Source organism: Jaculus jaculus, chromosome 3 (assembly GCF_020740685.1).
Source record: "Jaculus jaculus isolate mJacJac1 chromosome 3, mJacJac1.mat.Y.cur, whole genome shotgun sequence".
In the NCBI taxonomy this organism is placed as follows: domain Eukaryota; kingdom Metazoa; phylum Chordata; class Mammalia; order Rodentia; family Dipodidae; genus Jaculus; species Jaculus jaculus.
Genome location: NC_059104.1, coordinates 154576593 through 154638171, shown reverse-complemented (window position 1 = coordinate 154638171; position 61579 = coordinate 154576593). Strand labels below are relative to the sequence as shown.

The 61579-nt window shown below is 36.6% G+C and overlaps 4 protein-coding genes and 1 pseudogene across 4 annotated transcripts; 4 read left to right on the top strand and 1 right to left on the bottom strand.

The window, feature by feature from the left end:
- Nucleotides 1–2002: 2002 nt before the first annotated feature.
- LOC101601023 lies at nucleotides 2003–5236 on the bottom strand (annotated as a pseudogene).
- A 9193-nt stretch (nucleotides 5237–14429) lies between these two features.
- LOC101600731 (olfactory receptor 14C36-like) lies at nucleotides 14430–19084 on the top strand. The gene is made up of 2 exons (XM_004658115.2): nucleotides 14430–14489; nucleotides 18125–19084. Exons 1-2 carry the CDS (start codon nucleotides 14430–14432, stop codon nucleotides 19082–19084), a joined length of 1020 nt encoding a protein of 339 aa, XP_004658172.2.
- Nucleotides 19085–32241: 13157 nt separating this feature from the next.
- LOC101600434 (olfactory receptor 6F1-like) lies at nucleotides 32242–33201 on the top strand. The gene has a single exon (XM_004658114.2). It carries the CDS (start codon nucleotides 32242–32244, stop codon nucleotides 33199–33201), a length of 960 nt encoding a protein of 319 aa, XP_004658171.1.
- Nucleotides 33202–50527: 17326 nt separating this feature from the next.
- Nucleotides 50528–51493, top strand: LOC101600140 (olfactory receptor 14A2-like). Its single transcript, XM_012948702.2, has one exon. The coding sequence runs from the start codon at nucleotides 50528–50530 to the stop codon at nucleotides 51491–51493; it is 966 nt and encodes a 321-aa protein (XP_012804156.2).
- Nucleotides 51494–58443: 6950 nt separating this feature from the next.
- Nucleotides 58444–58707, top strand: LOC123459230 (small ubiquitin-related modifier 1-like). Its single transcript, XM_045144857.1, has one exon. The coding sequence runs from the start codon at nucleotides 58444–58446 to the stop codon at nucleotides 58705–58707; it is 264 nt and encodes an 87-aa protein (XP_045000792.1).
- Nucleotides 58708–61579: the final 2872 nt, after the last annotated feature.

The window sequence follows — 61579 nt, the reverse complement described above, 5'->3', positions numbered from 1 at the left end:
TCATTCTAGAATTTAGGCAATGGTAGGGTGGGGGTCAGGTGATCTAGAGTCTCAAGGAAGTCTCTTCCTGGCAGGTTAGTTGTTACATCTGCCACTAGGGGTCGGATGAGACCTGTAGTGGTCTCATTACATTACAATTTTGTATTTATTACTTTATGTTAGCATATTATGTTTAATCTATTATATGATATTTTATAATACAGGTGATTGCATGCACATATATATTATAAACGGACCTTCAAATCAAATGAAAATAAATGCTTTCTTTCTTTTTATATTAGCAGCGTTATGTACAACTCATGTTTTAGTCCTATTCTCCTTGTGTTACCCTCTTCTATCCTCTCTTACCCACGACCACTCTACCGAGGCACTTCCTCTGTGGAGTAACTGATATTCACCATGTAGTTTTGAATACAGTAGTCTTGGGGAAGGGCATGGCATCACAATACTCCTTCCTACCCTATGCTCTTACAATCTTTTCGCCTTCACTTCTTCAATGTTCCCTGAGCATTTGTGGGTGTGTTATAGATTTTAGTGTTGAGCTCTCTGCAACCGCTAGATTTCTGTTTTCATGAGTTTTGAGTATTCTTGGTGTCTATCATCATTTTCCTAGACCAGGCTGTCAGGATAGCAGTGAGAATAGAATGCATGTTTAAATCGCCACTTCCTCTGTTATGTCTCCTGGGTCCTAGAAGATGTGCTAGAAGTGTCTTGTTTCATGCTAGACAGCCAGCTGTCTTTTCTTAGCATATTGATGGATCTTGGTTCTCTCAGGTTTTCACTTCTCTCTGTAAAACAAAGCATATTCTCCAACCAAGAGTGACAGCAGTATCGATTAAAAGAGATAAGCATAATTACTAAGAGTCATTTTGATGGATATAGACCCTATTTGGCCAAAAACTAGAGGGAGTTACTCTCTGGGTTCTATGACTGCCATATTCATAGAATTCTGGCTTGGTTTTCAGTGCCAGGTATGATTTATATACCAAATATTGGGCCTCTTATCCTATCAGAGTGCAGTTGATTACCCACACAGGCTGTGTGCCACTATTGCAGAGGTATGAGCAACTTGTCCCGCTGGTTTATTTAATAGCTTGCAGGTTCCCTTGTTTATTCAAGATATTGCTAGCCATTATCTCCAGGAGCTTCCATAGTACCTCCCACAACTATGAAGGCTAGTCAGCAGAGAGCTGCATTCCTTCTAAATTCCAGCATGTTCTTTCAAAGTTCGATGTCCTTTACCTGTGATGTCTTCAGCAATAGGGTTTTATATTTAACTCTGGTGCATAACCAAGGGCTTTGGCAAAAAGCCTAAACAGTTTTAAGGATCTCCTAAACATCCCTGACCAACAGCTCACCATGGGGTATAATGTGGTTGTGACACTGGTAATTACAGGCCAGAGCCCATAGTTTAGGATTAGGCTTTCTCCATACTTGCTGGGGCCCATGTGCATGTGCAATGCTCCCTACCTCTTATGAAGGGTTATATCTTTTAGTTTTCTGTCCAGAAGGAAGGTTTCTATGCTAGCTACTGATGCATGTTGTTATATAGTTTTGTATATATCTCCCCACCTCCTTCCCTCTACCCTTAAGACCCTTGCACCCCCACCACCATGTTCTGTCCTTGTGTTGTCTTTCAAGTATCCCCTCTTCTCCTCCCTCCCTATTTCTATTTTCTCCTAACTTCACTCTAATTCCTTGTCAATACTATTAATGCCCACTGTGACTTACACTCAACTCCAGCTGTTCCAAGTTAGGAGCTGCATAAAAGGGATAATACGCAGCATTTGTTCTTCTGTGCTGGTGTGACTTCACATAATACAGTTTTTTCCAAGTCCATCCATGTTCCTGGAAATTTCATTGTTTCATTTTTCCTTCCCACAGGGTAGAACGCCACTGTGTATATGTCCTTCGTCTTCATTAACAATTTATCACTTCATGGGCACTGGGGTTGATTCTAGTGACATCCTAGGATAGATCCACACTGAACATTAAGACTTTCTTAAGTAAAACCTTTTAGTATTATTTCACTCACAGCTTCCTTTATCTGTTTTTTTTTTTTTCCTAAAGCTATATATAATGGAATTTAAGAATGGAGGAACAATGCTATAAACTGTAGAAAGAATCATATCCTAGCCATTTCAGAGACTACTGGAGGTTTTAGAAACACATGGGCTACAGAACTAAGAAACGCAGATACCACAATAATGTGAGAGGAAAAGGCATTTTCTCATTCTTATTTCACAGGCAACTTCAACACAGTAGAAAATATGTGAACATATTGATATGGCAATGAAGGGAAAGCAGCTACCACTAAGTCCTATGGCTGTGAGAAGAGTAAGGGTTTGTTGCTAAGGGTGCCTGAGAAGGAGAGCCTCAGAAGAGAGGAGATATCACAGAAGAACTGAGGGACCACATTAGACTGACAGAAGGACAGCTGGAATGTGTTGCCCATATGTGCACTTGCAACACGACTGCTAAGTACAGAGGCCAGTGTCATCTGAACACTGAATTGGTGGCTCATGATCACAGGGTAGAGGAGGGGTGGGAATATCCCCTGTGGTGGGTTTTTTTTTTTTTTTTAGTCAGGTCTCCCCCATAAACTTAGGTGTTCTGAATGATAGGTTCACATCTGATAGAGATTTGGAAATTAACATCTATGGGGGTAGTGTATTCTTCGGGGCGGGCTTATGGGTATTGTAGTCAGTTTGCCCTTGCCAGTGTTTGGCACACTCTCCTGTTGCTGTTGTCCACCTGACGTTGGCCAGGAGGTGATGTCCACCATCTACTTATGCCACCATTTTCTTCTGCCATCATGGAGCTTCTTCTTTAGTCTGTAAGACAAAATAATCCCTTTTTTCCTGCAAGCTGCTCTTGTTGGCCATTTTCTGCCAGCAATGTGAACCTGAATGCAATAGTAAAGTTTGTACCAGAGGAGTGGGATTGCTGCTGCTGGAAACCTGACTTTGCAGCTTTGGTCTTTTGGTACTGCTTTGCAGGAGGATGTGGAGGAATTTGAAATTGTGACCCAAGAGATGTCCTGCAGTGTTATAAGTACAGCTTGATGGACCACTCTGGTCATAGTTAAATGACCTGAATGCAGTAAGCATTGTGGACTGTGAAGTTTGGCTTATGAGGAAGAGAAAGAGCTTCACCTAGACTTGGTTAGAAGCAGTCTGTGTGAGAGGCTTGTTGTTAAACCCATGTCCTGAGAACTTGTGCAGGGCTGTGTTGTGTACAATGGACTGGTGTGAGCAGAGGGACATGGCACAGACATAAAATCTTTGGGCCAAAACCCCTGCCTGTTCAGCTGCAATTGTATGAGACATTACAACCATTGAGATTGGGCCAGTTGACCTGCATTGGAAAAACAGGAATAATGCAGACTTTTGAAGGGGCCTGAATGCTGAAGGAATGTCTTGTTCTTCAAAATCTGCTTTTTTCTCTCCTGGATTAACAAATTGGCAGCCCACCTGGAAATATGGAGTATAAAAAATGCAGGAAAAAAAGGGTCATTGAATTTGAAACACAGTTTTGTTTTTTGGAAATGGTCCAGAGCAGTGTAAAGGAGGCTTGTTGGAGTACCTGCGTGAAGTTGAATGAATACATTGCATTTTACAAAATGTACAGTTACCAGTTTGTGGGGTCCAGGAGTGAAATGTGGTGGTTTGATTCAAGTATCCCCATAAATGTAGGTGTTCAGAATATCAGGTTACCAGCATATGTGGGAATTAAGCTGCCTGGAGGCAATGTATTCTTGGGGGTGGGCTTATGGGTGCTATTGCCAGCTTCCTCTTGCCAGTATTTGGCATATTCTCCTGCTGCTATTGTCCCCCTGATGTTGGTCAGGATGTGATGTCCACTCCGTTCATGTGATCATTTTCCCCTGCCATGATGGCACTTCCCCTTAGGTCTATAAACCAAAATAAATCCTTTTTCCCACAAGCTGTTCTTGTCATGTGTTTTCTGCCAGCAGTATGAATCTGACTACTATGTGGCCACTTAGTGTTCCTGAGCGATTACAGTGAGAAATAGAATCTCTGCACATGCACAGAAAGACCATTACTCTCTGGGTTGCCCATCCAGCCACAGAAATAATCCTATTTTCAGTGAGAGAGTTGACCCAGACACTGGGAACAGTGACAGAAATGTCCAAGATGGACAGATTCCCGAGGAAGAAGTACATGTGCATGTATAGGTTCTGATCAAGGAGGATGGCCAGAACTACAAGAAGGTTCCTTTGCAGTGTGGCCAGGTATGTTAAAAGGAAAAGTGTGCTGAGCAGGAACTTGAGTTGCCTTATCTCAGCAAAAATTCCAGAAGAAGCAGAGTCATCAGTGTATAATTGCTGCTTTGAAACTGCTGGTTGTTCTAGAAAAGAAAAGCAGCAAGAGGAAAGAAAAAACATAAAATAATGTTTTCTTTAATGGTATTAATTCTATTTTATACAACTATCTTTTGTGTGTCAAAAGTCAAGTATTTTTTGTGTGGTGTATATACAACTTACCATTCTCAGTGGTTATTATAGACAGGTGTTAAGGAAGGTGAAGCAGTCCATCTAATTTAGTAACATGATGGTAGCACCGTTACTCAGTTTCCATACTAATATCTATTTCATGAACTTTGTTATCTTAATAAAGAGTAAGTTGGTTACGTTTAAAATAAGTTTATTTTATAAACAAAGTAACTGTGTCAATCAGGAATTATAGAGTATTTGTATGTAATTAACATTATACTAATGTCTATATCTCTATATAATATGCATTTATAGTCTATGATTATGCTCATCTTATATATATATATATATGCATAGATATAGCAGAAAGGACGGAAGGAAGAAAAACAGAATAAAAGTGACAGATACAGACATAATGAGACAGAGGGCACATCAGATAGAGAGGCAGATATGTGGAGAGAAAAGACATTTTAAGAAATTTTCACTCCGTGTTTCTGAGAACTACAACGTAGGCTCATAGCCTGAAAAATTAGACAAGATTAAATTTGAATGCTTGTTGCACAATTTCTTCTCATAGACATTTCTTTAAGCTCTTTGAACACATTAGGTGAATCCAACATATATTATGGATAATAAACCCCATAACTTATTTTCAAGTATTTAGATGTGTTTGTTTAATGTTTATTAGAGACTATTGCAATGTGTTCTAACTGTGGTCCGCATAGCCACAAGTTTTTCTGTATTGCTTCTGTTTGTTTTTAGCAAGAAGGGCACAGACATTGTGTTTCAGAGTTTCCACAGATTTCTGCCAAGTTGGCACTGGCATAACCTCCAACTGTGATAAGAATAGGCTTAGGTATTGTGTGTTATCTTTAAGCATAATTTTGCCAAGGATGTATATTCACATTAACAACTGAAGTGAGGAACCCATCAGTGGTTTGGGGAAATGGCCTGACGATGGTTAATTTTGGAGACCCTGGTCAAGGCAGAGCAAGCCCATGGGAAAGAAAGCTATCATCAGGCCACATGAGTCTGTAGGACTTTACTGAAATTTTTGGTGTTTAGACCTACAAAACATAGAGTTCATAAATTTGACTGATATATCACTATAAATGAGTAATATATTTAAGATCTTGCTGTTTTTAATCCAGCTTATGAATTCCAATTTATAGGATCATATTATTTCTCTCTTAGGTTCTAAATCAATGTCAATTACAATTTTGCTATGGAAACCTTCTCAATATATGCACCTTAATTCCATTACATTTTGATTAAAATTCTAATGCTATTCAGAATTAAACAAATTACAGGATTTTTTACATGCTCAAAATTGCAGATTTTTAGCTGGGCATGGTGGTGCATGCCTTTAATCCTAGTGCTTGGGAGGCAGAGGTAGGAGGATTACCATGAGTTCAATGCTAACTTGAGACTACATAGTAAATTCTAGGCCAGCCTAGGCTAGATTGAGACCCTACCTTGAAAGCCCCCCCAAAAAAACATTGCAAATTTTCCTTGAAGTTAAAGTCATATTTTTGTGATTGGAATATGGAGGTATTTATTGTTATAAAATAGGTTTCCAGAAGCATGACCTAAATATGCTAATCATGTAAACATAAAAAATTATGCACCAGTAACAAAAATGAGTTACTAATTTAACACTCCCAATAACAAATATTCCAGGATCAAATGGTTTCATGTGTAAGCATGTAGGAAATTTTTATTCCAAGAAAGGAAAATACACAAAGACTTCAAACTAATCTAAATAAAATTAGCACCATCCATATACCAAACCAAGGTGAAGGCACCATAACAAAATAAAATACATGTCAATATTCTTGAGAAATGTACACAAAAACCCTGAACAAAATAATAGAAGACCATACACTTTAATGAGTTAAAAGTATTAAACTACTGGAGCAAGTAGAAATTGTCCTTAACTTGGAGGACTTGGTGGTCCATTCAATCACTAATATTTACTACACTAATAGGTGGAAGAATAAGTCATAGCCAGTCTCAATAAATGCAGAAAAATATACATAAAAATTGGTACCAGTTAAATAAGAAAATTATTAGTTGTTAGGTCAAATAGAAATCTACTGTCACTGGATGTGGTGGTCCATTCTTTTAATCTCAGCACTCAGAAGCCTCCAGAGAAATCAATAGAAATTTATTCCCAAAATGAAAACATGACAACCAATGAGACCCTGATAAAAAAAAAAAACAAACTTAAAGCAAACTATCAAAGAACCAACAATAGTAACAATGAGACTGAACAGAATCATCTGCTAGAGTGTTCAGCCTTTTACAGGAGGCTTAAGTTGATAGAAGAAAATATTAGAACCCTCCAAAGAGATATGAATAAATTGAAGGTAAGTCAAAAAAAATGGAAGGCCTCAACAACTGGTTGATTAAAGCTTAATGAAGACTTGATCAAATGCAAGAATGAACTACAAGAAGCATCAAGAAATTCAGAATTTGAATTGAAATCATACCTCAAAAAAGAGATGGACATTACACAAAACAACACAACAACAACAAAAAAATCAAATAGAATTTATGAAAACATCTCTAGAACGACTCACCAATAGAGTTACTCATGTGGGAGGCAGAACCTCTGACCTGCAAGATAAGACAGAAGAAATAGATTGGGAGGCAAAAAACTTTGCTAAGTTCAAAAAATCAAGTGAACAGAATATGAGGGAACTGTAGGACACTCTAAAATGACCAAACATCTGCATCATGGGCATACAGGAGGGAGAGGAAATCCAGACCAGAGGCATAGAAAACATACTCAACAAAATTATTGAGGAAAAATTTTCAAATCTTGCAAAACAGATGGCCATCCAGATATAAGAAGCCCACAGAACACCAAACAGGCAGGAACAAAGATGAAGCTCTCTAAGACACATCATACTTAAAACCTTTGACAATGAAAACAAAGAAAGAGTTAAAAGAAGCAATTTGCAACATAAAAAGGTAATCCCATTAGAATCACATCAGATTTCTCAATGGAAACCCTGAAAGCCAGAAGTACCTGGGATGGAACACTTCAAAGTCTGAAAAACAATGGCTTCCAACCCAAGCTACTTTACCCAGCGAAAGTATTCTTCATAGTAGATGGTGAAAGAAAAACTTTTCATGAAAAAAGTCAACTCTAAAATTATATGAACACAAAGCCAAACCTACAGAGAATACTTGAAGGAATATTCCACATAGAATAGTCAAACAACCAATATCAAGAGCTAACCACAATAACCAAAATAGACCAGGCTCAAAAGAGTACATAACACAATAAAGCATCAAAACCCATGAAACACCTCATCATGGAAGGGATTAATTCAAACCTCATAATTATAACCTCAAAAAAAAAAAAAAAAGACACAGGTTATCAGGAGGATCAAAAAACTTGACCCTTCTATCTCCCGTCTTCAAGAAACTCATCTCACCACTAAAGATAAACACTTCCTTAGGGTGAAAGGTTAGAAAATGAAATAACAAGCAAATGGAAGAAATCAAATTAGAAATTGTAAAATTCCTAGATTTGAATTATAATGAAAACACAACCTACCAAAACTTATGGGACTCAATGAAGGCAGTCATAAAGGGAAAATTCATAGCCCTAAATGCCTTCCTTACAAAGACAGAGAAATCACAAATCAATAACCTGACTGTCCACCTAATGGCACTAGAAAAACAAGAAGTATCCAACCCAAAGAGCTCCAGACAGAAAAAAAGAATCAAGATTAGAGCAGAAATTAATGAATTGGAAGCTATGGAAACAATTGAAAGAAATCAGTGAAATGAAGAGCTGGTTCTTTAAAAATAAATAAATAAATAAATAAATGAGATTGACAAACCCCTGGCCAACATGATCAAGCACAAAAAAGAGAAGCCTCAAGTTAACAAAATCATAAATGAAAAAGGAGACGTCACTACAGACATCAATGAAATTGGAAGAATCATCAAAATCTACAAAATTAAATAATCTGGAAGAAATGGATGAATTCCCAGACACACACCACCTATCCAAACTAAACTCAGAGCAGATTAATCTCCTAAACAAAACTATCACATCCATGGAGATTGAAAAGGTATTCAAAAAACCTTCCCAAAAAGAAAAGTCCAGACCCAATGGCTTCTCAGCTGAATGATATCAAACCTTCATAGAAGAAATAAAACCCATCTTTCTCAATCTATTCCACAAAATTGGAGACCAGGGAATTCTCCCTGACTCCTTTTATGAAACTAGCATCACACTAATACCAAAAATAGACAAAGATGAAAAAAGGAAGGAAAATTATAGGCCTATATCCCTAATAAACTTAGATGAAAAGATCCTGAACAATATCCTTGCAAACTGAATTCAACAACACATCAAAAGTGTTATCCACCTTGAGCAAGTAGGCTTCATCCTGGGGATGCAAGGATGGTTTAACATATGGAAATCAGTCAATGTAATACACCACATAAATAAACTGAACCATAAGAACCACATGATCACCTCAACTGATGCAGAGAAGGCCTTTGATAAAATATAATACCATTTCATGAGCAAAAACCTGGAAAGAATAGTCATGGAAGGTTTATATTGCAACACAATTAAGGCTATATTTAAAGCTCCTAGAGCCCAAATAATTCTTAATGGGGAAAAACTCAAGGAGTTCCCAATGAGATCAGAAATAAGACAGGGGTGCTCACTCTTACCACTACTCTTCAATATAGTACTAGAAATACTTGACCAAGCAATAAGACAAGAGAAAGAAATCAAAATGATTCATACATATTGGAAAGGAAGAAGTCAAGTTAGCCCTATTTGCAGATGACTTGATCCTATATATAAATGATGCAAAAGCCTCCATCTCAAACTCTAAAGGTGATAAATGCCTTCAGCAAAGTGGCAGGATACAAAATAAATGCACAAAAATCAGTAGCTTTTCTATGTGCAAAGGACAAATATACAGAGGGGAAAAAAGTCAATGAGACTGTCTCATTTTCAATAACAACAAAAAATAAATACCTTGGAATAACACTAACAAAGGAAATATAATAATGAAGGACCTATATGATGAAAACATAAAAACACTCAAGAAAGAAATAAAGGAAGATTTAAGAAGATGGAAGGACCCCCCATGTTCCTTTATAGATAAAATTAATATTGTGAAAATGACAATTATACCAAAAGCAATATGCAGATTTAACACAATACCAATAAAAATGCCAAAATAATTCTTCACTGAGACTGGAAAAATTATCTCAAAATTCATATAGAATGGTAGAAGGTCTCAGATATCCAAACATAACTGCAGCAAAAGAAACACCTCTGGTGGTATCACCATGCCTGATCTCAAACTATATTTCAAAGCCATGGTGATAAAAGCAGCATGGTAATGGAATAAAATCAGAAATATAGACCAATGGAAAAGAATTGAAGACCCAGACTTCAGGGCAAGCAACTACAGCTGCTTGATCTTTGACAAAGGTGCCAATAATGTAGACTGGAGGGAAAAAAAAGCATTTTCAACAAATGGTACAAGACCTGAAACACTTTAACTACTGGAAGAAAAAATAGAAAGCATGATCCATGATACAGGACTGGGAAAAGACTTACTGAACAAAACCCAGGTAGCCAAGGAAATTAGACAAGCATTCAACCAATGGGATCTCAAGAAGTTAAAAAGCTTTGCACAGATAAGCATACCATAAGCAGAGCCAATAGATTACCCACTGAATGGGAGAAAATCTTTGCCAGCTATAACACTGACATAAGCCTAATATCTAGAATCTATGAAGAACTCAAATAATTAAACAATAAAAAAATCAAACAACCCACTCCATAGGTGGGGCAGAGAACTAAATAGGGAGTTCTCAGAGAAAGAATTACAAATGGCTAACACACACTTAAGAAAACGTTCAACATCCCTAACCATTAAGGAAATGAAAATTAAAACAACTATGAGATTCCACCTTACCCGAGTAAGGATAGCAAACATTAAAAAATCAAATACAAACAAATGTTGGTGAGGCTGTGGAGAAATAGGAACCCTCATTCACTGTTGGTGGGAATGTAAACTGGTACAACCACTGAGGAAATCAATTTGGAGACTCCTGAAAAGGATGAATATAGAGTTACCAGCAGACCCTTTTATTTCCTTACTGGGCACTTACCCATATCTTAGTTCAGAAATATTTGTTCAACTATGTTTATAGCTTCTCAATTCATAATAGCTAAGAACTAGAATCAACCCAGGTGCCCATCATTGAATGAATGGATAATCAAGATATGGCAAATCTACAAGATGGAATTCTACTCAGCAGTGAGAAAAAAAACAATGGCACATTGAAATTTGGAGAAAAATTTGGCTTTTTCTTTTCTTCTTTTCCCTTGATGCTGGCCTGTAATTCCCTGTAACAGGATGTGGTCTGCATTCACAATAAGCTGTTGATCAGAGAGATCTACTATATCTTCCAAAACAAACAAAACAGACATCTGTCAGAGCACTTGATTACCCACCAGAGGTTATTGGTAAGACTCTACTTCTGAAGACACCAATCACCGTCAGCATGAACCATAGAAAGACCTGATTGGAATCCAGAGGAGAGCCAGTCCTCAGATAATTAACCCATCTAGTGCTGGAAGGTTCTGCATGAGCTACCAGGGTAAAGTGGCCAACATCTGTCCAAGCAACTCAAAGTCTAATCATCTCAGAAGCAAACAACCTGACATGACACTCACATAAGTGCAATAGTGGCACACAGCCATGGTGGGTTACCAAGTGCTCTTGGATTGGCTAACAGATCTGCTCAGTGGAAAGGAAACCATATCTGGAACTTGGAATTAAGTCAGAATCATATCCAGATAATGATTCTGCTTTCCATTGTCAAGCTTTCACTAACCATATACTATAAAAGTGTCTAAACCCTTATAATTCTCTCTAATATAATAATTGTTATCCCATTTAACTGGTGCTGACTTCACTCTCCCTTAAAGAATCTGCTTCTCTTTTTCAGATGGGAGATAAATGACCCAGTGAACCCCACCCCAGCCTCAGCTGAAACCACAGAGGAACTGGGGAAATGAATGCTACTCTCTCAGTTAAGCTGGTATCAGTGCAAGTGTGATGGAGAAAGATACTGAGGATACTCATCACCAACCAAACTAGATATTTAGATGCTCCTAAGTGCCCTTCGCTGAAGTAGACTTAAAATGCTCCAGCATAGCTCAGGGAATTTTGCCAAAAAGGAGGCAGTAAGATTGTTAGAGTCACATGTTGGGACATTTTGCACAGAGAAATTGCCTCTCCTCCATAACTGACTACTGCCCCCATATGCATGACCCACAATCTCCATGGGGTTGACCTGCATCCTCAATGAGGAAGGCCTCTTCAGAAAAGGGGCAGGGAGGAGGAAAAGGATATTACCAACATGTGATGTTTACATACAAAATATGTCCATTTATAATAATAAAAAATGAAAAAACATAACAGGCAAGCAAGCTACTATTGAGCTATATCCACAAACTCTAAAAGGATGGTTTTTTAATACAATTAAATTTGTAGAAAAATAGACAGACTTGGAACATATCATGCTCAGTGAACTCACACAATCACAGAAAGACAAATGCAGCATGGTGTTACTTATCTGTGGTGCCTAACCTGAACCTGCTCAAGTTGCTGACATAACTGGTAGGCAACTCAAGGCCCAGACAACAAGGATAGAAGTATTTGTGGGGGAGGGGAAGGAAAGGGAAGGGAAAATCAAACACAAAATTAAATCCAAAATGAACTAGTACTATAGAACCTTTATCCTTGATGGTAGCTTAAAAGAAATAACCCTCAAAAAGAGTAAGGGGGGAGCACCTGAAAAGTAGGGCCCTGGAGAGGGTGGGATGAAGCCTAAGATTACAGGAAAAAAATGTTTTCTGTAACTAGTCTGTAACTCCCAGTACCAGAGATTGGTTGCTACCCACATTGAGCTGTTGATCAGAGAGACCTATGAGGTTTCCAAATCAAGACAGCTTTCTGTCAAAGCACTTGATTACCTGCCTGAGGTAAAAGGTAAGAACTTATTGCTGAAGACACCATATACTGCTGACATAGTGCATGGAGAGACCTGGATGGAATCCAGAAGAAAGCCAGCCACCAGTTAGCATGCCTAGTGATAGAAAGCACTGCATGAACTACAGAGGACAGTGGTCAACAGTAGTCTGAGCAACTGTAGGTTTAAACTATTCAGAAGCAAGCACCCTGACAATATGTATAGACCAGTACAATAGTGGCACACAGCCTCAGTGGGTAACCAGTAGCTTTCTGAGTGGCTAGAGATCTGCTCAGTGTAAAGGAATGCCTATCTGGAGTTGAGAACCAGATCAGAATCCTCTACAGACAAAGATTATGTTCTCCAGTGACAAGCTGTCATTAATCTTTGACTAAAGGAGGGGTTACAGACATCAAATTCTCCCTAAATTAATAATGCTGATCCCATTTAAACTGTGCTGACTTCGCTCTTCGTTGTATCTGTTCTTCTTTTTCATAAGGTAGAAAGACCCAAGGAGAAAAACTAATCCTCATTTCTAAAACAATCTTGCAGAATGAAAAAGAAAATCACTGGGAAAGCCTAGTGTGCATGAGAAAATGACAAAGTGACATCAGTTATCCAAGTATACTCTCCCTTAAGGATTATTCAAACTCAAGAAATGAGCATAAACATTTTTCTTGTTGACTTTTACAATAAATGCCTTGATGATGGTATAACCTATTTCTTCTCTACACAAGAAATTGCAAGAAGTCTTCAGATGAACTAAACACCATTCTTGCAATTTAAAAGTTGAACCAGAAATGTTCTCTTTTCTAGAAAATGAGAGGCTCTGCAAGTGTCACTAGCAAATGTTCTAGGAGTGGAATTCTCATTGTGTAGTAATTGCATGTGACCTAGTGGTAATTTCATTAGGTGATGATTTCCAGATAACAGGTGAAAAGGACCCAATTAAAATCCAGAAATTCTCACAAGGACTGAAAGGCCAATGAAAGGCAGTGTCACCTGTGAGTGTGTAAATTATAATGAAGATAATAAGCCAGTGAGTGTTAAAATCTAAAAGTCTGTTTCGCAAAATATGTGATGAAGCGTCTGTGTGAATCTCAAAAATGGAGACAGTATTCTATATATTAAGTATCTCTGATCACCTAGGTAACCTCAATCTCTCTGCATCAACATCTACTCTTTTCCCCTCACCACTCTTTTCCCTAATATATCTATGAAGAGAAGATACTGAAAGAAGTCAATAACAGTCATCCCTTTTAAGACCTAAAATGTGTAAAAATGTACTCATTATTTGTCTCCATGAACATTGCCTCTAAATGTTGATTCTTAATATACCAACTGTTAGCACTACTGTGACCACCAATGTCCAATGTATAACCGGACAATCTACTATGACAGTGGGTGCTTTTCCTCTTGAAAAGAAAAACAGTCAAGTTGGGGAGACAGTTAAGTCAATAGAAAAATTTCTGTTCAAGCATGAGGGCCTGAATTTGATTCCCATCATCCATGTAAATGTCAAGCATAGCTATCCATGCCTTTAATCCCAGCATTGGGGAGGAAGTGAAGAGTGCATCTTCAAGACTACTTTCTGTCTCACTGTGGTGGGTTTTGCTGTGTGCTGTGCAAAGTCATCCAGAACATTATTAGGATTGCACCAGATAAACTGTGTAATGGATGAATAATTTCTAATTTTGCTTCTGTTGTTAGAAATATCACATTCTAGAAGGGATGTCACAGTATATCCAATTTTATTTTCTTTAATAGAGTCAAGAAAGGAAGTGGTAACTGTACAGAAAATATTTTACCAACCTAGTAAAAACTTAAATGTTGTCAGTGGACCCTGTAAAGGATGCTCAGTGATGTGCCTTGGTGGCCTCATTCATGACAAGAGCATAACACACAAGCCCATAATGGTAGCAACCTAAACACAATCATCATGGTCCACATTCTGACACTGCAGTATCCTTTTCAGAAGGTGGCATCACGGTTTCTGCAGGTTCAATATTCAGAGTTCCTCTATAGGTGCTGTTGTTTTCCATGATGAATAGTGGACTTGAGTTTCACCCAGGGCTGGGTTGCCAAGAAGAATTAGTGGAGACTGAAGCAACTGAAGAGAAACTGTGTGGAACCTGCTCCAACTTTATCACTTATCCTCTCAGATCTCACTTCCTCCTCTGTGAAATACTAATATCAACTTCACTGAGTTTATTTTTAATAACTACAAAATTAAAATATGATCCATATTAGGCTGTTGTCATAATTGCTTTTATAGCTATGATTCACTATCAGTCATAAATTTAAAGTAAATAGTATATATAATTATTGTGTCTAGACATCATTGATCATAGAGGTTCAATTATTTTATGCTATTCAAATCATGAAATTTTGAATCTGCAATTTAAGATTATAGTTTACCCTGGTTTCTGTCTTGTTTATTTTTTGTGCAACTAAAGCCAGAAATTGATTTTATCAATAGACATGTTATGTATGCTCCAAGCAGCCACAGAAAATATGCAGGGAAGTTATTTCCAGGTATTTATGATGATCTGTTTGATATTAATAGCAAAGTAGAATCATGCAGGGACTAAGGAGAAATGAAGAAACAGATTGAAATGTTGGCTTTCACCATTCAGGTGGCAGCAGGGAAATACCCAAGGGTTCTTCATCTGATGAAATTACTCCTGGGCCACTTGCAATCACTGTACAGTGAGAACTGTGTTCCCAGAACATTTGCTAGTGACTCATGAAGAGGCTCTTATTTTATGTAAAAGAGAACACTTCTAGTTATTTTTTACATATCAACTGTGGTGCTTGATTCATGTGAAGACTTCAAGAAACCTCATGTACATAGGGACATTTGACTAAATCATCACTAAGACCTTGATCTGGGGACAATGTCATTATCTCTACCTTATGAACAATCCCTAATGGTGAGTGTACTGTGATAACTGCTGTTAAAATGACCTTATCCTGTCATTCACACTAGGATTTCCCAGTAATTTCTTGCCTTGGTTTCAATAACTGTTCTAGAAATGAAAAAACATGCAACTAAAAGTATAGAATATCAGTGAAAAGCCCACTTCACTTTTTGTTTCTGTGAAGCAATTAGTAATTTCATTAAGAGACTGTGTAAAGTCAATACATTGACAATTAGTTTAAGAAAAAAAATCTTAAATAAAGCATGTTAATTATTTTATAATAGTTTCCCTTTGTATGTCATACAGCAATCTCATTACCATGATGGACTAGTGTCTAACACATAAAACTAAGGTACAGCTGACCATTCTATCTCCATGCTTTCTGAATAAAACGTGTGTGTGTGTGTGTGTGTGTGTGTGTGTGTGTGTGTGTGTGAGAGAGAGAGAGAGAGAGAGAGAGAGAGAGAGAGAGAGAGAGAGAGAGGTATGTGTGAATTTGTGTGAATGTTTATGTATGTGAGTACGAACATCTGCATGTCACACACATGGAAGTCAGAGGACAACTTTGGGTGCTGGTCCATATACTTTGTTTGAAAAAGAATTTTATTGTTCACTGTGGTATTTACCAGGCTAGCTGACCCACAAGCGGAGGAGGGATTCTCCTCTCAACACCTACTTTCTTATCATAAGCCCATTGGGATTATAAATGCTTGCACTACAACTTCTGGCTTTATGTGGGTTCTAAGGATCCAAACTCAGGTCCACATGATTTCATGGCAAGCACCTTATCCCTTGAGCCATCTCTCCAGCTCAGAACCATTTTCAATATTTTCAAGTAACTTTATTTTATAAACATGTGCAAAATAAGAATATTTACATGTACACAGAAATCTAAGGACAGTGTTGTTATTATTCAAAAGAATTATAAAATCAGTTTATCATGCAGATATATTTGAATATATATAATAAACATATGTACACTATTTAAATAGAATCTTATAAAGATGCTACTTTGAAATTAGTTTTGGAGCATGGTCTTCCCATTTTATTAGTCTTTGTAAGAAATTTTTCCTAATTGAATCTCTAAAATGTTGCTTTTTGTCTTTTGACATTTCTATTTTAGTAGAAACATACTCAAAATACATCATAGGAGATAAATAATATTTTATATGAAGTATAATCACTTGGTAAAGAAAATACAAAGTTTACATGTTTATTTATTTGTTTTTATAAATTCTGTTTTAACTGTATTTGACTGCATCAGAAAACTGACATTAAAATATTTTTATATTTTTTTAATATTTTTAATATTAAATTTGATGTTTTATATTAATATTTTATAACAACTTTAATATTTTTATAAAATAAAAGTAATAGAATATAAAATAAATTCAGTAAGTCATTTATGAATAATAAATATGAAAGACATTATGTATTTACATTTGTGGTAAATGCATCAACACAATTGACTAAATATTTTGTAGAATTATAGGCAATTTTTTACAAAAAAATCCCAGGAAAGTTTCAACCATGCACATGGTATCGTGGAAGCTTTTTTTCCTATGACTTACTCTGCCTTAAACAGGATCTTTTAAACCAGCCATGGTCAGGCTATTTCCCCAAACCATTGCTGAGTTCATCATTTCATTGTTAAGTGAATATATATCCATGACAAAATGATTCTTTAAGATGGCACAAAAAAACTCTAAGCCTACTCTTTTCACATTTGGATGTTATATCAATGCGACTGTGGCAGAAATGTGTGAAAACTCCAACACAGAATGTATATGTTTATATTGAGAATAGCATGACATTTAGTTTTAGGAGTAAACATAGCTTGGCCCCAGGACATATGTATTTTAACTACACACTAAGCTTGAGGTTGCTGTATGTGCATATTGGAGTCCACATCTCCAAACACTGTATTTTAAGTAATGGAGATGATTGGCCATAGAAGGATTAGGGCTCATCCAACATGTTCAGAGAGGCTAACATAAACCTTACATGTCCATGAAGAGAAATTTTGCTACAAACATCCATGTTTCCTTATGCCTAGATTCCCAGGCTACAGATCTATTCTGCAGTTCTCAGTATTGAGTTTTCAGAGCTCCGAATACTGAGTGAGCATTTTTTTTAAGTTTCCCTTTGTCCCTACTCTTTCTTTACCATCTCATTTAGTCTGTGTCTCTTGCTTTCATTATTCTGTCTCTTCATCATGTCCCATACACACCACACACCCACACATATGCATATATAGAAGATAACTATGATCATAGATTTTAAATGCATATTACATGAAGATAGAAATGCAATAATTATTATATATAAGTATATTTTTATGTATTTCATGTGTTAAATTTCCATGGATATTTATGATTAATAGAAATACTTTATTCAAAAGAGGAGTTTGCCATACATTAGTCAATTATTATTTATTAAGGTAATAAAGTTCATGAGATGGCTATTAATATATATTAGTATGAAAAGTAAGTGAGAGTGTTTAACAGCAAATCAGAAAATTCGATGCCCTGCCCCACTTTCCTTAGGACCCACATACATTAACCACTGAGCATGGTAAAATATATGCAAACAAAGACACAAGTACTTGATTTTTTGAGACAAAAGACCAATTGTATAAAAGAGTTAAATACCATTAAAACATTAGTGATTTTATTATTTTATGGTTTTCTCCTTTGTTGTTTTTCTTTCCCAGATCGATCAGCATTTTCAAAACATAGCCAATTCTACTCAGGTGACTGCGTTTCTCCTGCAGTTTTTTGCTGAGTCATGGGAGCTCAGGCTCCTGCTCAGCATGTTGCTCCTGCTGATATACCTGGCCACTATGCTGGGAAACCTCCTCATCATCCTGGCCACCACCCTGGATCAGAACCTGCACACGCCCATGTACTTCTTCCTCAGGAATCTGTCCATCTTAGACATGTGCTACATTTCTGTCACTGTCCCCAATGCCTGTGTCAACTCTCTCACTGACAACAGGGTCATCTCTATGTCAGGTTGTGCAACCCAGATCTTTATGTTCTTTTTTTGTGTATGTGTGGAGATTCTGTTTCTCACTGTAATGGCTCACGACCGCTATGTGGCCATCTGCCAGCCCCTCCTCTACCCTGTGATCATGAGTCACCAATTCAGTGTTCAGATGACACTGGCTTCTGTACTTGGCAGTCTTGTCGTTGCAAGTGCACACACGAGCAGGACATTCCAACTGTCCTTCTGTCAGTCTAACGTGGTCCCTCAGTTCTTCTGTGACATCCCCTCTCTTTTGAAGCTCTCCTGCTCAGACACTTTTAGCAACAGACTCTTACTTCTTCTTACAGCCATAGTAATTAGTGGCAGCTGTTTTTTGTTCATTGTCATATCATATATTTACATATTTTCTACTGTGTTGAAATTTCCAGTCAAAGAAGAGCGAGGAAAGGCCTTTTCCACCTGTGTCCCTCACATTGCTGTGGTGTCTATGTTTCTTAGTTCTGGTGCCTATGTGTATCTGAAACCTCCAGGAGTCTCTGAAGTGGTTCAGGACATGGTTCTTTCTGTATTTTATGCCATTGTTCCTCCATTCTTAAATCCTATCATCTATAGTTTTAGGAACAAACAGATAAAGGAAGTTGTGAGGAAAATAATGCTAAAAAGGTTACCTTTAAGAAAGTTATAAGTATCAATGTGGGTTTATCTTGGGATGTGACTGAGATTTAAATTTTAAAAGTACACTTTTTTCAGAGGTTTTTGTGTTATTTTCCTAACTCCATAATCATACTGTTGAAACCCAATTAATAAACATTGTAACTAATTTTGTCTTCCTATCACCTGCCATCTTGGAACTGAGTAATGATTATTTTTTGAGGTAAGTCTAACAGACTCCTTTTTATGCAAGAGTAAAACAGAGAGAGAGAAAAAAAATGAGAGAGAATTGGCATATGAGCGTGTCAAGCCACTGCAATTGAAGTACACACGTGTGCACTCCTTTGTGAGTGTGCGTGACCTCGCTTAACCACTAAGCAATCTCTCTAGCCCTTGAGTAGTTATTTTAAAAGTAACTATACTTTTTAAACTTGAAGTACTTTTTAAGTACTTTGTGTCAATTTGATACGTGTATACAATGCATAATCATGAAATTTGAGTAGTTATTTATATTTTCTCAAACATATCTTTTAATTTTTGAATACCTTAGTACCATTTTCACACTTTAGTGAATAACTATGACTAAACATATATGTAGGAAATTATATTAGAATAACTATAATTCTTTAGATATTTACCAATGTTGAGGATTTCACAAAGAATACGTTGGTTAATCAAATATGTATTGATTCATGAGGACACATTTCTAATTTAATCAATGCAATACAAAATTTGATATAAGTAATATGATGCTTTGGAACTAAATAGGTCTAAAAGTAAGATTATTTTAAACATACGATGAATCATCTTTCATGTGTTCGTCAGTTTTTAATAAGAAAATGTGCATCTTCAGAGGGAGTGCCAAAAACATTGTGGCCTCAGCCTCATTGTCTGATGACAGAGGTAAAACCTGCCTTGAGGGCATCTGTCTTTCCCCTTGGCTGATTTTTATCTGCAGGTAGTTACTCTATACGGAATGACCCCCCTTTTTTAAGGAAAAAAAAAACACATTAAACAATTTGGCTATCTTATGCCTTGTTTTTCCAGTATATTGCTCATATTTTTTCTAAATAAAATGCTAAGTTCAATGATTAGTTAAATATGACATCGTTGGTTAAGTACTGTCTACGTTAAGTATGAATATATGTGAACTTTTCAGTTATTACATTTATTTGACTTCATGATATAATTATTCTCTGAATGCTAAACTTTTTTAAAAATTATTTATTTATTTATTTGAGAGTGACAGACACAGAGAGAAAGACAGATAGAGGAAGAGAGAGGGAGAATGGGTGCGCCAGGGCTTCCAGCCTCTGCAAACGAACTCCAGATGTGTGCGCCCCCTTGTGCATCTGGCTAACGTGGGACCTGGGGAACTGAGCCTCGAACCGGGGTCCTTAGGCTTCACAGGCAGCGCTTAACCACTAAGCCATCTCTCCAGCTCTGCTAAACTTTTTATAGATGGTAAGTTAGTTGTCACTACATGATCTTCCCCACTAACTTAAGAGTTTGTGTCATAGTAACTGTAGTAAATATTCAAGATACTATTTTTGAAGAAATTTTGATAAAACAAAGTAAGAAAAGATCCAGTTCACATTAACTCTTGATTTATGCCACACAAACAATTTCAAGATACAGATTTTGACCTACATGACATTAAATGTTTGAAAATAAGAAACTTCTGGAGAAATTTAATATTTAATAAATGCTAAATTACATATAAACTAAAAATATATTATTGTCCAAGTGGATTGCTCAGTGATTAAACTCATTTGCTTACAAAGCCTACTGCCCTGGGTTCAATTCCTTAATACCCACCTAAAGCCAGTAAAACCAAATGCTCAAGTGGTATGTATCTGGAGTTCATTTGTAGCAGCAAGAGACACTGGTGCAACCATTCTTTCCCACCTTCTATTCTCTGCCTCTCCTCACTAATAAATAAATTTTTAAAGTATATATGTGTATATGTGTGTGTGTGTAATATATATATATATATATATATATGCATTTGAGAGAGAGAGAGAGAATGTGCTCATCAGTCTTCAACCACTGCAAAGGAACTCCAGACACGTGTGCCCCCTTTTACTTATGTGTGACATTGTGCACTTATGTCACTGTGCATCTGGTTTATGTGGGACCTGGAGATTAGAACATATATTCTTAGGCTCCATAGGCAAGCACCATAACCACTAAGACATCTATCCAACCTGTTCTTTTAGTTTTAAAAATAAGTTATCCATAATGAACCATGTGAATTAACTATCATTCTAGGTGCACTTAGTTGAATATAGAATATCATTCATAGTTGATTAAAAGAAGTCTTATTATGTTCAGAAAATTGCCTAAGTGAGATTATAAGAAAGAATGGTCTAGGGTTCTGAATCTCCATGGAATGGTTACTTCATTCTAAAAATCATTAACATAATGCTTTTGTTTGTTTGTTTTTTTTGAGGTAGGGTCTCGCTGTAGCCCAGGCTGACCTGCAGTTCACTATGTATTCTCAGGGTGGCCTTGAACTTATGGTGATCCTCCTACCTCTGCCTCCTGAGTGCTGGGATTAAAGGCATGTGCCATCATGCCTGGCTCATTAACATAATCTTATATAGTTATGCAAGGATTTATGGAAAAGAAATTCTTGCCAATACACATATAGCACCTTTTCTAGTTAGAAAACAACAGTATCTCTTTTGTCCAGATGTTTTATAGGAAAACCAGTCAAAATATTGCATTGAAGCCATGCATACAATCAGAGTATTTGAAGTTTTGGTAAATACCACTGAAAGTGAAGTTTAAATCATCACATCCTACTTCACTCAAAACCCAACCATTTGCCCCCACAATATAAGAAAATGCCATAATGGAGAACATTATTTTGACAGAGTTTCAAGATGGGGATTTGTAGGTGTATAATTGTATCATTGTCAGCACCAATACCAATACTTTTAATACAGGATTTTCAATTTCTAGTTGATTTTCTCTTCAGAACAATTTGACACTCTACAAATATTAGAATGTAGAACATAAAAACTTGTTCAAAATTTCATTTCTGGGAAAAAGATAGATTAAATTGATGGTTTTCCTCCTCTTTCTTCTCCTCCTCCTTTCTTCTTGTAACATATGCCATATCATCTAAAATGAAACAAGAAATGAATGGACCCAAAATGAATCTGTTTTGTTTGTGGGAAGAATCTAAGAAGATGCATAAATTTTCTGAAACCAAATCCCTGTCCAGGTTAGGGCTGCTATAAGCAACACCACACTTCGGGGAATATAACTACTTAAGACTAGGGATCTAATGTAATGGGTCCCTTAAAGTATTGTGTGCTGGGGGCCCTGGATACTTCTTATGTCAGTGGTGAAATGCAGAGCACTGAAGGAGAATGTATTAAGAGCTATCTAAGGCATCAGGACCTGTGTTCTAGCAACTGATTAACATGGAATGTAGTATGAGCTAGCTAAGGCACCCAGGCCTCTGCTCTCACAATTGGTTACTGGTAATATAAGAGATGAAGTGACTACTAGTTGAGCAAGTGGTTACAAAAGAACAGAACTTGTCCTGCACCTGTCTCTGCCTTTCAGCATCACCCTATAGCCTTCTCTGCACATGATCCCCCTCATGCCTTCCATCAGAAAGACTTAAGAGAGGTTCACCTCATGGGTCTTGCTAATCATGGACTTTGACCTTCCAAAACCTTGAGTTGAATAGCCTTCATTTATTTATAAGTATTTAGCCTCTGGCATTTTTAATACAAAAAAACATGAAAATACCTATTGTCAAGGTACAGCTGGTTAGTCTAGTGGTAGAGCTTTGGTACAACATTTGTAGCATATTTCCAAAAGAGGCTAAAATTTCTAGTGGTAAGCTCATAAAGTAGGTTTAACAAAGTGTTAGGAAATTGATTACATGGATTACAGTGAGCCTTTCTCAAGAGGTCTGTCGACATAATGGGGAAATCAAGCATGTACTCTAACCATTTGAATTTTGTTTAAATACTTTCTGTGAACACCACAAAGACCAACACCTGCAAGAGATTCGTTACTGTTACATTCATCACAAAAGGTACCCCTCACAGCCGCCACCAAAAAATAGGATTTGACACTTTTGGTTGTCTTGACTACTGAGGTGATTGTTGTCTAAAAAAAGCATATTTGTCAAACTTAAATTTTTTTTAATTGATTAATTAATTAATTTATTTATTTGAGAGCAACAGACACAGAGAGAAAGACAGATAGAGGGAGAGAGAGAGAATGGGCACGCCAGGGCTTCCAGCCTCTGCAAACGAACTCCAGATGCATGCGCCCCCTTGTGCATCTGGCTAACGTGGGACCTGGGGAAGTAAGCCTCGAACCAGGGTCCTTAGGCTTCACAGGCAAGCGCTTAACAGCTAAGCCATCTCTCCAGCCCAAACTTAAATTTTAACACTTAAATCATGGAGCATGTTTTGCGTTATTATATACTTGCATGTGCAGGAGTCAATATTTGAATATGAATTATAAATTACAATTTCTACTAAAATAAATTCATGTTATTTAGTCACTTAGAATATTTTGCTTGGAAAAGGAATGGTTTGAGATCTTTGTATTAAGAGGAATAAATTTGAGGCAAATGTACATATTATGTTTTGCTAAATTGGCTTAGTTAAATATTTAGTGACTTGTAGCCAAATGTTGGAAAGACATCAAAAAGAAAATAAATATGAAATGATTGATGTAAATATTTGTGTTATTGTGGATGACACAGCTGAGGAATGAGTAGTTTGTGAGTCATTCAAGATCACAAATCAGAAGGGAGGAAGGAAAATAGCAGGAGCACACAGAAAAGAGCATGTACCTTAAGTATGGTTGTTTTCCTTAAATATTATTCCTCTCATTTGTACTTATTTATTGACTATAGATAAGAATTAACAACACCACCTGGAAGTTTTAATTGGGACTGACTTATTTCTTGGAAGATATCTGTTTCTGTATTTTTTTCTTTAAAATGCCTAATTTTAGGAACATGGCCTCATAAAAAAATACCAAGCAGAATATCTTAGCCAACAGTCATACAGGTCAAGTAGCAGTTATTCACTTGTAAAACAAGTGAGAGACACTTACAAAATGTAGGAACTAGACTTAGTTGCATAAATTATTTCATAGAGTGGATTAAAAGACTTCAATTGATTGGCTGAGCAAAATACAAGTGATTGGGCAATTTGGAGTGCTCTTTTCAGGTGACAAAGTACTACACAGGGGAAAATTCCCATGGGTCCTGATGTCCATGGAGAGAAAGGAAAATAGGCAATGTAGATACAGGCTTCCTTGGCATTCTATGAAGCCAAGCCTTCAAGAATCCATATTTGGTTCACAACTCATGGAAATCATTAGTCCATTTTCCATCAACAGAACTGAGGAAAACAACTTAAGGGATCAAAGTTTTTGTAGGCTTAGGTATTCAGGCCACCGTGGTGGGGAAGGCATGGTGGAATAGAAAGAACTTCATGCTCATGGCATCCCGGAAGCAGAGGGAATGTCTGCACTACCAGGCTTTTCCTGTAACCTTTCTTTTTCCCTGCCAGGTCTTTATTCCACTGGGTGGTACTTCCTGTGATCGTTCACTTCCCAGTTTATCATCTTTAGAAATCTCCCCTGTAGACACTCCTAGAGAGTACTCGGACATTACAAAATAGTACTAATATGCACATGGATACGTTGCACCGTGTAGTACAAGATCAAGTCTGAGATTCTTGTACACTGAGGAGGTTAAACTCCAATACTTATCATCCTACATCCATCTCTAGACCTTGTTCTGTGGTGGACTAAGACCAAATGTATAGATATAAACAACAAACATATGTCACTTCTTCCACATCTGGGAGCTGAAATGTTCCCTATAGTCCTACCAACCACCTTCAATCTTGAATAGCAATTGGATAAGCTCAAAGCTGACATTGTTTATGATGCTGACCTCATTTTGGCATGATAATATCATTGGTGAAAAGAGATATAAAACATTTCTCTGTAGTAATTTTATAACTGTTTGATGTTATTTTTGTCAAGGAAAAGTGATGGATAAATCTTAAGCATGACAACTAGTATTTTTTAATGAAATATTGGGAAACTACATAGAAATCTAAAATATTAAGTATACTCAAACTAGAAGTTTGAAACTAAGAGACTACACAAATATGACCTTTTGAAATGCTAAAGTAAAAATATCTATACGTATATAATAGGACATAATAACACGTAAACAAAAGGTACCTCCTAGCAAAAAATAACCCTGTACTAAATCTGTTTATTTTATCACATTGCTACAGAACTGCTTATGAGATATAATAAAAATAGAATCTGAAAAGGATACTTATGCTATCACTTCCAGTATAATTTCTTCATTGACCAATGGCTAGATTCTTTTTATTTTTTTTGAACAGGGCCTTGCTGTGCAGATACCATCTTGTGCAACTGGCTTCTTGTGGGTACTAGGGAATCCATCCTGGGACATCAGGTTTTGCAAACGTCTTTACCTATTGAGCCATCTATTTACTCCAAAATTTTGTGGGAGAGATTTGACGTAAAGTCTCACTATAGCCCAAGCTAACTTGCAACTCAGGCTGGCCTAGAATTTACAGCAATAGTTTTACCTCTGCTTCCAGAGTGCTGGGATTAAAGTTGTGCACCACCATGCCTAAACTGTACTATTTAATTTCTATCTGTATGCTTTCCATTTTTCATTTTATTGATTTTTAGTTTCACTCTATTGCAGTCAGTGAAGGTACCTGACAAGGTTTGTAGTATTTTTTTTATATTACTGAGACTGGATTTTTGATACACTGTATGGCCTGCATTATGACTATCTCCTGTGATTATGTTTACCAGATATTGGAGGCATATTCTATACATCTCTATCAAGTCCATTCTATCAACTCTCCTGTGATACTGCTGCTTTTCTCTCAGTATTGTTTAGCTATTTTTGATAATCATGAGTTGGATTATATTTCAGTCCTTTTATTATATTGAAGTCTATTCCATTTTATATTCAAAAAAAATCTTTTTGGAAGGCCAGTCATGAGTGAATCTTCTTGCTGGATTGATCCTGCTATGAATAAAGACCTTCAGTATTTCTTTTTAAATTTTTGACATATTTTGTTATATCTGACTTATGAATAGTTGCTAATTTTTGTTTTTGACTTCTGTTTGCATGGAAAATCTTTTCTCAGTTCTTCAGTTTCAATCTATGAGTGTTTTTTTTTTTTTAATGAGAGAGAGAGAGAATTGTTGCTCGAGGGCCTCTGCCACTGAAAACAAACTCCAGACATGTGTGCCACCTTGTGGACTTGCATCACCTTGTGTGTCTGGTTTATATGGGATATGGAGAGTTTAACATGAGTCCTTGGGCTTTGAAGGCAAGCACCTTAACCACTAATCCATCTCTCCAGGCCTTATGAGTGCTTTTACTTGTGATTCTCTTGGTGCCAGCATGTAGTTAGGTCTTGGCTTTTGTCCATTTGGTCAATCCTCATCTTTTAAATTCAGGATTTAATCCACTCACATCCAAAGCTATTATTGATAGGCATAAACTTTCTTTGTCTACATGTTTTAAGATGAATGTTCTCAAATACTTTCCATCTCTTTAATCTTTGTAATTTTAGGGGGCCCACAAGTAATAAGGTTTGATTATTTTATCTTTTTTGACAAATGTATCTGATTTGAGTGGACTTTATTTCTCATGTGTCTTATGATGCCTTATATTATCAGTATTCTAGATATGAAACTCTCAAAAGCACTTCTCAATTTTCTCTCAGTTTATGTTTACCTTTGAAATACTTAATTTTTCTTTCATTTCTGACATATAACTGCTGGATAAAGGGCTTTTTATTGTCAATGTATTTTTTCCCAAAACTTTAAGCAATTAAACCATTCTCTTTTGGATGAGAAATCCACATTTAGTTTAGTGGTTATTATTTTATATATAGTCTGGTGATTTTTAATCATTCTTAGAAAAACATATATTTGTGACTATGGATGGCTTGGAGAATATTTTCCTTGTTTGATTCTACAGGAGGACCTTTACTGTTTGAATCAAGATTTTCATATTTTTTAAGGTTTAATATATTCAGCTTTCATGTTATTAGATATTTTCAGTGATAGTATGTTCCTTTTTCTTTCTCAAGTTCCCATAATTTGAACACCTATCCACTTTATTGTATTCCATCCACATTTATATTTTTACTTTATTTTTAAATAATCAGTTTTATTATTTCTTCATTAACTTTGTTATTTCTAACTTTTTTTTTTTTTTTGGTTTTTTGAGGTAGTGTCTCACTCTAGCTCAGGCTGAACTGGAATTCACTATGTAGTCTCAGGGTGACCTTGAACTCATGGTGATTCTCCTAACTCTGCTTCCCCAGTGCTGGGATTAAAGGCGTGCACTATTTTTAACTTTTTATCAAGTGTGCCAACTGTCTTTTTCTATTTTCCAATTCTCTACTTGAAGTTCATAGCTGAATTTACTTACTGATTAATCTTTAAGCAGTTGATTTTTATTAATTATATCTTTTTATTATTGCAAGTTATGTGATGAATTTATTTTTCATTAAATGCAATTATTTAACTATGGCTTCTTGAATATCACTAGATGAACTAAGGAAAATTATTACAATTTTTTTTTCTGGCATGTCAGAGATTTAATTTATATGTTTATCTATTTTTGGAGAATTAGTATATGACTTTGGAGATATGTTAATTTTATTTCATGCATTTTGTGTTTGATTTAAGAGTCATATACCCCAATTGTATAGTAAAGCTATCATGGGAAAATATATGCAGATTTGAATGGTAAATAAGGTGTCACTTGGATGGATGTTGGAGCTTTGGTATTAAGTAAGGATGTATTGTAGTGTTTGTTGCATTTCCTTATCAGAATTTCACATCCTTGGTATTGGAATGATGAAATAGTCCAGCCTGCAAACATCAGTGGTGGCTCTTGTCCTGATTTGACAGTGAATATGGACGTCCAAATGTACATAGCCACATGCAGTGTTGAAGTTACTGCCAATAACACCTGAATTTCTACAGACTGCTGAGAAATTTTTATACTCCTTAGACTATCCTCTGATATTGACATGGTTTTAGCTAACGCTTGATGTACAATTGATGGAGGATTCATTTTAAAAACTCTTTGGAGTTTATAAACAGTTCACTGTGCTTCATTAACAAGCTACATTCTTTCTTGTTTGCATTATTTTCTTTAATATTATTACATTTCAAGTGGGAATATAATTGTAAAGAAAAAGCAATTTCCAACAGTGTGTGGGGGCTGGGGAACCTCTTCATTGTATGTATCAGCTGAGTGCCATGGATAACAACAACTCCTTAAATCTCCTGTTAATATACAAAGTCCACTTTATCATTCATAAGGCAATACATTGTTCTTCCAATATGTCGATTTATAGCCAGTCATTCTTTATATTAACTTTCCCCATTCAGTAGTGAGTTCTCTCTTTTACTGTAACTTGACTAATACATGTCACATTTATGTAAACTAATGATGTCTATCAAGGAAATGAGAGGAAGTATAGGAACAATTTAAATATTAGAAATATATAAGTGGTATAACTATAATAATACACACACATATAGACAAAACATATAATGGATGTAGCTATGTATGAACCAATGTAAATAACAATAGGGTAAAACATGCAATTCAAGACAGTGATTTTATTTTGCAGTAAAAAGCACAACTGGCCAGCAGTAGAATGGATTTAAAACAATTTAAAAGTGTTCTTAATATGTTTATTGGGTTAACAAATATTAAGTTAATTTTTAATTTCTACTGCACATGTGTATTTCACATAATTTTTATATAAATTAGATGTTTCTTAATTATTCATTGTAACACAGCATGATGATATTTGCTAGTTTCATTCCTGCTTCTATCAAGCATCAGTCAGGTACTTCCAGAGTTCTTATACCACTCAATGATCACTTCTAGGACCCACTAGGATGCTTGTGAAGTAGGCACCAGCTTAGTCATTGTCACTCAAGTATGAGGACCCATCAATGGCTGAATGACAAAAGAAACTGTGTCATATATAATAATTAGAGTATCATTAATCCATTATGAAAAATAAAGCCATGTTTTATAGGAAATTTGGTTGAATAAGCAAAATAAACTAGAATCAGAAATAAAAGTTTCATGTGTGATGGGCTGTAGAGATGGCTTAGTGGCTAAGCACTTGCCTGTGAAGCCTAAGGACACTGGTTCAAGGCTTGATTCCCCAGAACCCACATTAACCAGATGCACAAGGGGGCGCACGCATCTGGAGTTCGGTTTGCAGTGGCTAGATGCCCTGGCCTGCCCATTTTCTCTCTCTCTCTCTCTCTCTCTCTCTCTCTCTCTCTCTCTCTCTCTCCATATATATATCTGCCTTTCTTGACATTGCTCTCTCAAATAAATAAATATGTTTTATTTTATTTAAAAAAATGTTTAAAAGTTGGCCTGGAGAGATTGCTTAGTGGTTATGACACTTGCCTGAAAAGCCTAATGACCCAGGTTTGATTCTCCAGGTCCCACATAAGCCAGGTCTGCAAGGTGGTGCATGCATCTGGCATTTGTTTCCAGTAGCTGGAGGCCCTGGCCTGTTCTCTCTCTCTGTCTCAATCCCAGCACTTGGGAGGCAGAGGTAGTTGGATCACCGAGAGTTTGAGCCCACCCTGAGACTACATAGTGAATTCCAGGTCAGCCTGAGCCAGAGTGAGACCCTACTTCGAAAAAAAAAAAAATTGAGTCAATTTTCAAAAGCCAAACATAGTGACGCACACCTGGAATCCCAGCACTCAGAAGGCAGAGGTAGGATGATTGCTGTGAGTTTGAGGCCACCCTGAGACTACTTAGGTCAGCCTGGGCAAGAGTGAGACCTGCTTAGAAAAACATAATAATAATAATAATAATAATAATAATAATAAAAGTCAATTTTTAAAGATTTGAACAAGGTAAGCTTCTTTTCTAAGTTCCTTTATAATAAATGCATGTATTTATTTTTTCAGTTTGTTTTGTTCAATGAGATTTGGAATTTTCTGTGATACTCGGGATTCCTAGGCTTTCCTGCCATCTGAACAGTTTCTGTATACACTGGTATACATCCCTTTCATGAAATGTGTACGTCTTGATCTCTCCTTTAGGGAACATGGTTGTTTTGCTTATGTACTCAGTACATACTCCACTATTTTTCAGAAAATGACATAATCCCAGTGTTGTCTTCATTTTTGTTCTGTAGTTCTCTGATTGCCAGTGAAGGCTTCTCTACACTTATCTAGCTTACACTAAAGTATGTGATCATTTTATCATCCTTGTGGTGGTTGAGATACTAAATGATACATTTGGGCAGTCACATTTTAAAGAATCAGTATCTTAAGCAGTGGAAACTAATGAAATATTGAAGACACCATCCATTCAGTTACTGTGGTGACAATTTTAATACTTCTGCAATTCTGTTGTTATTCTCCAGAGCCCAAGAGATATCACTCTGACCTTTAACAAAAGAAATTCCTCAAGGAATCTGTGTAGTTGCACCAAGGTAGCAAACACCTCAAAGTCTCCAGGTTGATGAAATCATGTATTTCTCATGAGGGAATCTCTGGCCCTACCTTTCCAGAAACTGCACACAGGGGGAAAACTCAAATGAAAGAATTTGGGGTTATCTGTAGCATGGGTGTTGTGTTACAATCAGTAACAAAACAGGGAGGAGATGTCTTATTTCCTTTGTGAGCCCCTTGAATGTTGTGTGCTCTAACGCGTAGCTTTGCTTAAAAGAAGAGTTAAAAGTATGCTCAAGAATATTACATTTATGAAGATAACAAAGAACTTAGGATATGAGTATACTTGAGAAGAAATGCATATGTTCCTCACTTGTCTACTAGGAAGGGAGGTGTGATCAAAAAAAAAAAAAAAACATGCACAGGATTTTCACAGTTCTGGAAATGCTGTTAACCTGAGGCAACATTCTTCCTCAGATGTTCACTGGGTATGTAGGATGAATCATTTTATCTTAAAAATTAAGCCCAAACTATTAGTGAAAGTGTTTGTGAGTTGCCTTTTTATATTTAAGTACTATCTCAGTAAGTGTTCCTTCAGTGAGAATTAACTTTCTCTGCCTTGCAGTTCCTGGCTGAGGTTCGCTGGCGTGGATACGCTGGCAAGCAGCTAGTCCATACTTCGTTTCATTGGAGATTTATGACTCAAGGACCTGTAGGCTGAGCCAAACTGACTCTGTATCAATCTGCTGCTACTGTCCTTTTGAAATGGGAGATACATAGTCTGCCAATGCATTGAAGAGACGTGATGGCTTGTAAACTTTATGCTACATCTATGAGAGCATTTTTACTAGACATCAAGGTGTTTTTAATTTTGTACTTATCTCCTGGATATTTTGTCAATAATTCACTTGACTACTTGCATTTCTCACTTCTGTAAAATGTATTCACTTAACTGTTTTTGCTGAATGTTAGTCAATAGGAAGGTGCAACGATTTTAAAGACAAGTAAGCCAAAGTTTAGAAGAATTAAATGAATATTCAGAAGCAAAAGGTCTTCCACGTGTATGTTTATTGATTCCCACTTTCTTGTGTTCTGGGGCATGGTTTAGTGATATGTACCAATCTCCTTCCAGCTTAGACACATGAATCAACGAGGATCATGAATTTGAAACTGTGAGGATCCTTTTCTCTCAACAGCGTGAACTACAAGGCTGTAGATGCCTCTGGTCTACTGAGAGCTCCGCTGAATCTTCTGCTGACTTTTCTGTAACATTCTGTACTATAGAGCATGAATTCCCTGGTGACAGACAGTGGCACTCCTTTCATCTTACTACATGGTGTGAATGACCTTTACATAAATTGTTCAGGGCTTCCACCCTGCCCTCCCATGAAAGAGTGATGTAATTGTAGATCAAGTACTTATTCTACTTCTTTATTTGTAATGTATGTTATCACACCATTTACATTAAAGATTTAGTTTCAGTATCAAACGAGATAATCCATATAGCGTGTGTATAAAAATGTCACAATTACAGCAACCATCATTCTGTCTTGTGGTTGTGGATCATTTACCATCATTGCAAAAATGAATGTGCTTATTGCATTCTTGGCCCTCACCCATCTCCCATCACCTGGGTGCTGCTGATTCATCCCAGTGCAGAGAAGATGAAATATGAGTGTAACAAACCAAACAACAGTGACAGAGTTCATTTTGCTTGGGTTTCCCGGTCCTTCCTCCCTGAAGCTCACACTGTTTGTGACATTTCTCGCTGTGTACCTGCTCTCTTTCATGGGAAACACCCTCATCATGTTCCTTATTCTGATGGATTCCACACTCCAGACACCTATGTACATTTTCTTAGGTAATTTGTCCTTCCTGGAGATATGGTACACTACAGCCACTGTGCCTAAATTGCTGGCCACCTGCCTCTTAGAGACTGTCACCATCCCTGTTTCTGGCTGTATTGCTCAGTACTACTTTTTTTTCTCACTGGGGGCCACCGAGTGCATCTTGCTGGCAGTAATGGCCTATGACCGTCATGTTGCTGTAAATCGTCCCCTGCACTATTCAGTTCTCATGAGTATTGAGATTTGCCTGCGGTTTTCTGCTGGCTCTTGGACTGGGGGCTTTATCGCTCCTCTGCTACCCACCATTCTCATCTCTCATCTAAACTTTTGTGGACCCCAGAAGATTGACCATTTCTTTTGTGACTCAGACCCCATTTTTAAGCTTTCCTGCTCAGATACATTCCTGGCAGAGGCCTTGGGCTACACATGCAGCTCTGTAGTGATTCTAACTTCTTTTCTTGTCACTATGTCCTCCTATGGCAAGATTGTGGTCACAATAATCAAGCTGTCTTCCAGGGAGGCCCGGAAGAAAACGTTTTCAACCTGCGCTTCCCACCTCACAGTGGTTACTATCTACTACGGCACCATCATCTTTGCCTACGTCCGCCCTCCGGCCAAGTACAACTTCACCATTGGTAAAGTGATCTCTGTGTTCTACTGTGTGGTGACACCATTAGTAAACCCTCTTATCTATACGCTAAGAAACAAAGATGTGATGAAAGCTTTCCAGAAATTTCTAGCACAAAAGAGATTTCTCTTGACCAGAAATATGCACAAGTTTTGAGAAATAAACAATAATGATCAATTTAGAGTAAATTTTCAGGCTTCATTTGCAAATGGTAAGTCTTGGAATTTGTTTTCTGGAATGGGACTATCTGATAAGGGTATGTTTATGTATTTTATATTTTGCTTTGAATTCTACTGAATAGCTCCTCTATACTTATTCTTTTTGTAGATATCTGAATACAGTGCTACAAAGATAAAACACTTAAAAGAAAATAACAAAAGCTTTCTGCCCATAAGGTACTCACAGTTTAGAAAACTGTATTTGAGGTGAACAATTTTATATCATACACTGTCATAGTAAACTTGGCATACAAAATCTTTTGCACATGAAATAGTGTTCCTCCACCTAATGGTCTGATGTACAATTAATCGTTTTCTACCTCAAAAATACATTCACTCAATAAACCTTCTCTAAATAAATATGATGATCTAGACACACTTTAAAAATTTTTGACAATCTAAACTTAGCTATTATTAGTTATTAGAAAAAAAAGTAGTACACAGGAATTTTCTGGATAACATGAAATTTTTAAAATATTAACAAGGGTACCAAAATTGCATATTTTAAGGTTCAAAAATATTTAAAGCTTACAATGGATCTTTGAATGGAATAGTACAATAAGTGAATGGGATATTCAACAAGTTAAAATAAGTGTTAAGACTCTTAAAGTTTTATAAAATATCCAGACATAAAATGAACCCTGTAAAAACTAATTGAAGGGCATAGACCCACAATCTTAGCTACTCATGAAGCTGTGTCTTGGGAAAGGATTAGTTTGGACACCATGGATAACAGAAAGACTCTGAAGAACAAAGGAAAAAGAACTTATCTGACCCTGAGCAAGAGACTAAGAAAGAACTGATCTTTATGGTTGTCTATGACTTTCCCATGTGAAGCCATACAATTTTCACTTATTTCCATGTAGCTTAAGAACAAGAGATGACCAAATGCTGTAGGAAGTAAATCCCACATGCATGCTCTAGAGTGAGCAATCACATGAGTGTCCTCTCTACTAATCCTTTAAAGTATGGACAGTGGACAGCTTCAGAATAATATGAGTGGGAGTGAAATACTCTCCTAGATACAGAGTGGGACTGCAACAAGATTACTGGATGATTGCTACTCAGATTAAATACTGAGAACTGCAAATTCAGATCATCAGGAGACTATAATAAAGTCAAGAACTCATTGCAATGCCTATGTTTGTTTTTTTTTTCCTTAAACCCCAACATGTAATTTTTCTGAAATAGGTGAGAATGCTAAGAAAAATATTTTCTTAATGTCTAATTCAGTTAGTTTCTATGTATAAGCAATATTTATTATGTTAACTATTGTGAAAATAATCTTTATTTGTGAATGTGAAATTTAGGCCATAAAACATCAAGATCTTCTCTAACTATTTTCTACCAAAATCTTAAAAGAATAGACCAGTGAAAATATGTTTAGTGCATGTATGTTCATACATTAAAGTTCTCAATTACAAAAAAAGATAGAAGCAAAAGAGCTGCATAATAAAATATTCTGCATTAGTGAACAAGTATTTATGTAAGCAATCCCATGTGAGGAAAGATTTCCTTACCTCATTTATAGTAGCATTTTTTCTTATGTCTTAGAGTGTATTTAATTCTTTCTCCCTTTGTACCTCCACCCATTCCAAAGTTCTAAAATTTGTAATTTTTTGCAATGGCAAACTGGAGTTGTGGGTGATCTGTAGTACTTCACACAAGGCACAATGTCACGCCTACCTGAATCATAATAAAAAAGCATGCAGAAGATGAGCTTTTCTCTCATTTTTCATCTCAGTGTTTTGTTTTGTAAAACTCAGAAGTCTTATCACCAAAAGTTACAGCAAGTGTGGGTTTCTTGGAAAGGGACAAACTTGGTGTCAGTCATAATTATATTGTCTACAGGTGGATGCTTTAAAGGAAATGAAAGTGGAGTTTCAGGGCTTATGCTAATGAAGACCTTCATAAAATTAAGTATCAGAATGAAACAAAATATGAGCAATGTACAAAACTAGCAAAGAGAAAGTGAGTGTTGTTGGAGTGTAGAATGTCCCATATGCACTCATGTGTTTGAACGCTATGTCCCCAGCTGCTTGCCCTGTTGGGGAAGATTATAGAACCATTAGAAGGTGAGGCTTTCTGCAGGAACTTTATCACTGGGGAAAGCCTTCAGATTTTTAAAGCTCAACCCCACTCTGTTTGTGTTCCGCTTCCTTGTTGTAAAGATAATGTGAAAGCTTTCTTTCTATTCCTGCAACCATACCTTCCATACCATGACATAATAATTCCCTTTGAAACTGTCAGCTGAAAATAACAAGAAGTGGGGCTATTCTGTGATAAACCTAACATTGTAGTTTAAAGACTTTTGGAACTGGTTTTTGGTAGGAATGAGGAAAGTTTGAAATATTGGGATAGACAAGTCTTAAAATGCTCCAAACAGAGCATAATGGCCTGCCAGGAGGCAGTTTAGAAAAATAGGATGTTGAGAAAAAATGGACAGGGAAGGCTTGGCTCATGAGGTCTCAGAAGCGATCAAGGACTCTATCAGGCACTTGGTTAGAGGTACATCATGTGATATTCTGACAAATTTGGCTGTATTCTTAGTTTGTGCTGAGAACCTGAGGAGGGTTAAATTTGAAGGTAGAGGATTAATTATTTTGGTGGAGTAAATTTCAAGATAATTCAGCATTATGGCAGTGGAATGGCTCTGGTTGACTACTTGTATGTTGATAAACTGAGAGAAAAATGCCAAGCAAATTATGTGAAAAATAGGAAGTTTGGCACTGAAAGAAATGTAAGCAAATTTAAAGTTACAGGCAACACGACTGTCTTCAATACAGCGACTGTAATTGCTAAAAGATTAACACCATTAAATAGAAGCTTATTTGCTCTGCAATTGAGACAGTAGGAAAGATGTTCTCAGGGCAAAATTCCACCCTGGTAAAGCTCTAACTTATAAAAATGGAAATTCTTTTGAAAAAGAAAATCAACAGCAGAGTTTGGCATCATAATCCATGAATTTTACAGATATTTACAGATATCAAAAATGGAAGGTCAAGAGGCCATTGTGTCTTACTGCATTATTTCAAAGAGTTTCTCAGCCCAGGTTATTTGAAGCAGGCTGAGGTCCCTGTAAAGAGGTTCCATGAAGCCATTAAGCAGAGCAAGAGATGAACCCTATGTATAATGGAGACCTTAGGATATTGAAGATGGCAGGGCCTTGGGGCTTTCACCAAGGAAAGCTTAAAGTTCTGAGTGGAGCTGGCCCATGAAAGAGACTCCAGGTATCAGAGCTGGAGGGATGGGTGACCCAATCCTTTGAATCCAAGTTAGTTTCATCACAAGTCCCAGACACTGGACATGAGCTGTAGGATCTGGTATTTGCCCTTTTGGTTGTGGTCTTGTTTTCATCCAACCATTTCTTATTATCCCCCTATTCCTCTTTTTGAGAAATGGGGCTGACTTGTCTATGACATTATGAATTAGAGGTATATAACTTGTGTTTTGATTTTACAGGGCTCACAGTTAAGAGACTGTCCTGGATACCAAATGAAACATTGAACTTTTGAACAGTGTTAGGTCTGTTAAAGACTGTGGGGACTCTTGAATTTTGACTAAATGAATTTCCATCATCTTGAGATGGCCATAGAGCACATGAGCCAGGAACAGAATTCTGTTCTTTGATTGGAAAACCTCCCACATAGGCTCGTGTGTTTAAACACTTTGTCTGTATCTAGCAGTGTTGTTTGGGAAGGTTGTAGAACATGATGTTGAGCCTTGCTAGAGCCACTGTGTCACTAGGGGAAGGCCTCCCTCTTAGATTTTTATAGCCCAGCTTCACTTCCTGTTTGTCCTCTATTTCCTTATCATGAACACAATATGACTAGCTTGTTTCCCACTCCTGCCACCATGCCTTCCATGACATGATGAAATGTATCCTTTTGATAATATAAGATGAAAATAAACCTTTTTGTACCTTAAATTGCTTTGAATCTGGTATTTTTGTCCCTGCAATAAGAAAGTAACTAATACAGTATCCAGTGAAACTCAAACAACATTTAACTAACCACAAAATGACACAACTTATTTGAATAAACTTGGAAAAATGTAAAGGAGACAAGAGAAGTTCTTTTAGAAAGAACATGTATCTATAAATCACTTCATTAATCTTGAAAGCACATTTGTAAACTAAAGGTCCCTAAAATAAATCCCCACTCTGGATAAGGATTTTATAAGGTCAAATTACTGATTAGAACACTGCAATAGTGGAGAGATGGAAGATTGCACATCTAGATCTACATAAACTTTAATAGCTGTTTATTGCCAATATCCATGTCTGGCCTAGCTAACACTCTTGTGATTATTACATGCTTCTGCAAACCCAAAGCTAAGAATGTCATCAGATAACATCTGCAACCTATATCAGAGAATTCACATTTTACTGTACCACATCTACCTGAAGCTCCCAGTAACATATTTGAATAAAAAAACCTTAATTTATGATGCTTTCTTATTCTGTAACTATAAAAACTTCATAAAACCATTTTCATCTTGGCATTTCTTCCTTGGGAAACCCTGAGGCCATGTTCTTAGGTCATGGTCACTCATTTGTCTCAAGAACAAACTATATCTTATTCACTTTCTGAGGAAAGCTGCATGTTATATTGACACATTTGTATACAAATTTATCTCAAGTGAATGTAAGTGTAAAAAAACATTGCCATTTGTAAACATATATTCAATTACCTAATTTAGGAAAGTATTTTTTGAACACCTTGACTGTTAGCAATATATTATCCTGTTGTACCTATTTGGTAAAATATATAATACCATTTGTATTTTGGATACTAAATTTGTTCTTCAGTTTGTTTGTATGTTTTTGAAATACTGGTGTGCTGAATTTCCACATAAGACAGTATAGAGATCTTTGCTGGACCCTTTTGGTTCATGCAGTGCCTCTAACAATTATGTTAATGGTCTGGGGAAGCTTCTTATAATTACTTTTAACACTGAAGTTCCAACCCTTCTTATGAGAAGACCATTCTATGAGTACAGTAGAATTGATTCTGTGGGGAGAGGGAGTGCTGAGGGATCACCTCATCCTTGAGAGTGTATTCTGACAGTATCATTGTGCTTGAAGCGTCCTAATCTGGATAATCCTTTAGAATGCTTCAGAATAATTTTGTTCCCCAAGTTAGAGGAAGCACTGTTGGCAATGGCCTTAAGAGTTATAACTTTTATTACAATGTAAATAAAATCTCCTACTATCTGTTAATGCAGTCCTAGGCCCAGGTATCATATTTTCATCCACAAACAAAAAGGTAATCATCAGTGTGTATAAAAGAACAGAACTTTTTTCATAAGCAAAGAGCTGATTATAAGAGAGAAAAAAATGAAATTGTACCATGGGCCAATAACATGGTGGTTATAACCTCTAAAATGTATGGTATATTTGTGATTGCAGCATGGTAGATGACAATAACCCTCCCATGAATTTTAGCTGCACCTAGGATGATGTAAATACTATGGAAAGATTGTATACAGGAGTGTATCATTTATTTCAGAGAAGATACCAGATTAGGCAATGAGGTAGACTCTTAGATCTACTGAGATGGATATCATGCCACATATGTGTTAAAATAAGATTAAACATGGAGACCACAGTTAAGGAAATATACTAAAAAATAATGGACTTGCTGGGTATAGTGGCATATATCTTTAATCCCAGCACTCAGGAGGTGGAGGTAAAAGGATCATCATGAGTTAAAGTCCATCCTGAAATTACATAGTGAATTCCAAGTCAGCCTGAGCTAAAGCAAGACCTTACCTCAAAAAAACAAACAAAAAAATTCAAAAATGAACTCCATTCAAAACAGATTGGATCAGTGGAAATCTTTGAAAAGCTATAAATGGTGTGTATGACTATTGAATCATTATATTGGCAAAAATTCCAGAGTAAGTAAGAGTAATGATATATCAAACATTCATGAGGTTCCCTGCAAATGAAAGGTTATGAGGCATTGAATGACAACAGTATTCTGTCTTGTAAAAGTGGGATATGACAATATCTGGACTCAGAATGAGCTTCAAAAACTGAAAAGACATAGAATCATTTTTAAAACATGAAAGGATATAGAAATCAGTTACATGTAAATACCTTCAGATGTATTTTCTGAGCAGAGACCAAGTTGTATGTATTTTATGAATATATAAGATATTTTGCTAAAAATTCTAATACTATAATAATGGGTTGTAAACTTAAGTGAAGATTCATAAGAAATTACCACTAATAGAAAACTTAGAAAATACCTACAATATGTAATAACTTTAAGAAATCAAGCATAATATAATCCATCAGCAAAATCCCAAATATTTTCAGATTTTATTCTGGCATTGGGTGAGCTTTACTAGGATTTTCTCGGGAATATGTTTTAAAATCTGATTCAAAGCTGATTAAACAGATTGATTCAATTTAGCATCAGTTATAGATTTCCAGTAGCCTTGAAGGTCCAGTCACATGATAGGTAAATGTCTTAAAATGATAGGTAGTATATAGATTAGCTAGCCATACATGATTAGATCTCTTCTAATAGACTTGGATGAACTCTTTTAGATAATAGTTTCCCCTATAGATGTAATCTCCAAGTTGAAGATCATATCTCACATCTTTATCTAGAGGCATAGGCCTTTTCATCATTATTATAAATAAGAAGATCTTTTGTTTTCTAAATGTTACTGAGTGCAGGTTAAGGAAAACAAATGGAAGAGTCTTTTCATGGAAGATAAAATGATCCTATTAGTTTGGCCATTGAATTCCACCAGCGTAGAACACTGGGGATAATACACCCAATGAAAGGATTTGGGGATGTTCCTTGTGTCTCAAATTAATAATAATACTTAACTGGAGAAATGTATAATCCACCCAGCATGTAGTTATGAGGAACTTCTATATGAATAAATTTTAATAGTATTTTGCCTAATGTTTGAACTGTGCCTCTTCACTCTAGGAATGCTTAGATCCAATGAGGAAACAAACAAATAATTTCAAAAGCTCTTGAACTTATACAGTTATCCAATTTATCCTTAAGATCCCATAGTCCTACCTCAAAATTCCCAAATAACATTAGGAATATGTAAACAGTGTGTTACTTCTGAGATTTCTATGTATTGGGTTGATTTTTACTTAAAATACACATTTCAAATAGTTACTAGAGAAGATTTTCAGTAGGATTGTTTATGCTAAGCTATCATTTTGTCTGGGCTCTCAGTCAAGTAACATGCAACTGTACAAAGATTCTTTGCAATTATCCTAGGAGGACTAATTGGCCATTTGGGCCATATTATAAACCATTTCTCAGTGAGTAATTATACCCTTGGTCAATTCAATTATTCTTGTGTTTCTTTTGTGGTAGACATTCAGTGTACTAAATTTTGGCTTGAAGTTAGAAAGACTGGAGCTTGTGCAGACCTTATGTCCCTTTAATGCTAATTGTTTTACCTATCTTCATGCAAGTCTTATATCTCGGTAAACACTGCAGAAGATCAACCATTTGTTGTAAGAGTGTGGATGCTCTAGCACAGTTCACGACTAGATCATATTTGAGAATCTCGGGAAGTTAAATGAGGCTTTTAGGATAATCTCAAGTAGCAGCATAGTGTATAGAAACTTATAAATGACCATGTGATGGTTATAAATACCCTCCTTGGATGGCTGTGGATTCAGAGATAGGGGACAATTTTAAATGTTGCAATACAGAATGGAAAGATGACCTTGGCATCTACTAAAGCACATGCTTGTTCTCCACATATAGACATTTGAACTTCTCCTATGGTATTTATAATGAGAAAGGGAAAATCCACATGTAAATCCTTAGGTGACTCTTTTCAGAGGTTAAAGGATTGTCATGTTGAGACTAAAGGAGATGTGATGATAAAATTAAAGGACCTGTCATGCTGAGGTTAACAGAAGCATCATGGTGAACCTGAAAACTGGGTCACAGTCTGCTTTTGCAGGGCTCCTCCCCAGTGTGTAGGTAGTACTGAAGGAAGGACCAGGCCCACTGGTTCCTTCCAAGGAGTTGAGGAGAAGGGGGAGCATCAGACGACTCAGAACCTCTCCTAGTCATTGGAGAAAACCACAGAGTCGGGAGTCTGGTGGAAGCAGGAACTCTCTTTATTGTTATAAGCAGTTGCCTATATAATGTTGGGGATGAAGGCAGGGATTTTAGGATGGGGGAAGAGGTAAGGGCCAATGGTAAGCTGTGACTATTGAAATGATAATTCCAACTCCTGCATGGAAGTAGAAGGCCAGAAGCCATTAGGCATCTTGCTGAGTCCTAGCTGGCCAGAGACAGGTCACCAAACTTTAGCTAGTCTCAGGAAGTTCCACTACGCCTCACGCCTGGGTCTCTCAAGGCCCAACATGCTTTATTACTTGAATTTATTAAAAAATTAAATATTCAGGTTATATTTTTTAACAACAAATTGAATTTTATTTTTTAATGGAGGACTGGATACTGAGGGTCCCTGGGAAGGAAAAAGATTGTTAATGTCATTAAAGAAATGTTGGAGCTATTACTTCATTATTGCAGTGCCTTATTTATTTACCTGCCCAGGTTTTTAATCAATTACCTTTTTTTTTTTTATTTCTGGGACAAAACACCCTACCAGAAGCATCTTAGGAAAAATAAGTTTGATTTTCAGCCTACAGTTTCAAGTGGAATTCCATCCTCATGAGAAAGCATTGCAGTTGCAGACACCTTGTGATCACATTGTTTTATCAGTAAGAAGGAAGCAGAGCAGAGTGGTAAATGTCCTCTTCTTCTTATATAGCCCAGGACCCCAGGCCATGGAACTGCAACCACCACAGTTGGAATGGGCCTTTTTCCTCAAATAATCTAATCAAGAAAATCTTCAACAGACCTGACAAGAGATGTGTTTCCATGCTGATACTAAATCATGTCAAAAAGACAACCAGATGTAGAAGATTTAAGTTAGACTTGATCCTACGCTCTCCAGTGTCTTGTGGTTCAGGTGTTTCCTGCAAGGGCCTGGTGAAGGTTCAGCCACATTTTATGGTACCATTGCCATTTGGATCTAGATTAGTGTTTCCCACCCCTTCGATGCCCTCCTCTCCCTCCCCATCTCTCCTAGTGTCTAGTCCATGAGATGCTTGCTGGGTATGTAAGGCATCTTGGGTAGATTCAGGTTAGGTGCTGTAGATGAGTGAGACTATGTGGCAATTTTTTTTTCTGTGATTGGGTAGGTTCACTGAGAATGATCTGTTCCAGGTTCAACCAATTTTCCTCAAATTTCTTTGTGTCATTTTTTCTTACTGGCCTCCAACACCTCATCACTGAAGCAGACCAAAAATGAACCCAACATGGCTCAGGGAAATTTTGCAGAAGAGTGGGTGGAAAGAATGTCAGAGCCACTTGTTGGGTCATGATATGCAGAGACATTTATCGTACCAATAACTGTGGGCTAACTCCACAATGCACGACCCATACACATCAACAAGGAGGAGCCAATGGGGAGGGAGTAGGTCACGTATGAGCCTAATAATGGTACCAAACTGCCTGTACTTGCAGAATAGAAAACTAATAAAATAAATAAATGAATAATTTTTAAAAACTTTAAAATCACAGGCCATGCATGAAAAAAAAAAAAAAAGACAACCAGAGATTAAACACCACAAGGGATACCGTCCATTATGAGAAGGAAGACCTGGTGGCCAGAGTAGGAAGCCACTTTGTTACATTGCATTTACAATCTGGAAGCAGAAAAAAGCAGGAAGTGGAGCAGGATTATAAAACCTTAAGGCCTTCCTTAGTGACACACCTCCTCTAGCAAGGCTCCATCCCCTAAAGGTTCCCAAGCCTTCTCAAATAGAGCAAGCTGATCAGGACAAAATACATGAGCCTTTGTGGGACATTTTACATTCTAACAACAAAAGAATTTCTCTTAGGAATTTTTGCCCATTATTTGTATTCTCTTTCTTTCTGTTACTGTATTTTATGAATATCTCCATTGGCATAAATTCTGAAACTTCTTCTTCATCTGCTTTAGAGTGCTCCCACAGAAGATAGAAGTAGGATTGACACCAATTTTATCCCTTCTTGGAAACCCATACTTGTTGTAAATTTTGGTAATAAGATTTCAGTTTCAAAAATAAAACACTAAGATGAAAATGGGGGGGTGAGAATACTTCTCCTGCATGTTTTTCATTGCAATTCAAGTAAGAGAGACACTCTTCCTTGTATGAACTAATGCAGATCATCTGCAACTCCAGGTTTGCAATTGCAAAAAAAACAACAAATTTTTTAGAACTTTGGAATGAGTGAAGATACAATGTTATAAAGACCTAAATATAGTCTAAAGATATAGTCCAGTATATAATTAGATATAATTCAGGCAGTGTAATTATGGAAAAGTTACTATTATTAATGAGATAAATAAATCTTTCCACAGAAGGCATGGCATACAGAAAGCAAAATATTTAAGTGTTGGGATGATATGCACAAAACCTTTTCATATTTTACAGAAAATTAAGGGCTAGAAGAGAAGAGAATATTTTGTGGACTAAATTTAACACTTACAAGTAATAGTTATATTGACAATAGTTGACACAAATGTTTACTGCCTTAAATATGTAAACTAAGCATTTTGAAACATTTTTCTAATATTTATCATCCATTCTAGAAAATTATATGCTGTATCAATTCAGCCTGATAGGAATTTGCAGACCAAAACAGAGAAGCATTGTGCCATGGTCTGATTTTGGCCATCTAGGGATGAACACACACATACAATATGCACACACAAAACAGGAGAGATGAATTCATAGGGGAAAAACTGCCTTCCTTTCCAGGATTACACATCTAATAGATAAACCACTAGCAAAGAAAATGGAGACTATCCCCTCCAGCAGCACAGGTCTTACTCCCCTTCCCTAAGTAATCATGAGACTCCTAGAACTCTTATCAATACTGGCAAAGTCAGAATCAACCCATATAGTAACATTGACTTAGTTCATTTCCTACCTTTCAGCAATATCTTGTCTGTTTGATTTCTATGGAGAGTTGCCATTTCTTTTTTTAATTTATTTAGTTAATTATTATTGAGAGAGAGAGTGAATGGCTGCATCAGGTCCTCCAGCCCCTGCATATGAACTCCAGATGCATGCGCCACCTTGTGCATTGGGCCCTACATGAGTTTTGGAGAATTGTACCTGGGTCCTTAAAGTATATAGGCAAGTGACACAACTGTTAAGCAATCTTGACAGTCTGAGAGTGGCCATTTCTAATTTGCTACAACTTACTAAATCCAGGCCCTTTATCACATAGGAGCCCCTTAATAAAACAATATAAAGTGCTTTGAATTAAGAATGTGATAATATCTGTAACATCACTGGGAGCAAAATAGTCAAATGTTGTAATAGTGAACTAACAGCAATGCTTATATTAAATAATCTATCATACAAAAATACCCTTAGCACATGATTGCACACAAAATGTACAAGTGTAGTTTTTCCCATCAATCTTTTATATTACATTAATGCTTGCCTGCAAAGCCTAAGAACCCATATTTGACTCTCCAGATCCCATATTAATCAGATTAACAAAGTTGAGACAAGGTTGCACATGCCCACTATGTGGCACAAGAATTTGTAGTGTGATTTTAATGGCTGAGGTCCTAGCAAGACAATTCTCTCCCTCTCTCCCTCTCTCCCTTCCTCTCTCTCTCTCTCTCTCTTACTATTGCTGTCACTAAAATAAAAAACAATAATAATAAAATAAAAGCAAAATAAGTCATATTGGTCATCTGGTAAAATGTTTTTATTTAAGAGAAATTAAAGTGAAATCATTTCAAGATATGTAGCTGTAAGATTTTGAAAATTAGTTTCTGTTTATATGTCTGTTCATTTAGTGCCTAATATATTTTATTTTTATTTTTAATTATTTATTTGATAGAGTGAAAGAGAAAGAGAGAAAGACAGAGAGAGAGAGAGAGAGAGAGTGGGCATGCCAGGGCCTCCAGACACTGCAAATGAACTCCAGACACATGCGCCACCTTGTGCATCTGGCTAACATGGGTCATTTGGCTTTGCAGGCAAATGCCGTAGCCACTAAGCCATCCCTCCAGCCCATTTAATAGATTTTAATACAGTAGTTAAAAGCTTTTTCAATGTCCTTTAAATGTAATTTTAGCTGCAATAAGTAGAGTTAGAGGAATGTTATTTGTTTACCACATCTTTTCAAGTTGGCATTTAAATTAATAACATTTGGTCATTCTTACATTGTTTAGTGATATGAATATATGCATGAAAACTAAATGCTATATTTAATACTAATTTCAGCTGCTGTAATGATTTTACCCACAATTATTTATAGAAAGTTGTTTAATCTTTCATGAATATGTGCCAACTAAATTTTTTTCAGAGAGAAGAGCAAACTATAAGATAAAAATAATTGTGTTAGAGGTGACTGAGTTTTTCATATAGAGCCAATAACATCCCAAAACTTTGAACTAAATTAGTTCTTATTTCAATAACTTCCTATCATATTGGTTATATAAATATCAACACGTATACCTAGAAATGCATAGTTGAGCTCACTTTTTTGTTATAACCATGTTTAAGCCTAAAATCATTTAATTTTGAAAAATTGCAAACTTAAGGGTACTTCAAATAACTCAGTTAACGTGTACCTGGATTCTGCATCAGGCATGGTTGCTCTGCCCCCTTTGCTTCCTATGATCCAAAATTGTTCTTCAGCTCTCCTGTTCATTCATGACTTCACCACTTTTGAGGGGCATTGGATAGTTATTTAATGCACTCTTTATTCATCTGAGATTTTCTACTCTTCATAAATTCCATCTCCACAGACACACAATATCAACCTGCTTCTACTTTTTTAGTGAGTAATGATCAATTATTGTTTTAATTTACTTTTATATCATTAGTGCTGAAACTAGGATGGAATGATATTTGAAGAATATTTGGGAAGTATTACAAATTATAAGTAAAGAGGAGAAAAAGTATATGTAGAAAGGTAACCAATAGCAGTGAGAGGGGAACAAGAGAGGATAATTAAGAATGAGCATAATTATATCCATGTACAATGTGGTCTTCAACAGAGACCCACTCACTGACTTTAATGAAAAAAAAAAAAACAGTTCATAGTTGTGATGGTTAGGCTTGATTACCAACTTTACGGAATTTAGAATCATTTAGAAAACAAACCTCCAATATGATGTTGAAGGCATTTGCAGGATTATGTGCAGCACAATCACATGGAATGGCTAGTGTCTTATACCAAATAGGAGTGAACGGAGTCCCTCCCTCTCTCTCTCTCTTTCTCTATCTTTTTGTCTTAGTATAGATGTGATCTGACCATCCACCACATGCTGCCACCACCATGTCTTCCTTTTTATGATGGATAGAATAACTTTCAAACTATGGAACAACATAAATGCTACCTTTCTTAAGTTGATTTTATCAGGTATTATGTCATCAGGTATTGTATCATAGCAAAGAGAAAAGTGACAAATAATATATGAGAAAAGCCTTTAAACAAAGTTTCCAAAGAATTTTATATACTGTATTATTTGTCCCCAACTATAATATTGTCTATAATTCTGTGGTCATTGTAGTTAAGGGAACATATAATTTGTTTAGAATAATTTTGGTAGAAGTATGAGCCATGTTATTTATGATTGATTCCAAGATGTTTTCTGGGGACTGAGTAATCCTGTCTACAGAAAGAACCACTTATAGCATAAACCGTCTAAAGAGATTACTACTTAATAAAGCTAGTCAGAAAGGCATTTTCCTTTGGGGAATCATATGGTAGTAGGCAATGGTATTAAAAAGATATTACAGACCTTTTAATAATAGGTCTCACTTGAAGTCAAGTTCAAAACTTATAAGAAAATGACATTATTTTTCCTGGTTGTTTCCATTTCACATCCTCCCATGTTAAGAAACTACTACATTATAACAAAGAACTTTCCATCATATCAGAAGCCCAGAGATGCAATTACAGAGGTTGAAAAAGAGGGCTGGATTTACTGTTTTATTCTCAGCTGATCAACCACTAAATTGAAATCTCTTTAGAATGAAAAATTTCCCCCTCATGTAGGCCTATTGAAAGTATCTTCCTAAATATCTCTGATGAGTAATCCTCTGTCCAGGCATTGAAGAATCTGAATTGCTAACAGGTATGAATCTTTAATTTCTATTGGCAAAAAATCTTAAAACACTGCTTGCTCTGAAACAAAATAGTAAAAATATTGTAGAGATTGAATTGAATAAATTAGAAAAGACACCAACAACGATGAAATTTAACAGTGATTTCTTTACTATTCTGTCTCCTGAAGGCTTTCTTTTCATTTTCATACTTCCTGATAGTTTGGAATAGGATGAGGAATGTCATAAGAATTCTCATCCCTCTGCCACATTTTCCAAGTTTTTCCAAGGCTGATACTTCCCATGTGATGCACCTCTATGTCATAAGAGAGCTTTACTATCTAAAGTGTCCTCTCCACAGGTCACTATCATGTATAGGTGGCTTGTATATTTTGGTGTGGACTTCATGAATGTCCAGCCCTCCCTTAATCTCAATCAGCCACTTGGGTAACATCTAACCATGGACTTTTTGTTGCTACAACACAAACCACTAACCAAGGCTTTTTCTTGTGTTCTAGGTTATTTTACATGTTTATTTTTTGCTTTCTCCAATGGAGAACAAATTTCCCAAGCCCTTATTTTAGTTTCTATCATTATATTTCATACAGGCTCATATTTGACACTATACTAATCTTTCAATAAAGAATTAATAAATTAGTCCTACTAAGCAATTTTAACTGCTAAGCCACCTCCCCAGCCCCTCTAGTAAAAAAAAAAAAGTACAAAAATATTGAAAAACACAAAAAAAAAACCATTTTGGATAATATTTAAAAATGATATGATAAAGAAAATGCTTAAGGATCAATTGGGAAGTATTTTGTTGTAATAACCTCTCATTCCCTTTACAAATAATTCAAGCACCAGGAAGCCCTGGTGCATTCTACTGTGTGTTTGAATAATCTCAAAACTTGCCAAATTCATCTTTTTTCTTTACAAATCAAGCAAAACATTCTATATGTTAAGATTGTATGAACATAAGAAAATAGAAACATTAAGCATAAAAATGTATGTTGGTATCATCTTGTTTATATTCCTGGTGACAAAGTTATTTGTATATGCTATATTATTTAACACAAGCATTCATGTGAGTTCACAATTGCAATATATGACTATTTTACTCCTGATAATAATGCTGGGTATACTGACAAGTTCTTGAGACAAGGGACTTTTCATTGTGTTGTGATGGGAGTCCTATGTGATAGGAATCCTGGCTTTACAGAGTCATAGCAAATGAGGAATGGCCACTCTCCATAGAAAAACATAAAACACACTTCTGAAAGGCAAGAGATTAATATTGGATAGTTCTGTCTTTCAAAGTACTGGCAAGAATCCTAAGATTATATGTGAGGGTGAGAACTATGCATACTCAAACAGTCTTGATCTGAGGTCTGGTTGATCACAGCCCTGGTCACACTGTGTCTTCACAGTGTTAAGGAAATCATATGGCTGGCCTGGGGTTGGCAACAGTTCCCATCTATTCCACATGAAATTGTTGCTGTTGGAAGAGGCAGTCTCCACTTTATTTCAGGATGTTTGTTTATCAGATGTGTGATACTGGAGAAAGAATTTGGTGCCTATGAGATTAACTCTGCAATTGAGGTGGAGGGCTGTCACATCAGAATAATCTCCCTGCAAGGGTCCACTGTTAAGAAATGATAGGGCTGAGCTAGAGAGATAAGGTGCTTGCCTGCAAAGTTTAAGGACCCACGTTCCACTTCTACAGTTTAACATAAGCTAGATGCACAAAGTGACACAAGCACACAAGATCACACGTGTGCAAAAGGTGGCCCACATCCGCTGGAGTTCAATTGCAGCAGCTGGAGGCCCTTGCACACCAGTTCTCTCTCTCTCTTGATCTCTCTCTCTCTCTCTCTTCCTCTCTTTTTCTCACTCTCACTCTTATTCTCTCACATTAAAAAGGCCAGTGTGCTGTATATTGGTCTTGCCTAAAGAAAAACAAGAAATGTTAGGGCAATGAATGAAAATTTCTACATGGCACTCAAAGGGTCCAAAACATGACGTTGTTAAAGGGGACAGTTGTGAGGCTAAGGGACATATCTTATTTACTTTTATCTTCCTATCTTCAGCCTCCATCCGTCCCCTTTTAGGGAGATGATTACTAGCTTTAGGTGAACACTCCTTGAATGGTAAGCATGTCTGTGTACCAAGTAAAGCAGCAAACTGATGCAAATCTTAAGGAAAAGGAATCAGAAACAAAATGGATGGAGAAATACCAAGATTTCCATGCTGTTACTACCCAAGTAAAGAGTTAACGCTTTTTGTAAAAGCAGTATCTATGCCACATGGTAGATATAAAAGTACAGTAAGTGGTTATAACTTCTTGATTGGTAAGCTTATAGACATCTTGTACAAAGGCAAGATTGAGGATTAGCTCAAATTCTTAGATTTTATTTTTATCATTATGGATTTTATTTCTCTAGATTTTCATCTACTCATTTAATCATATTGACATATACTAATTGTACATATTGTGGAGATAATGTATACACTATGTAATTATAAAATTTGTATGACTATTGCCTTTATATAACATTAATCATCTTTATTATTAAAACATTCAAATCTCCTATCTAATGGAGATATGTTTAATATTCCTAAAAGATTAATTCATTGCAGCCTAAATAGAAATCAAACCATACTCAAACTATTAAAATTCATTCCTAAACTTATACTCTGTAAACTCAAAAACCCAAACAAGATTGACTTAATATGCTATTCATGGAATTTTTTTTTACTATTAAAAGATCTTAGATGAAATATCTAGCATGAAACAGAAGAAAGGAAGAGAAGAAACTAAGACAAGGAGAGAGGCAAACAAAGAGACATAAGAAGAGAGTAGCCTAAACAAAGAGATATAAGAAGAGAGTAACCTAAACAAAGAGAGATAAGAAGAGAGTAGACTAAAAAAGAGAGCTAAGAAAAGAGTAGACTAAGGGGAGAGAGTGTGGCAGGGAGGGAAGAGGAATTTTACGTAGATGCAAAAGTATTGAAGATAGGATCATGACTTTACTTACACTGAATGATTTTGAATATGAATGTAACTATATAGCCTTTAGCTTAATTTTATTCATTTTCCCCCTAATTTATCAGGAAGTGGAAAGAATCTGATATGACCAATGTCACTGCAGTGACCCGATTCTTCCTCATGGGGTTCTCTGATGACCAGGACCTGCAGACTGTATGTGGTGTGCTCTTCCTGGTGATGTACCTGGCTGCTGTAACGAACAACCTTCTCATTATCACTCTCATCACTGTGGACCTGCAGCTCCAAACACCCATGTACTTCTTCCTGAAGAATTTGTCCCTGATTGATGCCTTACTTTTGTCTGTCCCAATCCCAAATTTCATCATCAATAGCCTAAGTCACAATAATTCCATTTCCATTCCGGGATGTGCCTGCCAGATTCTTCTAATGACTTCCTTCTCAGGAGGAGAGGTATTTGTCCTCACTGCCATGTCCTATGACCGCTATGTAGCTATCTGCTGTCCCCTGCACTATGAGGCCATCATGAGTGGTCGTGTCTGTGTGCTGATGGCAGGAGTTTCCTGGGCCATTGGAGCACTCTTTGGAGCTTTGTACACAGCTGGAATATTTTCCAACCCTTTCTGTGGCTCGAATGTGATCCCACAGTTTTTCTGTGATGTTCCTTCATTACTGGGGATTTCATGTTCTGACACATTAGTGGTAGTTTATGTATGTTTTGGAATGGGTATATGTCTAGGAATCTCTTGTTTCATCTGTGTCATGGTCTCTTATTTTTACATTTTCTCCACTGTCATGAAGATTCCTACCACTGAAGGTCAGTCAAAAGCATTCACCACCTGCTTCCCCCATCTCATTGTTTTCACCATGTTCATGATAACTGCTTGTTTTGTTTATCTGAAGTCCCTTTCAGATACACCTTCAGTTATTGACAGGGTGTTTTCTGTGATATATACTGTTCTTCCTCCAGCCCTCAACCCTGTGATCTACAGCCTGAGGAACACTGATGTGAAATGCGCTCTCAAAAGGTGGCTACAAAGCCACTTTCCACAGTGTCCTCCTTTTGACACTTTGATGGTGTCTATTTGTTGACTAGTGCAAAGTCTACAAGGATGTTTCATCATTTTCAACTCTGGAAACATGGGAATTGGATACTCACATTTTTTTTTCTGAGGTAGTAACTGCTCAAGTGCATACCTGATATTTTCTAAAATCAGACAGATTGCATCAGAGTGTCACACTGACTCCACTGTGCCTGACTTCTGATTTCAACCACTACCTACCTACATATGATGTTGGCTGATTCAATTACAATGCAGTCTCAGGGCACGACTTGAAACCAAATAGAAGATAACCCATATGACCCTACAGACACCCTTCAATTAACATTTGCTGACACAAAAAAGAAATAATTCAGTCTCCTCCTGCATGGACCTCACTTCTAAGGTCACTCATTACTATTTGGTCTTCACTTCTCATGGGAATTTACTTTCCAAATAAACATTTATTTACTGGTTTTTAGTGCCTGTCTATAAATTATTTATTTGATGAGACCAAGAACTAGACATCTAAGTGAACTTCCCTTACAGTATCTTTGCAAGTCATCTAGGAACCTTGAATAAGAGGTTTTCGTGTTGAGTGCTGAAGAGACGTTGACTTGAAAATATGTTATCCTAGCTCATAATGCAGACAAATCAGAATATGAATACATACATATACACACATAATCCATACAAAGAGATTGAGAACATAAACAGAAAGAGGTATGTTTGACTTCCCCTACAATAACCTTAATTAAATGAAAAGGTATTGTACCTCAGTCACAGACAAACTTAATCATGTCCATAAATATTTTGACAACCATTTCATTTTACCATATTAAAAATCAGACCCCCTCCAAGTAAAAATAAAATATTTTTGATATTCTTAAGCATGAAATTTTTTTTTTCTCAAAGGTTCTGTGGAAAATCACAAGTATTTAGTTATTTCTTCTTTTAAACACAGGAAAATGTTAAGCAGTTCTTTCATGTGTTGATGTATAGATTATGATTAGAACTAAAAGATCTAACTGCCAGGCTCTGAAGGACCAAGATGTGGAAAATGCTCACATTGCAGGATTTGAGACTAACAGAGCCCCATTCAGCTCTGGATTTGCTTAGCTTAGTGTAAGAGCACCCAACAGTTAATGGTTACTAAAAATCCCTAAGCCAGTGACTGTCAAATTCACTGTCTTGCCACCTATAAAGGATTAACAAGTATACATATGGTAGAAAGGCAAATTAAACAGTACTTTTTCAACTGTTTTATTTATTGATCTGCAACCAAGGAGAGATTGAAGAAAGACAGACAGACAGAGTGGATGTTCCAGGGCCTCTAGCCATTGCAAATGGGCCACAGATGCATGTACCACTCATCTGGCTTTACATGGGTACTGGTGTATCTACCTCAGATCCTTAGGCTTTGCAGGCAGGTGCCTTAACCACTAAACATTTTGCTCAGCCCAGTATTCTATTTTTAGAAAGTAAAGCAAAGGGATCCAGAGCCAAGAGGTGACCCAACAGAGTAACCACATGGAGACTTGGATCAGGGGTCTCTATGCCCATTGTGGGATTCTTCAGTGACAGCAGATGGACCAAGTGTAGAGAACCAAGATACTGTGGAATGATAACAGGGACTAATAAGGATCATCCACTGCATTCAGAGACAAAACAAACACTAGAAGTGGGAAATTCTCTTCAGAGAGATAAAAATTTATAAGTATACATTACATTATATATAAACAAGTTTAACCAAGCTGAATTAGAAACCTAAATGTGGTGATCAGAACTCCAAAACATTTTAAAGGTATGTTGACATTTTTATGACAAGGAATTCCTTAAACAAGCCTGAAAGACAAAAACCCAAGAGGGAAGTGCTGGTAAAGAGGCTGCATAAAAGTTTAGTTTTTAATATGATGAAGGTAAGATTAATTAAGAAGAAATAAGCACAGAAAATTCTAAAAGTATATAATTATTACTGAACTATTTGGTTATGAAAATAATTTTGAAACACTGAATTGATAATAAAGTATGCAAGTGTGTAATTAACATAGAACAAATGTATAAACATTGAAGAATAGACAATTTCAGGAATGGTCAAGCATAAATACATTTAAATCAATTTTAGATTCTTCTTGACAGTTGCAAGAGAACCAAAACTTTCAAATGCTAATACTATATAACATTTTAGTAAAAATGTAGAAAATTTAGAGTGATACATAATGTTAATTTACTCAAGTACTTTAGAAAATAATTGGTACTGTCAAGAGAAGTTCATAATATGTGCCTCCCATAATTAATTCTTGTAGATGATTCCCTTAAGAGATTTCTTTCTTTTGACTTCAAGGAAAGATTGGTTGTTACAACATAAGCTGTGATGGTTACAAACTGGAGTAGGAGGTAAGAATGGAACTCACTGATAGGAAAGACGCTAAGCATTAGAGTCCCTGGACTTAATCCCAGTATAGAAACACCACCCACTCCACATGCTATAGAAAACCAAAACTAGAGAAAAATTAAATGCCATTGAAAAGATAAATATACTAAATTGTGGATAATTTAAAAAATAGCTATACATCACTTGGCATTATAATTCTGCAAATAAAAATATGTATGTGCCACATCTTCATTACCCATTCATCAAACTATGGGCATCTGGGTTGATTCCAGTTCTTAGCTATTGTGAATTATGTATCTATAAACATGACTGAACAAATATCTCTGCAGTGAAGAGTGGTGCTTTAAGGGTAGATGCCCAGTAGAGGAATGGCTGGGTCAGTTGGTAGCTCTACTTTTATCCTTATCATATGGATTTTGCAATGGTTGTACAAGTTTGTACTCCCACCAGCAGTGAATGACGGTTTCTCTTTCCTCACATCCTCATCAACATATATAGCCATTTGATGTTTTCATGAATGTCATCCTTTCTGGAGTAAGGTGGAACCTCATTGTTATTATAATTTGTATTTCCCTGATAGTTAAGGATGTTCAGCATTTTCTTAGGTGGGTATTAGCCATTTGTATTTCTTCCTTTGAGGATTCCCTATTCAGTTTTCTGCCCTACTTTTTGAGTCCAGGTCTCATTCACTGTTGAAGAATCTGTTGTTGTGTTTCTTTTCAGAAAGCAGTGAAAACTGAGGACAACCAAAGTCTATCAACAAGATAAGGATGCCTGACTCCCTGGCTGGGGATGGATCACTCCTCACATGGCAGCAAGGGCCTAGGTAAAACCTCATATGAACTGGTGAGAGGAACTAGCATGCTGCTCCCACAGCAAGCCTGAGAACCTGAGCTACGTTGATAGGGATAGAGATGGAGGATGCTCAAAACACATCAAAGAAGAAATGCCGAAGCTGCTGAGAGCTCAACATTTATGTAGACTTTAAGCACATGCACCAAGACTCAGGAAATTTTGCCAAAGAGGGGGTGGAAAGAATGTAAGAGCAATGAGGTGGGAAGGATTATGCAGAGGCATTGCCTACCCCACCAGTGACTGACTGCTGCTCTCACAACTCATAACACACAACTGCATGGTGAATACCAGCAACCCCACTAAGGATGACCTCAGTGGAATGGGGACAGAGAGGAGGCAAATGACAGTACCAACATATGACATGCCATACAAATATCTACTTAATTATATATACATATATATATATATATAATTTCAATTGTATTTTTTCTGTTTTGAATTATTAGTACACTTGATGAAGTTAAGTCTATGTTTTATTCCTGATATAGATGATGGTAAAGAATCACACAAGGAAAACAAATGGGTAGAGCTGGACAGATGGCTTAGTGGTGAAGGTGCTTTCCTGTGAATCCTGAGGACCCATGTTTGACTCCCCAGATCCCATGTAAGCCAGATGAACAAGGTCGTGCAGTGCACAAGGTGGCACACACATCTGAAGTTTGAATGCAGTGGCTGGAGGCCCTGGCATGCCAATTCATTCTCTCTCTCTTTATCTTTGCCTCTCTTTCTCAATAAATGGGTATATAAATGTGAGAAATTGTTCCAGAGTTGAACAAAGCCATTGTTAAACAAATACTTCTATACATGTAGACATAATGATCTTCTACAAAGCTAAGGAAAATGTGATTTTACAAATGAAACTTAATTTTTATTATATCAACAGACTTCTATAACATAAAGTTTAAATTTCTTCATTGTGTACACTGTCCATCTGTGTTTGGGTAAACACAAAATAAACATACACCAGGCAAACTATGATTTAATGGAGGGTCAGGGATGCACTAAAATGCTCCCAGAACTGACTGTAATCACACCGTTTATTCACATTCAGGTAGTTAAAGCTCTGGGGAGTATGAGTATAAGATAGATCATGAGTTCAGATCAGATTATGAGTTGTTGGTTAATGTTTATGAGGAAGCCTTTGGATACCTATAAGTTTCCTGTCTTCGAGAAGCTCTTCCCAAAGCTTAGTTTTCTATGTCCCTAGCCTTATCCTGTGCAAAGATTAGCCTGTAGCCAATAAGCTTGATCTCCACATTGTGTTGCTGAATGAATATTCAAGTCCATAACAGAATATATCAACCCTTGAAAATCTTGAGAATTAAATCCTGTGATATAAATTCTTTTTTTTATAGTTTTGGCCAGTAGCTACAAACAATATATCATTAATTCAAATGCTAAATGCAAATTTCTTTCCTTTAGACATTTTGATGGGTGCTGGGAATTGGACTCAGTCCTCAGATATGCCAAGAACATTTTTTACAACTGAGTTATACCTAACCCTTTTCCTTCCTTTGATTTTCGGAATATTTAAAATTTTTAATAACCATTTAACTTGTAATGTCCATTTAAGAAAAAATAACTACTACCTCAATTAATAAATTTCTATAATTAATCATTGTAAGAACAACAATATAAATGCCCTATCCTTCTATACTAAGTACAATATGGTTGCTTAAATCAAAATAATTAAAAAGATTCTGAAGCCACTGATATAGAAAGATTTGACAAAAGACATGTCTTTTGGAAGTAGCTTTAAGTACCCAAGAGAAAAAATTAACTTTCTCCCAGAAGATTCATCTCAAAACAAGCAGTAACCTAAGAATACATAGCTTCAGTCTAAAGCTCACTATGATGAAGTGGGGAAGCTGTTAGGTACTGAAAGGAAAAGCAGGACCAGACAGACAAGAGTAGACAGGAAAAGAGAAAGTACCAGGCATTTCAAAGACTGGAGAATATTAGCTTAACTCAAAAGTAATGAATACAAGAGAAATAAAGGACCATAAAACACTGAGATAACAAAAATGTAGTAGGAGGAGAGAGAGAAAGAATAACTCAATCAAAATTAAATATAGTACTTTTAAATCAAGAAAGTCATGGGCTAAAGAAACTTCAGCTTCATGTGATGCCCCCAACACCTCATCACTGAAGCAGACCAAAAATGAACCCAACATGACTGAGGGAAATTTTGCAGAAGAGGGGCGGAAAGAATGTCAGAGCCATATGTTGGGTCATGATATTCAGAGACATTTATCTTACCCATAACTGTGGGCTACCTCCACAATGCATGACCCATATACCTCAACAAGAAGGGGCCACTGGGAGGGGGTTGGTCACTGATGAGCCTAATAATGGTACCAAACTTTTTGCTGAATACAAAACTAATTAATAAAAAAATTTTTTAAAACATACTTAAAAGAAAAGAAAGTCATGGGCTAACAAGTGGACACAGATGAGGTCAGGAAAGGGTATAGTGTTGCTGATGTTCATGTCAAGAAGAATTTCAACTGGGTAAGCAAAGGGGTTTTATTGTATTCAACATAATTCTATCCAAAGAGCTCAAGTTTATAATTTATGTAGGTGAAAGATCCAATATAGTGATTAAACAACACCTCAAGTCTCTGAATCAGAAATAGCCTAAGTATCTTATAAGTAATTGTTTATTTATATGAAATAAGTATTATGTATTCAAGGTTCAAACATTTGACCTTAAAGAATTTTTAATAAAATTTATTATTTATTTATTTTAGAGAAAGAGAGCAAATGAAACTATTATAACTAATGTACCTTAGATGCACAATGTCACTAACAGTTTCCCATGTTTGACCACTCTCTCTATCTTATGGTGATGTTTAGTGATGATTTGTAATCATTAAGGACAAGGGGCTAATGGTTGTATGCAAGATATCAGGAGTAGGTCCTGAGAGTTATAGTGTGGCTCTGCTGGACCTGTATTTGCTTCCTGATCCAAAAATTATGTGAATATGATACCATTGCATTTACTTTCTCATTACTGGGACAAGCATACAACCAGAAGCAGCTGGAAAAGTTTTATTTCAGGTTTAAAGATTCCAGATGAAGCTTAATCATGGTGGAAGAAACAGGCTAACTTTATCATACATCCACAACAGAGAGGGAGAACCATGAACAGCCAGAGCTCAAGCAGGCTGTCTACACACCTTAGAGCTGGACTCAAGTTCCACCTCCAGTGGCACATCTACTCCAAAAGGGCTTGTCTTAAGAAGACTAAGCAAGAAGATTAATCAAATATACGTGAGTCTGTGAGACCATTTACATTCTAACTGTCACATCCTGCCCTGGCCTCCATAGATCATCTCACAATGCAACATGCACTCAATCCAACTTCAAGATTCCCTATATTAATTGCCAATTTTAACACTGTTCACAAGCCCAAAGTCTCATGTGAGATAAAAGACTATCACTTATCTGTGAGCCCTGTAAGATCAAAAACCAGTTTCATACTTCCAATATAAATGGTACAGAGTAAGCATTCCCCTTGCAAAAAGAAGGCACAACAAGGAGAGACTATACCAATCAATGAGAAGCAAGAAAACATCAAACATCCAGAGTTCTAAGTCTGACATCTATAACCAGTGATGAAGTCTCTGGGTTTCCAATTCTGCTCCTCCAGCTTGGTTGCCCAAGGCCCAGGAAAAACTCTATCTGGAGGAGCAAGATACCCACCCAAGGCCATTACTGTATGGAAATCCCTGGGTGAAACTGCTGTCACTATGTCTGACCAGGAGGCAAAACCTTCAACTGAAGACTTGTGGGATAAAAAGAAAGGAGAATACATAAAACTAAAAGTTACTGGACATGATAGCAGTGAGAGTCACATCAAAATGAAGATGACAGAACATCTCATGAAACACAAAGAATCATACTGTCAAAGACAGGAGGTTCCATTGAATATATCAAGGTTTCTCCTTGAAGGCCAGAGAATGGCTGATACTCATATTTCAAAAAAACTGGGAATGGAGGAAGATGTGATTTAAGTTTATCATGAACAAATGGAGGAGTAATTCAAGGGGTAAGAAATCCTTTTCATTTTTTTTTTTTCCTTTTCACTCAATACTTTTATATTTTAAAAAATAGTTCTTGGATGGATGTTGTGGTGAACACCTTTAACCCCAGCACTTGGGAGGCAGAGGTAGGAGGATCACTGTGAGTTTGAGGCCACGCTGAGACTACCATAGTGAATTACAGGTCAGCCTGGCCTAGAACAAGATCCTACCTAAAAAAAAAAAAAAAAAAATAGTTCTTTTGTAATGTGGTGTTAAAAATTAGATTAAATACTCTGATTTGGTAGGAGTTGGTTTTCCTCTGTGTTGCTCTCCTTCCCTACCTCTTCAGAACATATAGTAATTTGAATCCTAGTGCTCAATATTCATTATTACTTGTTTCCAATGTAATAATTTTTAGTAATCAGACCACAGCACCCTTCATATTGCCTTTTCTTTCTTAAAACTTCATGTGTAGGAGGAACTTTCCGTGATACAGGAGTGGAAAAATGCTTCCTTAACAAAACCCCAGTAGCTCATGATCTTAAACAGTCACTCAACCAAGAGGATCACATGAAGCTGAATAGTTTCTTTACAGACAAGCATACAATAAGCAAAGCCAATAGATTACCCACAAAATGGGAGAAAATATTTGCTGATTATCTAACTGACAGAGGCCTAATCTCTAGAATCTACAAATAACTCAAAAACCTAAACAATAAAAAATCAAACAACCCACCCACAAAATGGGGCAAAGAGATGAACAGGCAGTTCACAGAGGAATCAATACAAATGGCAAACACACACTTAAGAAAATGTACATCATCCATAATCATCAGGGAAATGGAAATTAAAACAACTGAGATTCCACCTTACCCCAGTAAGGATAGCAAACATCAAAATATCAAATGAAAATAAATGCTGGTGAGGATGTGGAGAAATAGGAACCCTCATCCACTATTGGTGGGAATGCAATATGGTACAACAAAACAATACTGAGACTCCTAAAAAGGCTGACCATAGAGTTACCAACAGACCCAGCTATTCCCTTACTGGGCATGTACCCTATAACCTTTAAACCTCAGTCCAGAGAGATTTGCTCAGCCATGTTTGTAGCAGCTCAATTTGCAATAGCTAAGAGCTGGAATCAACCCAGATGTCCATCACTGGAAGAATGGATAACTAAGATGTGGTATATCTACACAATGGAATTCTACACAGCAGTAAGAAAAAAATGACCCAATGAAATTTGAAGAGAAATTTTTGAACCTGGAACAGATCATTCTCAGTGAACTTATCCAATCAAGAAAGATAATCACTGCACAGTCTCACTCATCTATAGCATCTAACCTGAATCTACCCAAGATGCTGACATACCCAGCAAGCATCTCAAGGACTAGACAATAGGGTGGATGGGGAAGGAGGGGTTGGGAAACACAAATCTAGACCCAAACAGCAATGATACCACAAAATTCTACATCCTAAAAGTCAGACCAAATGGTTGAACCTTCACCAGGCCCTTAAAGGGAACACCTGAGCCACAAGGCACTGGAGAGTGTATGATGAAGACTGACCTTAATCTTCTACAGTTTCTCTCTCTCTGTCTCTCTCTTTCTGTCTCTCTCTCTCTCCTCTCTATCTCTTTTATATTAGTTATCTTTTTCTTCCTTTTCTTAGTGGCCACTGACCTGTAACTCCCAGTACCAACATGTGGCTTTCAGCCACGATGAGCTTTTCATCAGAGAGACCTACAAGGTTTCCTAAAAGAAAGACATATTTCTGTCCAAGTACTTGATTACCCACCAAAGGTTAGTGGTAGTACCGTACTGCTGAAGACACTTTATGTGGTCAACATGTAAAATGGAATGGCATGAGTGGAAGCTGGAAGAGGGTCAGTCCCCAGACAGTCAGTACATCTAGTGCCAGAAGGTGCTACATGGGTGACTGGGGGAAAATGACCAATATCTGTCCAAGCAACTCATGGTCTAACCTACTTAGCAGCAAATAACCTGTCATGATGCTCACACAGTGGAATGGTGGCACACAGCCATGGTGGGAAACCACCTGCTCTTGATTTGGCTAACTGATCCACTCAGTGGAACAGGACGCATAGCTGCAGCTGGGAATCAAGACAGAACCATATTCAAACATGACACCACTCTCCATTATCAAGCTACCACCAATCATGGGCTATAAGAGGGCCTGCACCTATTAAATTCTCTATAAAAAAAAAAATAAGGGTTATCCCATTTGTCTGGTGCTAACTTTATTCTCCTTTGAAGAATCTGCTTATCTTTTTCAGATAGATACAGATCCTAAGGAAAGAACCACCCCTCATACCTCAAGAGGGTCCCAGGTGAAACTAAGAATAATTGGCAAAACAAGCAAGGGTGCCAGCACAAGGGTGAAGGAGATCAACACAGAGAACAATCAACTCCTACCAAAATCAGATATCCAAAGACACAGAGGCTCCCAACACCTCATCACTGAAGCAGACCAAAAATGAACCCAACATGGCTCAGGGAAATTTTGCGTAAGAGGGGGCGGAAAGAATGTCAGAGCCACACGTCGGATCATGAAAGACAGAGACATTTCTCCTACCCATAACTGTGGGATAGCTCCACAATGCATGACCCATATACCTCAACAAGGAGGGCACAGGGGGAAGGGATAGGATATGGACGAGCCTAACAATGGTACCAACTTGACTGTATTCACTGAGTACAAAACTAATTAATAAAAAAATAAATTTTAAAAAATGCAAAAAAAAAATCCTCTTGGGTCAAATCTGTTTCCCATAGTATCTATATGTTTTAACATATGGGGTTCTAGTGGGTGTTCCATACCAGTTAGATCACCTTGCCAT

Coding starts and splice junctions, on each gene's coding strand:
- LOC101600731 (XM_004658115.2), top strand. CDS start 14,430: ATGGTCCACATTCTGACACTGCAGTATCCTTTTCAGAAGGTGGCATCA. Junction 14,490..18,124: donor TGGCATCACGGTTTCTGCAG/GTTCAATATTCA, acceptor TTTCTTTCCCAG/ATCGATCAGCATTTTCAAAA.
- LOC101600434 (XM_004658114.2), top strand. CDS start 32,242: ATGAGTGTAACAAACCAAACAACAGTGACAGAGTTCATTTTGCTTGGG.
- LOC101600140 (XM_012948702.2), top strand. CDS start 50,528: ATGACCAATGTCACTGCAGTGACCCGATTCTTCCTCATGGGGTTCTCT.
- LOC123459230 (XM_045144857.1), top strand. CDS start 58,444: ATGTCTGACCAGGAGGCAAAACCTTCAACTGAAGACTTGTGGGATAAA.